Below are 72,089 nucleotides of genomic sequence, written 5' to 3' on the forward strand. Positions count from 1 at the left end.
GCTAAAAACACTCTGTCTAATCCTTAAACGAATTTCCACCCTTAATAAATATTCTGCACATGGCAGTTACATGCGGTAGTTACAAATGACACATCTCCGACACTTGTCATCACAGTGTTCAAACTAAGTTTGCAAAAGCTATATTTCTAACAAATAGAATCTAATTCAAATTTCATTCTTATCTACATGAAATCCTAATATTCTAACACTAGGAATATTTCAGTCTACATTCCAACACTAAGAATATTTTAGCCAGCTTCGAACACTTAGAATATTTTAGCTGTCCTCCAACACTTAGTTTTATTTCAGCGATTCGGGTGAACTGACTTTGTTCTTGGCATTGTCAAGTCTTTTTGTCAAGCCAACACGCTGCCTTGCCAATGACCTTAGCCCGCACGTAAGCCTCGCATGTTCAAGCTTCCTTGCAAACACCCAAGCACCTTAAACATGTATTGCACTGTTTTGCCATCATCCATGTCAAGACCAGGGCCCAAGTCCTTGACATGTCTGCATGTAGTTAGATCAAGTAGTTTGCAGGTCTAACAGATTCCTACTTTAGGGACTTCAATAGAATAAATACTCCTATGTTCTATGGGTAAAAATTGAATGAAGATTCCCAAGACTTCATTAATGAGGTCTACAAGGTTCTGTATGTTATGGTGTTGGCTTCAAATGAAAAAGATAAAATAGCTTCCGACCAACTCAAGGATGTATCTCAAACATGGTACATCATATGGAGAGACAATTGGACCTTGAGAGGGAATGTTGTCACTTGTGAGGTGTTTAGAAGGTCTTCCCTTGATTGTTTTTTTCTTAGGAACAAAAGGGAGGATATAGTGGAGGAATTCATCAACTTTCATCGAGTTGGTATGAGTGTGCAACAGTACTCCATTTCAACAATTGTCCAAGTATGCTCCTTACTTTGTATCTAACCCAAGGGATGAGATGAGTCGCTTTGTGATAAGAGCGTCCAATGATTTGGTGGAAGTGTGTCATTCGAAGATTCTACATGACAACATGTATATATCTAAATTTATGGTTCATGATCAACAAGTTAAAGAGATTATACTCAAGAGTAAAAATAGGGAGTTCAAAAGGGCCAAGTCTTATGAGAGAGGTACTTCCAAAAGTATTCTTAAGATTAAAGACAAGCCTAGGATCAATAAGAGGGTTTACAACAAAGTTCCTTTGAATTTCCCTAAGTCAAACAAGGATAGGGTGTCTAACCCTAAATCCTAAAAGGAAATAAATATAAATTCACCTCGCAAGAAACCTACTTGTGCAAAGTGTAGTAAAAAACGTTGGTGTGAGTGCCTAGTTTGGACAAAAAATTTCATTGGGTGTGGCAAGAGTATCCATAAGATTACGGATTGACCTAATGTGAGGAGTCAATAGAAAGGGAGTGGTCAAGCTTAAGAAAGTTATCCAAGATCTGATGCTCCAAAGAGAAACTTCTTTTATGTTCTTCGCTCTGGAGGTGAGCTAGAGGAATCTGCCAATATGGTCAACGGTATGTTATAAGTCTTCTCTATTGATGTGTATGATTTACTTAACCCCGGTGCAAAATTATAATTTGCAATAGCTCTGGTAGCTAGAATGCTTGATGTTCTACCCGATTTTTTTATTGAACCATTTTCGATTAACACCCCGGTAGGTGAATCCATGATGGCTATAAGAATCTTTATGAGTTTTCCTATATCTTTGCCCAATAGAGTTACATGGATGGATTTTGTGGAACTTGATATGGTTGATTTTGATGTTATTTTTTGAACAGATTGGTTGTGTGCTTTTTTTGCTTTTATTGATTGCAGAACAAGGGTAGTTAAGTTCAATTTTCCTAATGAACTCATCTTAGAGTGGAGTGGGGTTAACTTAATTCCTAGAGGTCGTATCTTTTTTAAAAGAATATCTTGTAAAATGACATCTAAGCAGTGTCTATACCATATTGTAAGAGTCAAACATCTCTTTTGGGGATTTGTTAGAATAAGGGATATCTATAGTCCTATGTTGGAGGGGGATTCTCTAAAGACTACAGATGAACTACCTAAGTTGATGAACCTTGTATGATTAAATATTGAACTACTTAACTGTCACGACTAGAGTGTAGACCCCAGACGAGATCAGCATTGTTGACCTCTCAAAGGTCGCAGACAAGCCTACTTACGCTATTCTTACTTCATCTAGGTTAATATTAGCGGAAAATTTTAATCTTTTTGTTTCTTCACATGCATACTTATCATTCTTTTATATTCATAATTTTTCACCATTACAATATAACATAAAGATCATCAAATGAATGAAATATGTTAATATAGCATTAAATGTATACTTGCCAAAATGGTATCAATACAATGTCTGAACAAAAGCGGAAAAAAACGTTAGTGGAACATAGTCCACTAGCTCAATCCTATAACTAAGCTACGATATAATCGGCAAGCATCCACGAAAGTATAAAGGCCTAAAAAAACCGGATGAATGCTCCACGTCCGAATAGTTTCAGCGTCAACCTGTACCTCTAGCATCCACATATGTCTGCATCTAAAATTGTAGAGTTGTATAGGGTTAGTACACACTTGTACTGAGTATGGGGGGTATATGCAAGCACATACCAAGGACATGCATATGTAAGAATAGGTTTTTCCTAAAAACATGATTGTAGAAGGTCAAGTCAGTGGACTTGCCAAATTGAGATTAGGAATGTTTATGAACTTTCCAAATTTGGATTAGAAAAATTATGCCATGAGAGTAATATGCATCATCATACTTAACATTCTGCACACAAAACACAACAGCGTAGACATAGCACGTACCAGAATTCTTATAACACATAACGTTGTTCATATCATTCATTCGTATGGCATGATATTGTAGAATCATGTACTTGACATTATGACTTCCCAAAAATGAGGGATCAACATATGGGACCTCAATTAGGGACTCTAATATAGCATACACAGAGTCTGTTTCACTCAATCATACTTACTTCATTTCATTTCATTCATGGGCCAGTGTAAACATTAGTTATACTTAGGATGTAGTTTAAGAATTTCATCGAGTTCGTTGTGCATTGACCAAGAATGAGCTAATGTCATTACTTGAATCTAACTAACCTCTTGATTATCCTATTCTAACACCTTTGGTATCATTCGTTTCATTATGTGCATCATTTGAGGCTTACCTCATTCATTCATTAGGAACTTTAACTTTAACCAACATAGATCATGTGAGCATCCCGAAATCCAGTGTCATGAAACCCCACACCGAAAAGAGGTGGAATAATCGGCCAAAGTGACCCAAAATATGTTAATGTACATGGGAATTGAACCCAGCTAGATCTCTATTTTGGAACTATAGGTTCGAATACTAAGAGATATAAAAAGACCCTTACCCGGCATGTCGGACAGTCTAATCTAACGAGATTTACGTAAACCTACGCCCTTGCTGAAAGAAGGCATCACCGTTCATAGCTAGTCTATCGGTGCTCAATAAAAAGTTCCATTTCATTCACCTCATACGTCATGGAAGCTGGCTTCTAGTATGAGGACATCATAGCTCAATAGATGATTTTTCATCTAATAATTAGTATTAAGTGTGTTAATCTCAATACTTTCATTAGAGTGTTCATAAAGACTAGTCTCTTGATTAACTTTACACTCTCATAGGTGAGTACATTTTGGTAACATTTACTTAGGCTCATTTGAGATTGCTCCCATCTAATACATTAGCCTCATATCATGTTGTCACCACATTCATTAACATTAGCACATTTGCTCGTCATAATTACTCACCCCCTTTATACATGAATGTTCATTTCATCATATGTCAATGCACTTGGATATTTAGTGTGTTTCGCACTCTTACTTAACCCTTCTAAGGTTTCATCATTTCATTGTTTATTTCATCATTTCATTGTTCATTTCTTCATATGCCAACACACTTGGCCATTTAGTCTATGTTACACTCGTACTTAACCCTTCTAGGGTTTCATCATTTCATTACATACATCTTAGGTTCACTTATTTTTAATCATATGCTAGACTTATGGTCTATACATAGAAGCCATGAGGTTTCATTCACAATTTTTTAAGTGACTCATAGCTTCCTAAGATTATGTAGTACAAGACTTATGTATCTTGTATGAATGCAAAGATTTCAATTTCGATCCAAGTAGGTGCATTATTCTTGAACATTTAATTCATGTATGCTTTATGTATCAATGCGGAAATTTGGGGCAAAGGAACTCAAGTTCGAATCTCTTGAACAACATTTATATTTTTCCTTGATTTTAGTTTTAGTGCTCATGACATTGGGACCCTAGATCGAACCCCAACATCAACATTTCTTTTTAGTTCTTTTTTCTCTAGAAATTCTCTCCTTTGGCCGAGGGGTTGTGGGTTAGAACCCCCACATCCCCCTTTTTATTTTCCAATCTATTTTCCTTGTCCATTTCGGCTTTACCAGAAGGTTGTGAGATCAAACCCCCACAACCTCGCTTTATTTTTTTCTTTATTCCGCATGGGACTTAGAGGTTGTGGGTTTGATCCCCAAAACCTCCTTGTTTTTATTTTCATTTAAAAGTTAACTACTTAAGTTGGCAGTGAGGTTGTGGGATCGAGCCCCCGAGCCTCACTTTATTTTCATTTTAATTTTTCTCTTTGTCTCCTCCTTCAGCCAAGAGGTGGTGTGTTCGAATCCCACTCCTCCCAATATTTTTATTAATTTAAAGTTTCCCTCTTACTCTCTTGTTTGGCCGAGAGGTTGTGGGTTCGAATCCCACACCTCTCATTTATTTTTTTTCAGCTTCCATATAGTGAGGTCTTCGGTTTAATCCCCACTTACCTCACATCTTTTAAATATATTTTTAAAACTGTCAACCTCAAGTATTCTGGCTGAAAATTCCATTACTAAGTGCTGGAAAATTTATTAAATTTTCTAGCCTTTATTTAACAACATTCATACGTTCGTTTTGAGGTGCTTTCCCAATTCGTTTAACACATTCTTAGGTGTATATTCATTGTTGTTTTAGCATAGATTTTTGCATTTAAGATCAGTCTCCTTATACTTCATTTACATAACAATTTACACACCTTATGCACAATAATTTCAATCATCAAACAAGCCATTTTAAGACTTCAAATGGAAAACAACAACAAACATTTTACACATTGCACCACATCATTTTCGGTTGACATCATTGAAGATGATTACTATTTACAAACATAAAATCATAAGGAACATCATATTTCACACTTCCCTACCAGCAACCATACCAACAACATGAATTCTTAACTAATTTAGATTGATATCGGAAGGAGACTAGGGACAAGGAGTTCAACAATAAAGGGGACAACTCTTGTTTTATACGTTGAATTTTGTAGAAAGAAATTTATTTTGGATAAAGGATTCCAAGAGAGAAAACCCATACCTTGTTGTATCTTAACCTTCAACATAAACCCGTTGAGAAGATGTTGCAAACTTTTTGTTTCTTAACTTAGCTTGCTTGCTTGTATATTTTTTTTTTAGGTGTAGAGAACATTTGATTGTTTTCTACTATTCTTATGTTTTTGCAGAAAAGAAAAAACAATTTGTACTAGAGAGAGAGAGAGAGATTTAGGCGTGAGAGAGAGAGATATTTAAGCGTGAGAGAGAGAGTTTGTGCTAGATAGTGACTTTTAAAACTAGGATAGTTGGCAAGACTTAGTCAATTTTTTTAAAAAAAAACTTAATAAGTAAATAAATAAATAATTATTAATAGTAAAATTTTCCTTTTTAAATCAGAAATTAATTATTAATTAATTAAATTAATTCACCAATAACAAAGATCACATTAAGTCATTGCTCCCACTTAGGTTTGAACCCCGGTGGAGCAAGACTTCATTTCAAGGGCTCAATTTCGGCCCTCACTCCCCAAATTGCCCCTCTATTTTATTAATTAACTAATTAATTACATATTTAGGATAACTATAATACTACCCTTAGCCAGGAAAAAGATTATTTTACCCCTACACCCTTTAAACTTAAGATTTCTTCTTTTTAAGTTTGGTATAGACTCCTTTGAGTTAAATCTTCGTATTCAAGAGCCCTACATGGTTGGACCCAACCTTTTCAAGATCAACTAACTTTCTAAGTTAGTTGGATTGGCTGTAGCAAGGGTTTCGAGGTCTGCTTCTACGCGCATCAATCCGTGTGAACCCTACTCTAATTGTAGAAATTCTTGACACATTAAGCATTTCTTATATTATCCATTTATTGAATTGTTACATTAACTTTTTTATAGGTTGACATTAGGATATGATTAAATTACGAAGTTACACTTGATATTCCTGTGGTAGTTGAGGCCTTATGTGGTTAGATAGTATCACCCAAATTTATTTTTATGAGTTTCCTTAAAGTGATGTACTTAGAGGAATTGTGGTGATTGAGTGGTAGGTAATTATGATTGTATTGGTAAGTTCCTTGTTATAAGTGTAGGTTTAAAAATCCTCAATGGTATAAAATCATATCATGTGTGGAATATGGAGTTTTAGTCTTGGCGTGCTTAAACAATGGTATATAAAGGAATAATGTGAAGAATATTAGATTAAGCTCACCCCATGAGGGGGATAATGTGCCTAGATGGTAAGGCTTTGACTTCCCTTAATGTTTCTACATAGAGCCTCCTTGAACTTCTCCATGTTGAGAATCACTCAAACTGTTATTTATGAAGTGGAGTGATTTATATACTCATTTTTGGATTTATTAAAATGTTCACCTAGTGGAGTTTAGTGATAAATGGTTCCTGCTTGAGAGAGGAATGAAGTCATGTTAAGAAGGGTTTGCATAAATTTGTCTTAAGAAGGGGATTTCTGGGTTGTTAGAACTAATAGTAAGTTAATGTTCTCTAAGATTAGATGAGTTGCTCTTTGATGGTTTTACCCTAAGTGGGGGATGATGATTTTAATTTATCACACTCGGATTCTAGAACCCGAATGCGACCGGCGTCGTTAACCTCTAAGAGGTCGCAGACAAAACTCTTCTTAGCTTTCATCACAATCATATAGTTAAATTTGGGGAAAATTTAAAAACAAATTTTAAAACTTAATGAAGTATATTAGACTTCATATAATTACTGCATAAGAGTGATATACTACGGCTAAAACTAAAGCAACCATCTATTTAATATTAAACAATCGAAATAGAGAATCATAAATATAATAATAGTTTGACAAATGGCTTTAATACAAAAGCCTAGAACCACTCTTTGAAAGGAAACACTAGGGACAACATCCACTAGCTCTGTCTAATGTACTTAATCAAGAATAATAAAATGTAGCATCATCGGACTCAAGAGGACCTAACAAATGTTTGGAGATCGCTAATCAAAACTACTTAGTTGAATCTTCAATCTTCTCCCGAACCTGTACCTACAAAAATAGTAATAATATATGGGGTCAGTACACAAATGTATTAAGTATCGGTGTATGCACATAATACATAAGGACTCTGCATGATCAAGGAAAGATCTTCCTAAAGCAACATGTAGTTTATGGAAAGTTAAGTCTCTTTACTTTCTTAAATCTTTACTTCTGATTTATGCTATGAATATGACATAGTTTAATGCATTTAAAGTGTACAACTAATTTTCTATATGTTCATAAGATCCTGGAATCATGATCATAATTTTAGAACAACTTAAACGGAAATTAATATTTTTTCTCCCTCTAAGCCGAGAGCTCCTTTTCTGAGACATAGATTATTTTTCAGTCTTTTCTTCTTTATGTTGTGTAGTTCAATGATCCCCTTTAATATTATGTCTTACTTACAAGTGAAATGTTTCTTTGTAGTCACATACCTACAATAAATCGAGTAAGTAATCCAAAAGACTCAAGAAATGATTTGGCTACCTTACTTGCAAGTTATATCTTCTTTTCTTGTTAAGTTGGCATAAGTCTTTATAAGCGAATCTTTATTAGCATGCCCATTATTTGGTTGTTTGCATAGTATAAGTATATTGGGGCATTTATTAGCCATTACGTTTTGCTCCCCTTTATTGGCATAATATAAGAAGTCATTATAAGTTAATCTTCATAGGTTATACCCACTACATGTTAAAACTTCATTCTTATCAAAACTGGTGATTTTGAGCTCTACTTTCTTAGTTCACTTTAAACTTATGTTTCTACTTCTTTGATCTGTTGTTCACTCTGAACCTTTCTTTAAAGAATTCTTTAGCATTAACCGAAGTAGATAATGCGAGTTAACATAAAATCCAGCGTCTCTCCAACACCGAAAAGAGGTGATTCACCGATTAAAGTGAACCAAGTTTTGTGTCTGCCCCACACCGAAAAGGGTGCTTCACCAGCTAAAGGTAAACCAAGTCAGTGTCTTCCCCACATCGAAAAAAGGGATTCACGGCTGAAGCAAACCGGATACTTTCCTGATGTTTAACCGACATATACGATATGTGCTAAACATGAAATCCAGTGTCTCCCCCACACTTAAAAGAGGAGGAATCACCGGGAAAAGTGAACCTACTGCTAGCCTTCTAAGGCTAGTACCCCTATGCTGGCAAACATAGTTCGAAGACTAGGAGATTTACAGAGACCCTAGTCCACATGTGTGGTGATCTCATCTCATGAGGCTTACGTGTGCTGGCACAAGCTCATTGATAGTCTATCGGTGCTAAGTTCAGATATATTTTACTTTATATCTTTTAAAGGTTACTCACACAACATGGAAACTTGCTTCTAGTTATGAGGTTTACTTAAATCTATGGATGACTGGTCATCCTTTATTTGCCTGATGAATATGAACATCAATCTTACATTATCATCATGGTGCGAGTGAGACTTGACTAAAGTACTCTAGCACCCTCTTATGTGAGTATTCTTGACATAATAGATTAAATGTAATTTAAACCTGTCTCACTTCTTTTAACACTCTATATTAGGTCAATTTCACTTAAGCTTTAAATTATTTCATTACTCACCTTACCTTTTTCAATGTTTATTGGTAGTTTTGTACAATTCTTTATGAAAGTTATATCTTCTTATACAATGTTATCACATTGACAAGTTCGTGCGGATAGAGTATGTTGGAACTTATCCAATTGATTGCCATACACTATGTTATGATTTCATTGATGTATAGATTGGTATGACTTTACATGATTCGGAAATAATATGATTGGACATAATTTTGCTAGCACATTTGTTGGCATAAATCATAATTTCAGTAGATACTTCTCATAACATTATCACTAGCCATGACAATTACTTCACAAATACATTATGATAATCGATCATGTTAAACAAGCCAAATTTTAACCTTAGATTAGCATATGAGAAAATTCAATGAACACTTATAAAAATTTCATCTTGTTGAACACAAGTAGGCATTACAACACTTAACGTTCATATAGATAACACCCTAAGTATGCAAATCTAACATTTAGGTTTCATTTAACAATAAAATCATGGAAGCATACACATAATAATCAGTTAACACCACATACAAAGCAATTCAAATCATACAACTTCTAAGAATTGAAGATCGGGAAAACTAGGGAGATGAACATGTGATTCATTGGGAACAACCCTAGTTTCGATATTCTTGATTGCAAAAACGTTTGAAAAGACTCTTGGAGAACAAATTCTAGGAGACATAACCAATACCTTACTCTAGAATTGAATCTATGAAGGCCACCTTGCACTTTTTCACGAAAATTTTGAAGAACTTCTTGAAATCGCCTAAGGAGAACTTTTATTTTTCTTGCGTTTCTTTACTGCTTTCAAGTCATGTATTTCTTAGGGAATGATCATGAGTACAGGTCTAGTAACTGAATATTTAGTAATTTAACTTAGACTAATTAACTTAATTAATAAATCAAGTAGCTAATTTACTAAAACGCCCCTCCTAAATTTACTTGAATTAGAAGAACACTTTACTTAACCAAAATCTGGAAAATGCATAGTGGTTTCGGTTTTGACCAATTAAATTAACTAAGTTTCTATTTTAATTTATTAGGTAACCTGGGGTAATTAATAATGTATCCCTAAGTTGTTAGGACCATAACCAACCCTTTGGACCATCCTAGGTTAGGTACTAGTATGTTTCTTTGTTACTTACTTGTCTAGTATAAGGATTTCGGTTTTACAATTTAAGTGAATTAATTAAGTTTCTAATTTAATTAATTATGTGACCTAGGGTAATTACTAAAGTAACCTTAAGTCGTTAGAACCAAAACTAACCCTTTGGACCATCCTAGGTTAGTACTAGGATGTTTCTTAGTTAGTTCCTTCTCTTAAAGTCACCCGATTAGGTCTTAGGTTGTCGGTTTCCTTGGTTAGTTATTTTTGGTTTGTCCTAGGTTAGTTAGTTAGGTATATCATTTAGTTAGATTCTAGGACCGGTTAGGGAGCTTGGCCCCATGTGGGCTTACCCGGACGCGTGACTTGTCACCAACGACCCTAACCGAATCGGTTAGCTTGTCAATTGGCAGGTTGCACATGTGCTTGAACCTTTGTTGTCTGTAATTTTCTAACAACCTATCATGGAAAGTTCATTTGGAATGTTTACTTATTTTCCCAAGGATCCCTATAGTGTCCTTTGGCACTACTTAATCTACATGATCATTTTAAGTGCTCGTGTGCTATGGTACTAGGATTGACACAACTGCATTCCTAGTACATATTGTATGAAGGTTGGCTTATTAATTTTAGCTTAGGGTCTTCATTGCAGTTACAATTCTCAAACAAGCTTGTATAATATTTAAATACTTGTGTATACGTAAAAATTGGCTAAAATCCGTAAGCCAGTATTCTCTAATATGCCCAATATTACTTGGGAATTGGGATACCTATCTACCCCACTCCCTATTCTTAAAACATAACAGACTCTTCACTAGTTGTGTACATTTTTCCGAAATGTTACAGAATTGTACGGTTGTTGATATCCATATGTTTTCCTTCTATTCTTATTCAATCTGGAAACCAAAGATTTTAGTATATTGTTCATGATTTGGAGTATTGCATGAGTATAACTTGCATGTACTAGATTACACTATGTTATGCATGTTTTATAAAATTCTTATCGCATAAAAACATAATTTTGATAAATTGCATGTTTCTCATGTTGTTGTGCATATTAATAATGTAAATGCACATTTGACTTCATGTTATTAATTGATGAACATGCTTTATGTCACTTTTGGTGAGTGTATTTTTCACTCACGTTGAAATGTTGAGTTATACTTAAATGAGAAAAGATAAGTTCCCTCTTTAAATATGTGATTTTGTGATTTGAGGAATTTTGCTATAGACTCACTCTTGAGAAGTGATGGTGTGTCTTGCCAATATCATTGATATGTGCCTATAAGTGGTACTAATTTTCAGAAATGATGCATGTTCATAAAAACTATTTTTATGCAAGAAATTGAAATATTGTTAAATGACTTCCTTATATTTTGATGTTTTGGGTGTTATCAACCATTTTCACTTCATAATGAAGGGAGTATAAGCATGCTTTTGAATAGAAATTAAGAATTTCTGCTTTTCATGAATTGACCTTTGTGAAATGATTGTATATGAACTTAATGATTATCTATTTGTATGTTAAGGAGAACGAAATTCCTCCTTGAACATAACTAAACATTGTGATGTTATCTATGTCCTTGACGTTGTTATGTCTAAATGTTAAAGATTTTATTGATCTACATTACTCATGATTTATGTGCATTTAGTATGAGTTGCTTATTTGCCTCATAATACTTTATTATGTGTGATTCAAAGGACATATAATGATTAGGATAAGAAAGTTCCTCCTATAGACATGTGAAACGTTTATGTGTATGATACATTAGGGGTGAATGAATGAAGTTACAACTTGCTTGTGTTGCATTGAGTGTAAAATAATATGAACTTAGTGTTCCTTGTAAGATTGGAGCATTGACTACTATGTTGTATTATATTTAATGGTGTAATTTTCCAAATGGGTCATTGAGTCCTTGAAAATGATTTGAAGTGTTTTAAGTGTCTTTCGAGGAAGAATATTCCCAAGTACGGGATAATGCTAGGACCCTCAAAACTAAACTAGGATGATCTAGAGACTCATGTTTGTTATAAGAGGTAATAACTTATTAATAAGGTGTTTCACATCTTGTAATGGTAGGTTGGAAGAGGTTTGAGGTCAAACATAAAGGCAAGACTAAGACGTACAGAAACTAGTCGTTTGCGTGCTAGTGTGCCTTTGTCTATTTTCCTTGGTCTTAAGTGTTTCTTGGAGTCTAAAATCATAGGGGAGTACAATAGTATCTAGATGGTCATGTTTAGGTTCGAAACTTTTGGGTACCATTCCAGAAGGACCACCCTGAGGGTCCTTGAGGAGGACCGTATAGTTGACCAAAAGCTGCCAAGACAACCTAGAACAACGACTGCATTTACGCCCCATTAACCAAATGATACCGCATTAAAAGAGAGCAAGGCTCCATACTTAGTCAAGGGATATTAGACCCTAAATGAGGAGCCTCTAACCAAGATGACGGAGCACTAGGATGTGTCGTCGTCCAGTTGACGTTTCATCTATGGTTTACATCGATGGCACGTGGAGTTTACTAAAACGTCTCAACCAAGTGAGGAGTGACTTTGGAAGTTCACCCCACATTCTAGTAATTGGGTGGAGGGTAATTTTACCCTTTTAGGGTATGTTAAGTTAGTTAAAACCTTCAAACCCAAAACTAGAGTTCATTCTTTAAATTAAATCTTTCCCTCTAAAATCTAGAACTACATTGTAGCCCAAGCTCAAGATGAAGATAGGAGATGGATTTCAAATTTTTTTCTTCTCCAAATTTCGTGTGCTTTTTTTGTATTAAGGAATGGAAAGACTTTATTGGATAACCTTTCATCTAAGGAGTCCTGTGAAAGATTACCTAGTGTGTTTCTAAGATCAAATTTCACAATTTCCAATCTAATCATGGGTTCATTGTCAAATGGTTTAAAAACACACTGAGATAAATTGATGTTTAATCAATGTTATTAAAGTTATTTTCAATGTAATTCCTTGAATAAAACATGATCTATCTAATCTCTCAATTTAGCATATATAATCTTGATTAGATGTCAATTAAATTATTTTTAGACTGTAATATATTGTTAAATTATACTGCTATCTATATCAATGGATAATGAATAGTTGTGGATTGATCTATGATGATCATGGCTTGGAGAATTTGTAAATTTACCTAACTTCTTGTCTATAGTATTAAAATTGATGTTGTATGGTTTGGTCCAATTATGGTAGTGGTGTTTACTTCTATATTATGTATACATGTTGTGATCATGTCCTTGTGGGCAATAGATTTAAAGTAAGTTGTGTGTTTGATTATCATGAGTATGAAAGTGTGACATGAAGTTTATATATGTAGTACTTTTCATGATTTAGGTGTATTGATAAGGTGAAGTACAATGTAAATGATTATATTTAGTTAAGGTGTGGTCTACAAGCTTGATTGTGATAAGTACTATTTTAGAATTACCCCAACCTATGTAATCCCTATATTAAAGTTTGATCCTTAATTGTTAGGAGTTGTTTACTCAATTTTCAATATGTTCTTGTCTCCTATAATAAAATGTGGGTATGTTGTCTATAGTCACTAAATGTTGTACATGAGAGTTTTTCATGACTAGAGGATATTGTATATGGGTTGTGATACTTTGAAGTGTGGTTCCTCAATATTAATGTTATTATTATTATGTGATCATGAGGACCAATACAACATACATCCCATGCATAACTATGAGTATGATATATTCATGTTGTCAATTGAAAGGATAATTCTCATATGCATCTTTATTTCTTATTATAAATGAAAAATATGACTAATTAAGTATTAACTTGTCTTGTCTAAAAGTGTTTATGTGAAAGGTTTTCTCACATATGTATAAATACACATGAGTGTATGAACGTAGGACATTAGTGATATTCTAGTGAAGAACAGTCACTTGAAAGGTTTTTCCAGAATTGTACTCTAAACTAGACTACGTTATGGATGTTATGATTATTTATAAGGAAATTCTCACATGATGTTGGTTTTGATGAAAGGAAATTATCATAATCTAACCTTTGATCTATGTACATGTTATATAAGGGGTTAATCTCCTAAGACCTATATTATGGACAAATGTTTAATAAAGATTTAAAGGCTGTTCAAAAAGGGAATTTAGCTTATCACCGAGTGAACTTGACAATTAGAGGGGTCTCTTCATGAGAAATCTTCTACTAATGTTCTCATGAGGTGGAACTACATTGCTAGGTAGAATAAAGAGGGTTTCTAGTAAAAGTGTCGTAATTCCTTAACTATGTGCCCCCATAACAACCTTCGAAAGCTTATCCACCTAGATACTAGTATGATGTTGATGTCGTACCTTGCAAGAAGGATGCCGACCTTTTGGTCTTAGGGGTTGACACCGATTTCTTAAATATGTCACATTTTCTAATGTTGTTTAAGGCTAGTTTTCTTAATTTAAAATGAACAAGGAAGTAAGAAGATTAAAACTATGTAGGACTACCTAAGAGATATGGCTTAGTGTGGGTAAGAGATATTGCAGAAGTAGCTCTTGAAGGGAACTCTAGATAACATTTATATATATATATATATATATATATATATATATATATATATATATATATACTTGTACAACTATATGCATGATGTTAGTTGCATCGCAGAAAAATCATGCATTGTGGAGAAGAAGTCCTACATTGTGAGACAAAACTCATGTATTGCAAGGGAAAATTCATGCATCATGGAAAAATCATGAATTGCAGAGAAGAAGTAATGCATATCAAGAGAAAATTCATGCATCGCAGAAATGTCATGCATCGCAAAAGAAAGGAGAAAGAGTTTGTGCATCCCATCAACATAAACCATCATATTTATTTGGAAAGAGTAAACACCAAAAGAACCATCAAATACGACATCAAGAGAAATATCAACACACTACATCAGCCTTTATTTATTTCAACATGAAAGAAGACTACATTGAAGATTATGTTGCAAACATAAGACATAAGCTTTATTTGCTTTACGTCCAACCCGATAGAGTTGACATGAAATATTGAAGGGGAGCAATCAAGTGTCAACACGGTAAAAGTCATTGTCTCCCATTCGAATTGTATTTTTATGCTGATGAGTTTTATCTCAGTCTTTGTCGAGAGAATCCGAAAGGATGGATTCTCCAGAAACAACATGTGCGGACGACATTAAAAAGGATGCCACACAACATGGAATTTTTTCTAACAGCGAATTCTGACATGTTCCAAAGAGGAGTGTCAAACTCTTAAGACATGAGTAGGAAAACGACTTCCACTATAATCAAAACCACACCCCTATCAGAAGACACGTGGGTTTTTCTTCGATTTTTGTCAGTTTTGGTCTCGCCTCCAAAAATTTTGGTATCTGCCGAAAGCTAGTTCCCAATCTAAGTGGCAATACAATAAGAGCTTTGGAGATTATGTCCGTGTAAGTTCTTAATTATGGGTGTGATGTGCACCACATTCATTACTAAGAGGCTACAAGACTCTTTTTCATACTCGATCTACTTGTCACTCTTCCAGAACTAAAGGCTATCTAGCATAATACATTTCCTTTTCAACCAATCAAGTCGAACTACAAACAACCTGATTCCTAAGCTATAAGGATATGTAGCCGCGCTCGGTGTTGAAAACTTGGCTACATTCCAATATTCGCTCTTAAATCTTATTCTGAATCATCACGGTACCTTCATAATTATGTGTCAGGGTAACTTTGAATTCATCAAAAATCATGTGTTAAATCAAGAGTATCGAACTACAACTGTCCTGAATTCTCATATTGCCTATATAAAGAAAGCCCTTTACGGGGTTCGGTCATAATTCATAAGGTCCGTACCAGATTCCTTTTCCAAAGGTGAGTGTGTGGTCGACCAAAATTAGATGAGACAACTTCATTTTCCTCAGATTTCTTGCATCAATACAAGTAAAATGAGGGACAGTTGTTGACACCCAATTTTGACCCTCGACGATATGAATTAATTAACAAGCTTCTTGATTTTAAGCAATTAGAAATAATAACATTTGTAATGTTTGAAATTTTTAACTTATTTTAACTTAATCATCGCTCATTATAAATTTTTATTTAATATATACGATTTACGTAATTATATATACGATTAGTATATTTGATGTTTATTCAACAATTGCCTCGAAAACATTTTAGTTCGTTTAAATATTTTATAAATTAATTTGGTTATATAATAGTCTATGTTTTAAACTATTTAGTTTGTAATTATATTAATTATTTTGTTTTATCAAAATTAAGAAGCTCGTAATTTATTTCTATTGATTCATTTTTTATTTTACTTTTAGTCGAATTCTTCATCTGGGTTTATTCTGATTACAATCTAAATTTAGTTTGACTTCGATAATTTATTTCAGCTATTTAAAGTACAAAATTTGGACCATGTAATCCATCCCAGTTAAATGACATAAAAATAACACCCTATACACTTTTAAGGTTATATATATCGAGTTATAAACATACTTTTAAAAATAAATTACTTATAGCAGATTATTATCGATTTATAGCATATCAATTAAAAATAAACTATAAATATTTATTTAAATAATAATTAATATGTTTAGATTTTTTTTTTACAATTAACTTTTTATTTTTATTTTTATTTTTTAAATAAAATAAAAAGAAAAAAAACGTTTATGTGTAAATTAGTAAGTAGCACTAATTGTAGGGTTTCAATTGATTTTAATTAATAATGGACAATTAAAAAATTAGCACATATTAAGGAATTCAAAAAGTATTTAAATTATTCTGTTTCCTTAAAATTCTTAAATTAGTGTAAATCAAATTAAAACATGATTTTTTTTTCTTTATCACCTTTTAAAGCTTTTAATATAAATAATAAATTATTATTAATTAAATTTATTAATTAAATTTCACATTATATAGTTACCTTTTAAAAAAGAAAATCTAAATAATAGGGATTTGATTTTAATTAATTTCCTATTATACGGTTGCACAATAACTATCGACCCCCATCTCAACCAATACATACACAGACATCTTCCTCCAATACACTACATCTCTCCTAACACGCGAAGATATTTTGATCTTCCCCAAATCCCGCCTCACTCATCATCTCTTCCCAACACGTAAAGATTTTTCGTTCTTATCCGAATCCCGCCTCACTCATCTTCGTCATTATCCATCTCAGATCAGTTCATCCCAAAACCCAAACATCCCTCTCAGATGAGTTCCCCATAAAGTTCATATAGAATGTCTAGGAAAGGTAGTGAAACTCCAACTAAAAGTAAAAGATTGGTCGATGAGTCTGATGACTTTCATGTTTCTTCATTCGATATATTGTCACAAACTTAAACGCAGAAATCAAAGGGAAAAGAGAAGTGTAGTTTAGTTAATTCAAAAATGAAAAAAAAAACAAAATCAAAGAGGCAAAGGGAAAGAATCAGACTTTGCTGAGGATTAAAAAATATAAAATCAAAAAAATAAAAGGCATTGAAATTGATCGATCAACAAGAAAGTTTTCAAAAAAAACATCAGAGATACAATCTACAAATAAATCCAAAAAAATTTGATAAAGTCAATAAAAAGATTATTTCAAATTTGAATTACAATGTGTTGTGTTAGTGTATTTAATTTTTGATTTTATTTGTTAATAGTATACTACATGAAATTTGTATGATTTATGTATGAGTTGAGTTTTTAGTATTATACATTATAATTATATATGAATATTGAATGATTTAATGTTGTATGTTTTGTATATGATATAATTTGTATATATCAGTATATGATTTGATACATAATAAATGTATTAATTTTGTATGATTTTGTGTATGAAATAATTGGTCATTATCGATAAAGGATGTATGCATTATGTATTACCTTTGTATCATATATGTATGAAATGATATTCTTATCCTGTATAATATATGTGTATGAATGATATATTAATGTTGTGTATCTTATAATTTTGACTTTTATAATAAGTATTGCAACTGTATATTTTATTTTTTGATTTTGATGTATGAATTGACGTATTCATACTAAATGAGATTAGTTTGTAGTTTAAAAGTTACAGATTATTTTTTGTAAAAAAATTGAATATGTATTGATATTGTATGAATTGTGTATGAACTGAGGCATATAGTTTTTATGATTTCTATATGAATTGAATTAATGTCCATCGAATATGTATTAATATTGTATGAATTTTATATATAATTTGTATAAATTGTGTATGAATTAATTGAATGTCAATTTAATATAGCATTGTATATATGATTTTTTCTATGGAATTTTACAGTATATAAAAAGTAATAATTTAGTTTTCAAATTTTATAGGAGAAGAAGGTTCAAACAAATTTATCTTCCTGTATCAACATAATTGTGTTCGCTGATTTGTTGACCTTACTCGGTCAAGATAAGTTTCAGGAACTTTTACAAGAAACCCCATTTGAATTTTTTAATGATTTACATAACATAAAAATTCAATGTCAATTGTTGCGTCATACTTTCCTTCTTAAATCTAAACATGGCAGGGATGACATGTTCATTATCAATGTAAATGGTACAGAGTTATATTTTGACTTAAAAGGGTTGGTTGTTGTAACCGGTCTAAAATCTGGACCAATTTCTGATTTTGTTTCTTATTCATCTGTTCCTAATAGATTAATTGCAAAAAATTTCAGAGACTTTGACAAAGTCCCCAAGTCAAATTTTTACCACAAGTTTAAATTGAAATTTTTTTGGAAAGCAGATGACCGTTTATAATCAGATCATATAATTCATACACACTTCATGCACATTTAATATACCATTCACTGTCCAACAAACTACTCCAATTAAATAAACACAATACAATTTCAATACAAAATTAATACAAAAACATATATTCTAATTTCAATAGAAACTAGAATATTCTTCTTTTTTTAAAAAAAAGGACTTTCATAAACAATTGATACACGTTTCGTATACTTTTCATACACTAATAATACAAACTTCAGACTTCAAATACGCTAGACATAACATAACTGTTTCATTCAAAAAAAATATACAAACTTTATTTCAGATAATAAAGTTATAAAAAAAATCAAACACTGTTCTACATGTAAAAAATATCAAATTAATTAAAATCAATAATTCATAATTAAAAGAAACAAATCATAATTAAAAATCAACCTGATGAATTTCACTTTTCACCATATTTAATTAATATTGACATAATGTTCTACATCAGATCAAATCAAATTGTTTCAAACGCCAAAATTTTTCAAGTTACTAAAAAATGAACTGAAATATGCTAATATGAAAATAATCGTGAAATTTTGGGGAAAATGACTTCTACGTTGATGCAAATCTGAAAATAATCGTGAAAATTTGGAAAAAAAAGATGAATTGCAACGATGATGCAAATAGATTTCAAAATGTCAATCTGAAAAAAATCCGCAAATCTGAAAATAATCGTTAAAATCAGGTAAAAAATTTTAAGGAATTAAATCAAAAAATAATATCATTTAAACTTACTAGAGATATTTAAGATAGTGATGCTAATCTGAAAATTTTTGATATCTCTAAAAACATGTTAATCTAATATTAAATTTTAATTAAAATCCCTTAAAACGTGCTAGTATAAAGTTTCAAAATGTGCTAACTACATTTAATATAATTAATAAAGTATTCCATTTTTCCATTATTTGTTTGTCTGTGTCTTAATTAGGTATATTAATTATTCATTATTAGTTTATCCCTTTTTTTTATTAATTGTTAATAACAACTCTTTTTAATAAATTATAATTAACATTATATTTATTAATAAAATACTATAGATTGAAATATTGAATGTTGTCACACCCCTTTTTCGCGTGATGGCGTAAGGGTTTTTCCAATTTAAGTGACGTAATTAATTAGGGGATTATTTTAGCTTTTTCAGAGTCGCCACTTGGAATTGAGTTATGGTGTTCCAAGTCACCTTTTTTGTTTAACCCCTAATCAAAAGGAAATGACTCTTTGTTTGGTGTGCGAACGAGTTCGGGTAAGGAATTCTATTGACAGAGGGGAAGGTATTAGGCATCCCTCGAGTCCCGTGGTTCTAACACTGTAACGACCTGTTTAGTCGTTTTGAGCAGCAGATTTTATTTCTGGAAAACTGGCTGAGGCGACGGACCCCACGATGGACCGTCATAGGCACGACGGACCGTCGCAGGGTCTCGTTTCAAAACACTTAGAAATTCTGAAAAATGGGTACTGAAATCGACTCTCTGAACTTCGTAACGGAATGGCAGGACGGACCGTCACAGGCGCGACGGACCGTCAAAGACTCTTCAGAGAATTGAGTCTCTGAACTCTGTGACGGAGCAGCAGGACAGACCGTCGCAAGCACGACGGCCCGTCACAGGCTGCGTAGTCCCAGGCTGAGTCGGATTTCTGTTAAGTAATTTAAGGGGCGTTTTGGACTATTCCTGCTGTAATTATAAAGTTAGTGGGTTAATGTTAATAAGTCTAACTACTTGGAGGTTAAAAGAGGTAACCTTGAGTTAATTAGTGGGTTATTATTGCCATCTTTTATACTTAATTATATCCTAATTAGGGTAAAAGAAAGAGGGTTTGAATAAGAAAAATAGAAAGAACAAGAGAGGGAAAAACGATTGATAGAGAGAGACGAACGAAGAGGAAAAACAAAAGCTTTGGGGAATTTGCTTGCTTGATCAAAATTCTTCGGTGGAGGTAGGTTATGGTTTTTATGCTATTCGTAGTAAACTCTTAATAGCGAATGATATGTATTGGTAGTATTGTAAACCCTTCTATATGCTTAATTGTATGCTTGCATGAATGTGATTATGTGATTTTGATAAAATAAGCATGATGAAGCTATTGAATCCTATATCTTGAAAGATAACCCTAATCTACTTTGTTAATGATGATGCCTTGGTATAAAAGAAGGCTTGATGAACGAAAGTAGTGAAATTAGGGGATCGGGTGCCACGTTCCGGTACCAGGATAGAAATAGAGGATCGGGTGCCACATTCCGGTACAAGGATAGAATGAGGATCGGAGTGTCACGTTCCGACACCAGGATAGTATATGGATCGGGTGCCACATTCCGGTACCAGGATAGTATATGAGGATCGGAGTGTCACGTTCTGACACAAGGATAGTATATGGATCGGGTGCCACGTTTCGGTACCAGGATAGAATATGGATCGGGTGTCACGTTCCGACACCTGGATAGAATGAGGATCGGAGTGTCGCGTTCTGACACCAGGATAGTATATGAGGAGCGGAGTGTCACGTACCGACACGAGAGGAATAAAGATAATGAATCTTGAAAGATGTTAATATGATCAATCTGATGAATCTAATTCCCAAATGAGTATGATGAGGAGGCGTGAGTCCTCATTGATGTGCTTGGTGTTGTGACCAAGGGTTATGGTAATTGTAAATGCTGCATGCTAAGGATATTAGTTGATTCTTTGATATTACTTAATATATACTGTTTTCTATTTTGAGTTGGCTGATGATACCTACTCAGTACTTGTGTTTGTACTGACCCCCTACTTTTATGTTTTCTTATTGTTTATTTGTGGAGTGCAGCAAACGTACCGTCATCTTCAACTCAACCGCAATTCTAGCCAGTCTTCCTCACATCGGATCTCCAGGGTGAGCTAATGCTTCTAGCTTGGACTGGATCTTCTTCCTCATGTCTTGATGCCTTGAAGTTCCGGCATGGACTAGCTTTTACTTGTTTTAACTTTTAGAATACTCTTAGTTTAGTAATTTGATCATAGATGTTCTTGTGATGATGACTTCCAGATTTTGTTTTAGCTTTTAGAATACTCTTAGTTTAGTAATTTGATCATAGATGTTCTTGTGATGATGACTTCCAGATTTGGGGATAATGATAAGTTTGAGTTATAGAAGTTGATTATTGATTTTATTAATGAGTTAAGTCTTCCGCATTACTTTCTGTTGATATTATATCGAAATGTTAAGGTTTAGGTTAGTTGGTTCGCTCACATAGGAGGGTAAGTGTGGGTGCCAGTCGCGATCCGATTTGGGTCGTGACAAACTTGGTATCAGAGCATTAGGTTCGTTGGTCTCATCACACAAGAACGAGTCTAGTAGAGTCTTTAGGAACGGTAGGGGAACGCCTTTACTTTTCTTTGAGAGTCTATAAGACTTTAGGAAAAATTCCATTCTTTCTTTCTTTCTTTCGTGCTATTACTTGGATCCAATTGGTATCTAGGTGATACAAATTGGTATCTGACCATCTTCACTCTATTTCGCAGATGGTTAGAACTAGAGCAACGACTGCACCAACACCAACACCGGCAAGACAAGAAACGTCTGAGGCAGCCACTGGGGCTGTAGCCCGAAGAGGAGTAGCGGCAAGAGGCCGTGAAAGAGGTCGTGGGAGGACGTCCTCTAGAGGAAGAGGACAAGTACCTAGGCCATCTGATGCTAGGGTGGTGACTCCTCCACCGACTGAGGAAGTAGTAAGAGAGGGTGAGGAAGGGGAGAATGAACAAGTGCAAAATGAGGAAATGCCACCCCAACCTACCCCAGAGATGATCAATCAGGTTTTGGCTTATCTTAGCGGGTTATCTGATCAAGGTCAAACACCTCCAGTGTTTTCTGCACCAGCACCTCAGGCTCCATAGGTACAACATGCGGCTACTGTGGCTCCTCGCATGGATGCCTCATTGGAAATAGGCACATTTCCTTGTCTGACTGCGGGGCCTGTAATGACAAATGATCAGCATGAACTTTTCAGTAAGTTCTTGAACTGAAACCTCCAGTCTTCAAGGGTGCTGAATCGGAGGATGCTTACGATTTTTTGGTTGACTGTCATGAGCTACTACACAAGATGGGTATAGTAGAACGGTTTGGTGTTGAGTTTGTGACTTATCAGTTTCAAGGGAACGCCAAAATATGGTGGCGTTCACATGTTGAGTGTCAACCAACAGAGGCGCCACCTATGACTTGGGCATCATTCTCTAGCTTTTTTATGGAGAAGTATATTCCCCGGAATTTGAGGGATAGGAAAAGAGATGAATTTTGGAGCCTAGAGCAAGGTAGGATGTCGGTTACTGCATATGAGGCTAAGTTTTGTGCATTATCCCGGTATTCCACCCAACTATGTTTCAGTCCACAAGAGCGGATTCGCCGTTTTGTGAAGGGGTTGAGATTAGAGTTGCGGATTTCAGCCTTACAGGTAGCGGCTACAGCGAAATCTTTTCAAGAAGTGGTAGACTTCGTGTTAGAGGTAGAGGGAGTGAAGCCACATGACTTCACCATGGCAACTACATCAAAAGGTTTCGAAAGGGATGTGAGTTTAATGGTTCTTACTCTAGAGGACAGGGTTCAGGAGGTTACTCAGTCCGACCAATCCAGTCTTCACTACAGACTGTAGTTGGGGGTCCATCTCAGACCGGTCAACACTTCTTTGAGAGACCTATGCTTGAATCCAGAGAGTGTTATGGATGTGGGGAGAATGGACACATCAAGAGGTATTGTCCAAAACAGAGTTACAGACCTCCAAATGTTAGAGGTAGAGGTGGTCATGGTAAAGGCCGTTATTCTGGAGGATGCAGTGGTCGAGGTAATGGTGGTCACCAAAACGGCCGGGGTGATGGGAAAACTGGAGCCACTACATCACAACAGGGTAGGGGCAACGGACAGACAGGTGAGAGGGCCCATTGTTACGCTTTCCCTGGGAGATCTGAAGCGGAGACATCTGATGCTGTCATCACAGGTAATCTTTCGGTTTTTGATTGCATGGCTTCTGTATTGTTTAATCCTGGATCCACATTTTCTTATGTATCTTCTTCATTCGCTAATGGTCTAAATTTACCTTGTGAATTACTTGACATGCCTATCCGTGTTTCTACTCCGGTGGGTGAGTCTGTGATAGTTGAAAAAGTATATAGGTCTTGTTTGGTGAATTTTGTGGGGAGCAACACTTATTTAGATTTTGTTATCTTAGAAATGGTTGACTTTGATGTAATTCTGGGTATGACTTGGCTTTCTCCGAATTTTGCGATTTTGGATTGTAATGCTAAAACTGTGACGTTAGCCAAACCTGGGACAGATCCGTTAGTGTGGGAGGGTGACTACACTTCCAATCCGGTGCGTATCATCTCCTTTCTTCGTGCTAAGAAAATGGTTAGTAAAGGGTGTTTAGATTTCTTGGCACATCTCAAGGATGACACTACCCAAGTACCTTCGATTGAGTCGGTTTTGGTAGTCCGAGAATTTTTAGATGTGTTCCCTGCAGATCTTCCTGGTATGCCACCAGATAGGGATATTGACTTCTGCATCGATCTTGAACCGGGTACTCGCCCCATTTCTATATACCCTTATAGAATGGCTCCCGCGGAGTTAAGAGAGTTAAAGGCCCAACTTCAAGAGTTGTTGAGCAAAGGCTTCATTAGACAAAGTGCATCTCCTTGGGGTGCTCCGGTTTTGTTTGTGAAGAAGAAGTATGGAAGTTTTCGGATGTGCATAGACTACCGGTAGTTGAACAAAGTAACTATTAAGAACAAGTACCCTCTTCCTCGCATTGATGACTTGTTCGATCAGTTACAAGGTGCTTGTGTCTTCTCTAAGATTGACTTGAGATCCGGTTATCATCAATTGAAAATACGGGCAATGGATGTGCCAAAGACTGCTTTTCGAACCAGGTATGGGCATTATGAATTTGTAGTGATGTCTTTTGATCTTACGAATGCCCCTGCTGCGTTCATGAGCTTGATGAACGGGATTTTTAAGCCATATTTGGATCTCTTTGTGATCTTGTTTATTGATGATATACTGATATACTCAAAAATTAAGAAGGAACATGAGGAGCATTTGAAAATTGTATTGGAAATGTTGAGGGAGAAAAAGCTTTATGCCAAGTTCTATAAGTGTGAGTTTTGGCTAGATGCAGTGTCCTTCTTGGGGCACGTGATTTCTAAGGAAGGAGTGATGGTGGATCCTTCTGAGATTGAGACAGTGAAGAATTGGGTAAGGCCCACTAATGTGTCAGAAATAAGGAGCTTTGTTGGTTTAGCTAGCTACTACCATCGATTTGTCAAGGGATTCTCTTCTATTGCTTCCCAATTGACGAACTTGACTAAGCAGAATGTTCCGTTTGTATGGTCGGACGAATGTGAGGAAAGCTTTCAGAAGCTCAAGACTTTGTTGACTACCGCACCTATCCTTACCTTGCCAGTAGAGGGTAAGAACTTCATTGTTTATTGTGATGCATCCTATTCTGGTTTGGGTGCAGTGCTAATGCAAGAGAAGAGTGTGATTGCGTATGCTTCAAGGCAATTAAAGGTGCATGAACGTAACTATCCGACCTACGATTTGGAATTGGCTGCGGTAGTGTTTGCATTAAAGCAATGAAGGCACTATCTATATGGGGTTAAGTGTGAAGTATACACGGATCATCGTAGCCTACAGTATGTCTTTACTCAGAAAGATTTGAACTTGAGATAGGGGAGATGGATGGAACTACTAAAGGACTACGATATCACTATTTTGTATCATCTGGGAAAAGCGAATGTTGTAGCGGATGCTTTAAGTAGAAAGGCGGGAAGCATGGGAAGTCTAGCTCACTTGCAAGCTTCTAGACGCCCATTGGCTAGAGAAGTTCAGATTCTGGCTAATGACCTTATGAGATTAGAAGTAAATGAGAAGGGAGGATTTTTAGCTTGTGTGGAGGCAAGATCTTCCTTCCTTGACAAGATTAGGGGAAAGCAGTTTAATGACGAGAAATTGATCTGGATCCGAGATAAAGTGTTGCAAGGAGAGGCTAACGAAGCAACCATTGATGAGGAAGGTGTTTTGAGGATTAAGGGAAGGGTATGTGTACCCCGCGTCGATGATTTGATCAACACTATTCTGACAGAGGCTCATAGTTCAAGGTAATTGATACATCCGGGTGCAACCAAGATGTACCGTGACCTAAAGCAACACTTTTGGTGGAGTATAATGAAGCGTGATATTGTTGATTTTATCGCCAAATGTCCAAACTGTCAACAAGTAAAGTATGAACACTAGAGGCCCGGAGGAACACTTCAGAGAATGCCCATTCCTGAATGGAAGTGGGAGAGAATTGCAATGGATTTTTTTGTTGGTCTTCCAAATACAATGGGTAAGTATGACTCTATTTGGGTGATTGTAGATAGGTTAACTAAATCTGCTCATTTCATTCCGGTCAAGGTGACATACAATGCAGAGAAGTTAGCCAAAATTTACATCTCGGAAATCGTTCGATTGCTTGGGGTTCCACTCTCCATCATATCAACTAGAGGTACGCAGTTTACTTCTAAGTTTTGGAAAACATTGCATGCGGAATTGGGTACTAGGTTGGACCTTAGTACTGCATTTCACCCTCAGACCGATGGTCAGTCTGAGCGAACGATTCAAGTGTTGGAGGATATGCTTCGTGCATGTGTGATAGAATTTGGTGGTCATAGGGATAACATCTTACCCTTAGCAGAATTTTCATACAATAATAGTTATCACTTAAGTATTGACATGGCCCCATTTGAAGCATTGTATGGTAGGAGATGTAGGTCTCCCATTGGGTGGTTTGATGCATTTGAGGTTAGACCTTGGGGTACTGACCTTTTGAGGGATTCTTTAGATAAAGTGAAATCTATCAAAGAAAAGCTTTTAGCAGCGCAAAGTAGGCAAAAAGAATATGCAGACCGAAAGGTTAGAGACTTAGATTTCATGGAGGGTGAACAAGTTTTGCTGAAGGTTTCGCCCATGAAAGGGGTGATGCGGTTTGGTAAAAGAGGTAAACTAAGCCCAAGGTATATTGGTCCCTTTGAAGTACTTAAGCGAGTAGGGGAGGTGGCTTATGAGTTAGCCTTGCCTCCAGGGTTGTCCGGAGTGTATCCGGTATTTCATGTGTCTATGTTGAAAAGATACCATGGGGATGGAAACTACATTATCCGTTGGGATTCAGTTCTTCTTGATGAAAATTTGTCTTATGAGGAGGAGCCTGTGGCTATTTTAGATAGAGAAGTTCGCAAGTTGAGGTCAAGGGAGATTGCATCCATCAAGGTGCAATGGAAGAATCGGCCGGTTGAAGAAGCCACTTGGGAGAAGGAGGCTGATATGCAAGAAAGATACCCACATCTGTTTAAAGATTCAGGTACTCCTTCTCGCCCTTGTTTTTCTTCTTATGATCGTTCGAGGACGAACGATGGGTAAATTGGTATCTATTGTAACGACCTGTTTAGTCGTTTTGAGCAGCAGATTTTATTTCTGAAAAACTAGCTGAGGCGACGGACCCCACGACGCACCGTCATGGGCACGACGGACCGTCATGGGCATGACGGACCGTCGCAGGGTCTCGTTTCAAAACACTTAGAACTTCTGAAAAATGGGTACTGAAATCGACTCTCTGAACTTCGTAAAGGAATGGCAGGACGGACCGTCACAGGCGGGACGGACCGTCACAGGCGGGACAGACCGTCACAGGCGGGACGGACCGTCACAGGCGGGACGAACCGTCACAGGCGTGACGGACCGTCACAGACTCTTCAGAGAATTGAGTCTCTGAACTCTGTGACGGAGCAGCAGGACGTACCATCGCAGGCACGATGGCCCGTCACAGGCTGCGTAATCCCAGGCTGGGTCGGATTTCTGTTAAGTAATTTAAGGGGCGTTTTGGACTATTCCTGCTGTAATTATAAAGTTAGTGGGTTAATGTTAATAAGTCTAACTACTTGGAGGTTAAAAGAGGTAACCTTGAGTTAATTAGTGGGTTATTATTGCCATCTTTTATACTTAATTATATGCTAATTAGGGTAAAAGAAAGAGGGTTTGAATAAGAAAAATAGAAAGAACAAGAGAGGGAAAAATGATTGATAGAGAGAGATGAACGAAGAGGAAAAACAAAAGCTTTGGGGAATTTGCTTGCTTGATCAAAATTCTTCGGTGGAGGTAGGTTATGGTTTTTATTCTATTCGTAGTAAACTCTTAATAGCGAATGATATGTATTGGTAGTATTGTAAACCCTTCTATATGCTTAATTGTATGCTTGCATGAATGTGATTATGTGATTGTGATAAAATAAGCATGATGAAGCTATTGAATCCTAATTCTTGAAAGATAACCCTAATCTACTTTGTTAATGATGATGCCTTGGTATAAAAGAAGGCTTGATGAACGAAAGTAGTGAGATTAGGGGATCGGGTGCCACGTTCCGGTACCAGGATAGAAATAGAGGTTCGGGTGCTACGTTCTGGTACCAGGATAGAAAGAGGATCGGAGTGTCACGTTCCGACACCAGGATAGTATATGGATCGGGTGCCACGTTCCGGTACAAGGATAGTACATGAGGATCGGAGTGTCACGTTCCGACACCAGGATAGTATATGGATCGGGTGCCACTTTCCGGTACCAGGATAGAATATGGATCGGGTGTCACGTTACGACACCAGGATAGAATGAGGATCGGAGTGTCGCGTTCCGACACCAGGATAGTATATGAGGAGCGGAGTGTCATGTACCGACACGAGAGGAATAAAGATAATGAATCTTGAAAGATGTTAATATACTCAATCTAATGAATCTAATTCCCAAATGAGTATGATGAGGAGGCGTGAGTCCTCATTGATGTGCTTGGTGTTGTGACCAAGGGTTATGGTAATTGTAAATGCTGCATGCTAAGGATATTAGTTGATTTTATGATATTGCTTAATATATACTGTTTTCTATTTTGAGTTGGCCGATGATACCTACTCACTACTTGTGTTTGTACTGACCCCCCTACTTTTATGTTTTCTTCTTTTTTATTTGTGGAGTGCAGCAAACGTACCGTCATCTTCAACTCAACCGCAATTCTAGCCAGTCTTCGTCACATCGGATCTTCAGGGTGAGCTAATGCTTCTAGCTTGGACTGGATCTTCTTCCTCATGTCTTGATGCCTTGAAGTTCCGGCATGGACTAGCTTTTACTTGTTTTACTTTTAGAATACTCTTAGTTTAGTAATTTGATCATACATGTTCTTGTGATGATGACTTCCAGATTTTGGGGATAATGATAAGTTTGAGTTATAGAAGTTGATTATTGATTTTATTAATGAGTTATGTCTTCCGCATTACTTTTTGTTGATATTATATTGAAATGTTAAGGTTTAGATTGGTTGGTTCGCTCACATAGGAGGGTAAGTGTGGGTGCCAGTCGCGATCCGATTTGGGTCGTGACAAACACGGTCACTTTATGGACTTTTATGACTTAAACTAATTTTTTAATATTATATTATTAAGACGAATGTATTTACCCTTATTTTATTAATCTATTCCCTTTAATTAGAAATATATATATATACGCATATAAATTTAATCAAACAAAGCAAGATAAAATAAGATATTCCTTTTTTTTTTTACTTTTTCTTTTGTTATTATTATTATTATTTTTTATTCTATTTTTTACATTTTTTCATTTTTTTCTTTTGTTATTATTATTATTTTTATTTTTTATTCTATTTTTTTAAATTTCTTTTTTACCTTCTCATCTTTTGCTATTATTATTATTTTATTGTTATTATTATTTTTTATACTTTCGAGGTTTTATTTTTTTTTATTTCAACCTAATTTTTTTTTTTGTTTGGACAAAGAAACTTTCAAAAAAAAATATCTTTCCTCTTCAATTCAATTTTTCTATATTATTTTTACACTTCTTTTCTATTATTTTTTTTTTGTTTTCTCTTTTCCCTCTTTATTATTATTATTATTATATTTTTTTTATTTTTTTATTCGATTTTTTTTACGTCACTAACATTAAATAAAAATTCTACTAACTAAAATTAATATATTTACATAATAGCTACACATGTTATCATTATAAACTAAATATTAAAAATTACATGACTTGGACAATAATTTTACTTAAATATAAAATAAACTATGGGTTATTTAAATATAAAATAAATCATGGTTTGATATAATAATTCCACACTAAATATAATTATACGAAGGACCTAAACATAAAACTGATATGAACGTTTGAACACACTTCATACAATAACATGAATAAATATTAATGGTTTAAACATACGCGAAATTTAACAACTTTAATATATATTGCAATTCATTCTCGCATTATCATGACATAAAACTAATACAAAATTAAATTAGTATTACCCCTTGTGGAAATTATTTCACCAAAAGAAAACAATTCGAATAAGGAACCGCGAAAGTAAACCTCATCTTCAACCTTTGTTTTTGAGTCAAAGCAAAATATGTAAACATATTTTCTGATTTTTGTTTGTAGAAGAGTCTCTTTCTTTTTTGTGCGTATTTTTCTTTTCACGTTTTTTCCTTCTTTTCTCTTCTGATCTCGTTCTTTTTTCTTTTCTCCTTTTTTCTTTTGTTTGTTTCTTCCGTGTTATTGTTATATGATTGTGCATGTGTGTGCATGTCGTGGGGTGTGAGTGGGAGTGGGGAGGGATCGTGGGGTTTGTGTGTGTGTGTGGTTTTTTTTTTTAATTTTCAATATATATATAAAAATGATAATTATATAATTATTAATTTCTTTGAGTAAATAAATAAATAAAAGCTAAATGGATAATTAAAACATAAGGGACATATTAAGAAATATTAGTTTATTTAAATTATATATATATATATATATATATATATATATATATCTTTTTTTTAACAATCAAAATAGACTTATAATAAAAATTATATTTATGTTATTTATTTTTATATCTTTTAAATAAACTTAATGAAAATAATAAAATGTCAAAATATATTTAATTTAGATTGATAAAATTATTTATGCTCTAAATATTGGTGTTAAACTTAAATTTGGTCAAAAATTACGTGTCTACAGTTTGCCCCTCTTTGACTGGAAACACGAGGAGTTTTTCAGACAAAGAAGTAGACAAAGTGACAAGTTTTGACCGAACTCTTATTTGAAAGACCATAATTTGTGTGACCGAGTCCTTGTTTGGACATCCTACATATCCCGGGTGATAAGGGAATCAGGCCACTTGTAGTTCGAGGAGATAAAGTGATGAGTTCGAAGTTAAGTGAGGTTCCATCGAGGCTCTAGATCGCGACTCTTATCCTTACATAAAAATTGAAAACTATTAGTCAAAAGAAAAACAAATGTACAAACATCCATCCACGCAGATTTTCTTGAATCTTCACTTGAATTTTGACTTTAAGATATCACCTTGATTTTTGAATGAATCTCTTAACTTAGAATTGGAATGGAGGCTGAACTTGACACTTAGACGGAACTTTTGACATTCTTCAAAATGACAACTTGAAAAATGCTCTTGAATAAATACGTGTTTTCTTGATCAAAAGTTGACTAGTAAAAGATGTGTGGATGTCAGGCTTCTACATGCATTGAAGAAACTAATTCTAACCATCATGGAATTGATTATTCTAAAAAATTTGAAACTTTGTTCTTGAATTTCAAATCCAGGTCTCGCTTGAGAAAACCTGAGAACCACTACAATCAAATAAAATAAATAAATAAAAATTTTTGCCCCAGTTTTCACTAGAAAATTTTTTGTGAGTTATTAGCAAATATAAATATAAAACATAAACATCGGCTAGGAAGTGTTTATTTCAAGAGAAAATAATACTAAAAATCTAGACTAGGAAGTGTTAATCCTACGAGGAAGTAATCTAATCCCATTATTCAGAAGGGTCCTGCTAGTCCCATTATCCAGGAGGGTCCTGCTAGTCCCATTATCCAGGAGGGTCCTGCTAATCCAATTATCCAGGAGTGTCCTGCTACTCCCATTATCCAGGATGGTCCTGCTAGTCCCATTATCCAGGTGGGTCCTGCTAATCCCATTATCCAGGAGGGTCCTGCTAATCCCATTATCCAGGAGGGTCCTGCTACTCCCATTATCCAGGAGGGTCCTGCTAATCCCATTATCCAGGAGGGTCCTGTTAGTACCATTATCCAGGGGGTCCTGTTAGTCCCATTATCCAGGAGGGTCCTGCTAGTCCCCCTATCTAGGAGGGTCCTACTATTCCCATTATCCAAGAGGGTCCTGTTAGTCCCATTATCCAGGAGGGTCCTGTTAATCCCATTATCCAGGAGAATCTTGCTAATCCCATTATCCAGGAGAGTCCTGCTACTCCCATTATCCAGGCGGGTCCTGCTAATCCCATTATCCAGGAGGGTCCTGCTACTCCCATTATCCAGGAGGGTTCTGCTACTCCCATTATCTAGGAGGGTCCTGCTAATCCCATTATCTAGGAGGGTCATGTTAGTACCATTATCCAGGGGGGTTCTACTAGTCCCTATATCCAGGAGGGTCCTGCTATTCCCATTATCCAGGAGGGTCCTGTTAGTCCCATTATCGAGGAGGGTCCTGCTAATCCCATTATCCAGGAGGGTCCTGCTAATCCCATTATCCAGGAGCGTCCTGCTACTCCCATTATCCAGGCGGGTCCTGCTAATCCCATTATCCAGGAGGGTCCTGCGAGTCCCATTATCCAGGAGGGTCCTGCTAATCCCATTATCCAGGAGGGTCCTGCTAATCCCATTATCCAGGGGGTCCTGCTAATCCCATTATCCAGGAGGGTCCTGCTAGTCCCATTATCCAGGACCTGCTAGTCCCATTATCCAGGAGGGTCCTGCTAATCCCATTATCCAGGAGGGTCCTGCTAATCCCATAATCCAGGAGGGTCCTGCTAATCCCATTATCTAGGAGGGTCCTGCTAGTCCCATTATCCAGGAAGGTCCTGCTAATCCCATTATCCAGGAGGGTCCTGCTAGTCCCATTATCCAGGAGGGTCCTGCTAATAAAATTTTCAACAAACTAATAATACCAACAAAATATTGTGAATGCTATCTTCATTATTTAGAAGTTCCTCCAAGGAGAAAAATAATAATAATAGTAATAAATAAAATAAATACTCCAACATTTAAGTAATTGCTATTTTGATATATATTAGCCAACTTTCATATAATATTCCACAAGTCTTTATTGTAAGGGTTCCCTTTCGCTCGCTGCAAACTAGGTTGAACATCTATGTTCCTCGAATCCTCAATCTTGAAACAACTTGTGTCCCTGCTTCAACAAAGAAAATTTATGAGTTTGAAAAGGTGGTGGTTGGTTTGTGGTTCCATCTTTCGACAAGGGCGGCTCAAACACTTATGACGCTTTGGTTGTTTCCTACTGTCAATACTTCTTATTGATTGATAGTACTTTCATCCGAATTTGCTTACTTTGGGACCTAAATCCACTGTATTTATCTCCCAACACTCATTATTTAGCCTTCATAGGATCAGAGAATTTTTGAATTCAACACTTGAAGATAGATTAACTCAATAGCCTGATGCTTTGCCTAGTACCGATTAGAGACTTGGTAGCAAGTCTTGAATTTTCTTCATAGTTTTTTTTGTTTTTCTTTTGACAAAGACTCGACTCAAATACATACCAAAAAGTGACGAAAAAAAGTATAAGAAAATTGCGAACTATATGAGAATAAAAGAAAAGATTCGATGAAGACTCTTTTTTTTTAGAAGAAGAAAGAAAAACTTATCTGAGTGTAGGAGCCGAGTGTATTGATCATTCCATGCAATTTGAATTGATTCCCAGACTTGGCTATCCAATCTATTCATCAAACATTATTGATTATTCAATCTTGATGTGGAATCCCAACACTTAATGAAGCCATAAATAATATGAACCCTTATAGACTTTGTGGTATTCACGAAGGTCTTTGCCGCTAAAACTCAATCATGTTAATTTCTCCAGCTCACGTCTGCCTTATGGTGCATGTCAAGATTTTCTCCAATAAGACTCTCTTATATTCAACTCTTTTTCGCCTTACGGTGCCCACTTAGGGTTTTCACCAATAAGACTCTCTCATTTTTATTTCTTTTTACTCACATTTGTCTTATGGTGCCCATTCAGTATTTTTACCTACCTTTAACCAACTTATTCTCGACATATCAAGGGCTGATGCAAAGACCTTTTTTTTTTACTTTAGATGATGAGGTTGATTTTGAGCTGTGAGATGAGAGAACGAATAAATAAACAAACGAGTTTTGCCCCAGTATACTACAATATGAATTTTTGGATTTGTATTTGGTTGAACCGAACCCAATATTAGGGCCTACGCATCTGGCCGAAACAAGAATCAGGTCAAACGTAGTTCAGGCAATTTGTTTTTGTTTTTGTTTTTGTTTTTGTTTTTGTTTTTTTTGTTTTTTTTATTGTTTTTTCTTAAAAAAAACTCAAGGACACAGCGTAACCAAGAGATCCCGTTGAATCAACCCTTGAAATATCAAGACCAAACATAAGGGTTTCTAATGTCGAAACTCAATCATATGTAGTATCTTTTCACAGCATCAGCATTGACGACCGTTTCTGTCACTTTGCCTTCTATATCTGCTAAGTAAAGAGCACCATTGATTAATACCCTTTTAACAACGAATGGTCCTCTCCAATTTGGAGAAAATTTGCCTTTGGTTTCAGCATGATGCGGCAAAATGTGTCTCTACACTAATTGACCCTCTTCAAAATGTCTGGGACGCACCTTTTTGTTGTATGCCCGTGCCATTCTATTCTGATATAATTGTCCATGACATACTGATGTCAGACGCTTCTCATCAATCAAACTTAATTGCTCTAATCGAGTTTTGATCCATTAAACATCATCAATTTCAGCCTCCACAACGATTCGTAAAGATGGGATCTCAATCTCTGCAGGTATAACTGCTTCAGTCCCGTATACCAGTGAATATGGGGTAGCGCCCACTGACGTATGGACTGTAGTGCGATAACCCAACAAAGAAAAAGGCAACTTTTCATGCCATTGTCGAGAACTTTGCACCATCTTACGAAGTATCTTTTTTATATTTTTGTTAGCAGCTTCGACAGCCCTGTTTGCCTTTGGGCGATACGGAGTCGAATTTCGATGCTCAATCTTAAATCGGTAGCATACCTCTTGCATTAAGTGGCTGTTGAGATTTGCGGCATTGTCAGTTATAATCACCTTTGGAATACCAAAACGACAGATGATGTTGAAATGGATGAAATCCACCACGACCTTCTTGGTCACTGATTTGAAAGTTACTGCTTTCACCCACTTTGTTAAATAATCAATGACCACCAAGATGAACCTGTGACCATTCGATGCTTTTGGTTCTATCGGACCAATCACATCCATTCCCTATGCCACGAAAGGCCATTGAGCCGACATTGCATGCAACTCATAAGGGGGAAAATGTATTAAATCACCACGTATTTGACATTCATGACATTTACGAACAAATTGTATGGAATCTCACTCCATGGTGAGCCAATAATATCCTGCTCGAAGTATTTTCTTGGCTAGAACATATCCATTCATATGAGGTCCACAAACTCCTGAGTGTACTTCAATCATGATTGTGGAAGCCTCTTGAGCATTTACACACCTTAGAAGACCTAAATCGGGTGTCTTCTTGTACAGTATGCCTCCGCTTACGAAAAAACCCCTTGCTAGTCGTCGAATAGTCCTTTTTTGATTACTAGTTACATCTGACGGACATTCTCCAGACTGAAGATAAGTTTTGATATCATGAAACCAAGGCTTACCATCAAATTCCTCCTCAATCATGTTGCAATAGGCATGTTGATCACGAATTTGTATGTATAGAGGGTCGATATGGGCGTCATCAGGGTGTTGGAGCATCGAAGACAAAGTGGTCAATGCATCTGCAATCTCATTGTGCATTCGGGGAATGTGTCTAAACTTTATCGACACGAATCGTTGAAAAAGACCTTGTAAACAGTGTTGATATGGTATCAGCTTTGGGTCTCGAGTGTCCCGTTCTCCTTGAATTTGATGAACTAGAAAGTCTGAGTCTCCTAACACTAACAATTCTTGGATGCCCATGTCAACAGCTAACCTCAGACCCAAAATGCACGCTTCGTACTCGAACATATTATTAGTACAATAGAATCTAAGTTGGGCTGATATAGGGTAATATTCCCCTGATTCAGACATAAGAACAGCTCCTATTCCAACTCCTTTCTTGTTAGAGGCACCATCAAAGAATAACTTCCAACCTTGATCGTTATCGTGAATAACTTCATCGATACACGATATCTCTTCATCCGGAAAATAGGTTTTAAGTGGTTCATATTCTTCATCAATAGGGCTCTCTGCCAAATGATCTGCCAATGCTTGAGCTTTCATTGCGGTCCGCGTTATATAGATAATGTCAAACTCTGTGAGCAATATTTGCCATTTCGCGAGCCTGCCTGTGGGCATGGGCTTTTGAAAGATATATTTCAACGGATCCATACGAGAGATGAGATAAGTAGTGTAAGATGAAAGATAATGTTTCAACTTCTGTGCTACCCAAGTTAGGGCACAACACGTTCTTTCAAGAAGGGTATACTTTGCTTCGTAAACGGTAAATTTCTTGCTGAGGTAATAAATGGTCTGCTCTTTCTTCCCAGTGTCATCATGCTGACCCAGTACACAACCAAAAGAATTATCCAGTACTGACATATACAATATCAAAGGTCTTCCTGGCTCGGGAGGAACCAACACAGGGGGATTTGATAGGTAACTCTTAATTTTTTCAAAAGCTTGTCGACATTCTTCGTCCACTCGACTGTGGCATTCTTTTTCAACAACTTAAAGATAGGCTCACAATTTGTTGTGAGTTGAGCAATGAATCTGCTGATGTAGTTTAACCTTCCTAGAAGGCTCATAACCTCAGTTTTGTTTTTTGGAGGTGGCAATTCTTGGATTGCTTTAATTTTTGAAGGATCCAACTCGATACCTCTTCGACTGACTATAAACCCTAAAAGTTTCCCCGATGGTACTCCAAATACACATTTTGCAGGATTAAACTTGAGATTGTACCTGCGGAGCCTTTCGAATAATCTCCTTAAGTCTTTCACATGATCTGACAGTTTTTTAGATTTAATGATAACATTATCCACATAAACTTCGATTTCTCTATGCATCATATCATCAAACATGGTTGTCATTTCTCTCATATAAGTTGCCCCTGCATTTTTTAATCCAAAAGGCATAACACGATAACAATATGTACCACATGGAGTGATAAAAGATGTTTTTTCTGCATCTTCATCATCCATAATAATCTGATGGTAGCCCGCATAACAATCCACAAAAGATGCAACCTCATGTTTAGCACAATTATCCAATAAAATATGGATGTTAGGCAAAGGAAAATCATCTTTTGGACTTGCCTTATTCAAATCACGATAATCAACACACATTCGAACTTTGCCGTCATTCTTAGGGACAGGTACAATATTGGCTAACCAAGAAGGATATTGAGCGACTTGAATGACTTTGGCCTCAAGTTGTTTTGTGATCTCCTCTTTAATTATTACACTCATGTCGGTTTTCAGTTTTCTCAACTTCTGCTTTATCGGAGGAAAATTGGGATCAATTGGCAACTTGTGAACAACCATGTCCGTGCTTAATCCAGGCATGTCATCATAAGATAACGCAAAAACATCTTTGTAATCAAACAGGGCCTGGATTATATCATCTTTTTGATGTAGAACATGTACACTTATCTTAGTCTCCTTAATAATTTCCTGATCCCCCAAATTTATCGTCTCAGTTTCACTCATGTTTGGATTTGACTTATTTTCAAAATGATTGAAATCCCTCCTTACTTCTTCAAATACTCTGTCTTCATCATGTTTGATTTCTTGACTTATTATTTCAATATTAGGTCGAAGATTAGATTGGATATTAAGATCTGGCGAAAAATTCTACATGCATGTCATATCACTAGAATCGGCATAGAAAGAACTGTATAAAAAAAACGAACAAATATATTAGAGTGAAATAAAGATGCGATTACATCCTATTGAAAACGGAAATAGAATGTTTGAAATAAAACGACAAGATAAAATCCGAATTACAATCCTTGAATGAATCGGATGACAATAGAAAACACAAGACATACTACCAAGACTCGTCTTTAACGGGGAGAGTGGTGGCCTCCCAATTGTTTAGATTGACATCAGGACCAATGAATTGCACATCTCTGTCGCTAGTGCCTTCTCCGAGTTCCACCATATCAACCTCGACAAATAAATCTTGAAAATAGTTGATCATTTCTTCGCTAACTTTCATCACTGGCTTTGGAAAAGATAATTGATAAGATTCTATTGCGCGGGCTTTGATGAAAAATTTGTAGATTGATTGTATAGGCTTGGTAAGTGACCATACATCTCTCTTCTGCTTCTTTGCCTTCATTTTGTCCTCGAATCTACGTTGGTAGCCTAAGCCAAGAGTACCGATGCTTTTTCGTAGACTCACAGGATAAGCTCTTCCTTGCAAGCAGATTCCTAAGCCTTTACCCGGCTCAAACCCATGTTTCAGCAATTCATTCACCACCATTACAGACGCGATGGGCATATTTGGTTTTGAAATGACACTCCCCTCGGGGACATGATCAATAACCACTACCTCAGAAGCTTGATAAACTAGTGCCTCATTCTCATTATCCACCTTGATAAAAGGGAAGGAAGAGTGTTTGTAGATTGACAAATCCCCCTCACCATGGACAATTACCTCTTGTCGATCGTATTCAAACTTAATCATTTGATGAAATGTTGAGGGGACTGGTCCAGCCCTATGCACCCATGGCCTCCCCAACAATAGATTGTAGGACGCGTTGATATCCAACACTTGAAAATTTACAGCGAAATCCACAGGCCCTATGGTTAGTACGAGCTCTATCTCACCAATAACATCTGTTTTTGACCCATCAAAAGCTCTAACACATACATTGTTGGGTCGGACCCTTTCAGCACTAACATTCAATTTCTGTAGAGTTGATAAAGGACAAATATTTGCTCCAGATCCTCCATCAATTAGAACTCGAGTGACATATGAAAGCTCACACTTTACAGTGATATGTAGGCTTTGGTTATATCCTGTACCTTTTTTGGGTAGTTCATCATCTGAAAAGGTGATGTGGTTTACCTCAAATATTCTCCCAGCAATCTTCTCTAACTGACTCACTGTAACTTTACTAGGAACATGTGCTTCATTCAAAATTTTCATTACAGCCTTACGATGTTCATCAGAATGTATTAGAAAAAACAACAAAGAGATTTGGGCTGGAGTTTTTCTTAATTGTTCCACCACGGAGTAGTCTGATAGTTTCATCTTCCTTAGGAATTCCTCTGCCTCTCCTTCACTGACCGAACTCTTTATTTGTATTTGGTCATTTTTTGTTTTCCTTAATTCCATCGGGACATAACATCTTCCTGAACAGGTTATTCCTCCCACTTCATCTATTTCTTCATCTATTTCTCTTCCCTTGTATGTCACGATAGTAGGCTCATAATTCCAAGGAACAGCTTTGGGGTTAGTCATTGGGAGCAGGGGTACTGGCTTGATAATCACAGGAGGAATATGGGCCCCTCGCACGATCAAGATAGGCTTGTTTGGCTCTTTTGGAACAAACGATTTTGCCTTACTCGGGCTTGACCAAACATCTTCAAGGGCTCCTTTCACAGTTAAGATGGGTGTGTTTGATGGACTCAACTTTTCTAACACACTTTCCGCCCCTAAAGACATCATTTTTGTTAAATCAACAACATTTGCTGACTTCTCAATGCCAGTTCTAACCCTAAGGATTGGCTTATACGGAGATGCAAAATCTTCATGACCCTTCATCATTTCTAGCATGTTTGTTTCAGTATGTCTCGGCAATGGATTTTGATTGATGTTGGGTCCACTCGGACTTTCAACTATAATTTGATTAAAATCGATCAAATCCTGAATGTCCCTTTTCAAATACCAACTTCTCTCTATGTTGTGCCCTGGGGAATTAGAACAATATGCGCAATGTTGAGAATAATCCAAATTTCTCGGGGGAGGATTCGACATCTTTCTCTCAATAGGACTCAAAACATTCAATGTCCTTAATTTTTGGAACAAGCTAGCATACGACTCCCCAATAGGAGTGAACTCATCTTTAACGTCATTTCCCTTTTTGTATTGTGGTCTAGGACGGAAAGGAATTCTAGCAGTACTTTGATGAACTTGTGGGGGTGGTGGATGATTTTGTGGAGTTGGTGCACGCCATTGTGGATAAGAAGGGGGTGCAATTGGTTGTGCATTAAAAACATTATATGGGGTGTATGGCATAGAATATTGTGGAGCTTGGGAAGGAAAATAGTGTTGTGAAGAATTACCTAGAACATGAGTCCTAGGCGCTGATACAATAGTGGCCACATCCTCCCTTCTCTTCTTCCCTCCAATATTTCCAGAACCATTTTGAAGCACTTGTGTTGTGGCTTTTAAGGCAGCCTGACTTACAATCTTTCCTGACTTGATGCCGTTTTCCACCATTTCCCCCACCTTAATAACTTCAGCAAATGTATTCCCTACGGTAGAAAGCAGATAGTGAAAGTAATCAGGTTCTTGCGCCTGGAGAAAAACGTCAATCATCTCTGACTCCTTCATCGGTGGTTTAACCCTAGCAGCTTGTTCCCTCCATCTGATAGCATATTCATGAAAATTTTCCATTGTCTTTTTTCTCATGTTAGCTAACGGGGAGCGATCTGTAACAATGTCAATATTATATTGGAATTGTTGTACAAAACATCGAGCCAAATCATCCCATATGTGCCAGTTGGTGATATCCTGATCTATGAACCATTCAGATGCAATCCCTATTAAGCTTTCCCCAAAATAGGCCATAAGTAACTCTTCTTTGCCCTCTGCACCCCTCAATTGGTTGCAATATCTCTTTAGATGAGCTATGGGGTCTCCGTGACCATCATATTTTTCAAACTTTGGAGTTTTAAAACCAGCAGGCAAATGGACGTAAGGAAACATACACAAGTCACTAGACGAGATGCCTTTGTGGCCTCCTAGTCCTTGCATATCTCTTATACTTTGTTCCAAACTCTTCATTTTCTTAGTCATTTCTTCATGTTCTTCATTCTTGACCATCCTCTCAATTTCAACAGGGGAACTATATTGATGAATGTGGGGATGAGAACTTGGAATTTTAATGGTCTCTTCAAGAGTGTAACTCTGCTCACGCCGAACTTTGAGCGGAGGATCGCTGTTGGATTTGGGCACCATCGTTTGCTGCGGGATGCTGTTAGTCGGGGCAGTTGACACAAAGAGTGGATTACTTATTACAGGCGTATTCGAAGGGCGCGCCATAGAAGTTCCAGCGACATTGGATGTGTTAGCATAGTGGTCGAATCCAGGGGGATATATCGGATCGCTTGTCGACACCTGGATAGGGTGAGACATATTTGTATTAAAATAGTCTCGGATTGAAGATGGTGGAGGTTGTCCACTCATCCAAGCCTCGTACATCTCTGCCATTTGTTGTCTTAACACCCTTATCTCTTCTGTTGTCCCCGTTTCTTGTGAAGTCATCTGGTTTTGGATCTCCTCATCATTGTCCGATTCATTTCCGTCTCTGGGGGCCATTTTCTATTTCCCTTTCGATCTTGTGTTGTAAGGATGTGATGCCAGTTTAACCACAAACCAACCACCTTTAAGCTAGTATGTCTCTCTCTCTTTCTCTCTCTCTCTCTCTCTGAATAGAGTAATAAACCGATTAGTGTTAAGAAATTATGCACATTGTATCCACATACATATTTCTAATATGGAGGACCTCATGTTTCATCCCGGCTTACCTAGGCATTCTTCTCTTCATTAGTTTTTTAATATTTTATTATTATTATTTATTTATTTACTTATTTGTTTATTTATTTATTATCATTATGATTATCATTTTTTAAGAGAAAGAAGAAAGAAAAAAGAAAAGAAAATAATAATAATAATAATAATAATAATAGTAATAATAATTTGGATCGAACCCCCTGGGTTGCCTAGTATCGTGTTTGGCCCATGAATCAAATCTTGCGTAGTTCGAGAAAGATATTACTAATAATTTTTTTTATATTAATTTACTTTTTTTTTGCATGACATATGCACATAAGGTGACCGAAAGTAAATCTTTTTCATTCATTTTCAAATATTTGAAACAATGATTTGAATAAAACAAACAAACAAGAAAAAACAGAAGTACCTAGGACTTAGATAGACTCTAAATGAAATAAAATAACTAAACAAAAAGAAAGAGAAAAACCTAAAATAATAATAATAATGAAATAATCACTTCTAAGAGAATAGACTCTAAAAGAAACTGAATCCTCGAATCTCAATCATCTCCAAGGCCCTTATAAATCTTCGCCAACGCTTTCGGTAGATATGGAGCCAAAGCACGGGCCTGTTGGCCCAACCTCTCATCGTTCAATGTAAATATCTAGCATAAACAATGTTGAGTTCATCCCTGAGTTGTAGTATTCGGTCTCTGGCTTCATCCATATTGTCATAACAATTCTGTAACCAGTGGTGAGCAGTATTGACTTCATGCGTCAAATTTTCCCTTTGTTCTTGGAGTTCTTCAATTTGAAGGTGGAGTGCGTCTCGCTCGGCTATTCTTTGACCTCTCTCAATCTCACAGTCTGCCTGATAAGCATTAAAACGCCTTGCTATTTCTCTTTCCCGTTCCATAGAGGCTTTAACTTGAGTTTGGAGTCTAGACTGTGAGCAGATAAGTTGGGCCTTTTCTTTCTTATACTCCTCTTCCTGTTGCTCCATAGCGCCTGTGGCAATTCCCAAGTCTTCTTGTAAGGTTAGAATGGTAGATCGGTGTTTTCTAACTCTAACTTCAAATATCGCATCACGTTGGGCCAACTCCTCTTTAGCGTTTTTTAGGTCATTACTTAGGATATCCAGAGTAGATTTGTAGCTTCTTTCGACTTTGAGGCGAGCTTGCTTAATCTTAACCTGAATTTCTGCTTCTCGATCTAATGTCCTTTTATTGACCCTTCTAGCATAACCTTAGGAAGGGGCTGATCATGAACCCAGTCTAAGTATGCTTGGTCCACCTCGCCTCTTGTGCGATCCTTCACCATATCGTGGGAACTTGAGAGTATGTATCCCCCCCAAATCTTAAATATCTCTGATTGCCTTAAAGGTATCTTGGGATGAAACTCATACATGAATTCACGCATATCTTCATTGGGTGGTATAAACTAGCGTCGCCTAAGTTGTCGCATGACTCTAAGTGGCATGTAAGGTTGGGCACCTCGAAGACCCATTAGGACAATGAACGATCGAAAAGTAGACATGTATATCACCTCGGCCGATGGAAACCAATGATAATTCCACACAATCTTGTCAGCAGTCAGATTATTGAGGTGTTGCTTCCAAGCTTCAATACCCTTCGGAAAACTATGATCTTTGATTCTTTCTTTGTGACCTCCAATATAATCATTCCATTCTACTTTAAAGTCCACTGCATAAGGGTGATGATGAATGTGTTCAATCATCCATAGTTGTAATAATATATTGCATCCCTCAAAGTAGTATTTTCCATCCTTGCAAATAGTTAAAGCACGATAGATGTCTGCCAGAATCATTGTTACGAGGGTGATATTAGGTTTTTTCTCAAAAGCTGTAATGACTGCAGCTAAGTCCATGCTAATCTTTCCTCCCTTTTTTGGAAATACCATGATCCCTAAAAAAGCCACCACGAAGGCATCATAACTGTGTGCTACCCAGGTCAGACGACACCCATTATTACGGAATTTCTTTCCATACACTTCGAATCCATCACTTTTGCCATATCTTTTGTACAAAAATTCTAACGGAACCCATCCATTATCGAGACAACCACCTATATTATTCTCATTTATATGCAGTAATTCTAGAAACCTCCTCCCATTAATATGTTTTGGTATCATAGGCTCTTCTTTGTGAAGATGTTTACCCTTTCCAAAGAATGCCCCTATCTCCTCGAGGGTGGGGGTGAGTTCACAACCAGAAAAACGGAATACATTCCTTAATGGGTCCCAAAAATGCACTAGTGCTTCTATCAAATCCCGTCATGACTCAACATACAAAAGGCTTCGTAGAAATCCTAAGCGTTTGAACTCCATTCATCGTCCATGGTTTGTCATATTTCATACCATGTCTTCAAGAGTGTTGGGGCCTTATCCACTATTATGAATCGAGGTGATTGGTCCTCTCTTTTGTCTCTTATCTCTCTTTCCATATGGATTCATATTTCCCTATATTATGATAGTGACAAACTAGGCTTAATAAAATATATATTTTTTAACAAGAATAACGAAAATATCAAACACACAATAAAAGTAATTTTTTTTATAATAAAATATATTTTTTAAATAAGAATAAGTAAAAATCATACACACATAAAAAAAGAATTTTTTTTATTTTTTATTTTTAATAAAATAATCATACACATACACACTCACACACATAAAAAAAAAAAGTAATTTTTTTCTTATTTTTTTTTAAAAATAGTTATTAAATGAAGAATGATAAAGAAAAAAAATAATATATATATATATATATATATATATATATATATATATATATATATATATATATATATATATATATATATATATATATATATATATATATATATATATATATATAAATAGCCCTTAAAATTTTTTCAAAACTAAAAATATTAATACATTCGATTGTATTTTATTTTTGTTGATTAAATTTTCAATCCTTTTTTTTATATATAAAGAAAAGCTTTGATGGTAATAATAGATTTTTCTATTTGTAAAAGAAATATGAATTTTGATAGAAAAAACTGTGTTTAATAAAAGGATTACGTCAAAACTTTAATTTGGTATTTTTCGTTATAATTAATTTTTCATTAAAATTCATTCATCTAAAGCCGATCAACATTTGAATAGCCTTCCCCATAATGCAACAAATAACACAAAATAATGTACATGATAGTCTCAAGTAGGGATACTTCTCCTAGACAGGCTCGACCCTTGTGTCGAGCTCCCCATTAATTCAACATTATGCATGATGCAGATAAATCGAATCCTAATAGGGATAGTCATTGTTGAGGCTTGTTTTACTAGGTAAACAATCTAATAGGGAAGGTGTCTAGATTGGCCATAAAACGAGCGGACTACTCGAGTCGAGAAGGGACAGCTTACCAGTAGCAGGGCTTTCTGGCCTCACTGTTAGTCCTTCCCATCCTAAGACATGTGTTACTATAGAATCCTTCCCAGGAGCGTTGCCGCATCTCTGGTATCTCATGGCTCGGGAGCGTAATCGCATCTCCGAATAAAATATCTCAGAAGACTCAGATGGATGCGCGAGAAAAGACAACTATACGATAATTAACATATTATCAAAAGGGTAAATAAGCAAACAAATAACATATTATGCAATTAAACACAATATTCACAAATCAATAAGTACGTAAATACATAATAAAGTCATGTAGAAGTCCATGTTTACAAGCTCGAATTCTAGTCCCCAGCTGAGTCGCCAGAGATGTCACACCCCTTTTTCGCGCGACGGCGTAAGGGTTTTTCCAATTTAAGTGACGTAATTAATTAGGGGATTATTTTAGCTTTTTCAGAGTCGCCACTTGGAATTGAGTTATGGTGTTCCAAGTCACCTTTTTTGTTTAACTCTTAATCAAAAGGAAATCTTTGTTTGGTCTGCGAACGAGTTTGGGTAAGGAATTCTATTGACCGAGGGGAAGGTATTAGGCATCCCTCGAGTCCCGTGGTTCTAACACGGTCACATTATGGACTTTTATGACTTAAACTAATTTTTGAATATTATATTATTAAGACGAATGCATTTACCCTTATTTTATTAATCTATGCCCTTTAATTAGAAATATATATATACGCATATAAATTTAATCAAACAAAGCAGAATAAAATAAGATATTCCTTTTTTTTTTTTTACTTTTTCTTTTGTTATTATTATTATTATTATTTATTTTATTTTTTACATTTTTCTTTTTTTTCTTTTGTTATTATTATTATTTTTATTTTTAATTCTATTTTTTTACATTTCTTTTTTACCTTCTCATCTTTTGCTATTATTATTATTTTATTGTTATTATTATTTTTTATACTTTCGAGGTTTTATTCGTTTTTTTTATTTCCACCTAATTTTTTTTTGTTTGGACAAAGAAACGTTCAAAAAAAAAATCTTTCCTCTTCAATTGAATTTTTCTATATTATTTTTGTACTTCTTTTCTATTATTTTTTTTGTTTTCTCTTTTCCCTCTTTATTATTATTATTATTATATTTTTTCATTTTTTATTTTTTTATTCGATTTTTTTTACGTCACTAACATTAAATAAAAATTCTACTAACTAAAATTAATATATTTACATAATAGCTACACATGTTATCATTATAAACTAAATATTAAAAATTAGGGAAAATACACAAGTACCCCCTCAACCTATGCCCGAAATCCCAGAGACACACTTATACTATAGTAAGGTCCTATTACCCCCCTAAACTTATTTTATATGTAATTTTCTACCCCTTTTTAGTCTACGTGGCACTAGTTCGAAAAAAAAAGTAAACCATCGTTGGGCCCACAAGATAGTGCCACATAAGCTAAAAAGGGGTAAAAAACTATTAATAAAATAAGTTCAGGGGGTAATAGGACCTTAGTATGGTGTAAGTGTGTCTCTGAGATTTCGGACATAGGTTGAGGGGGTACTTGGGCATTATCCCAATTACATGACTTGGACTATAATTTTACTTAAATATAAAATAAACTATGGGTTATTTAAATATAAAATAAATCATGGTTTGATATAATAATTCCACACTAAATATAATTATACCAAGGATCTAAACATAAAACTGATATGAACGTTTGAACATACTTCATACAATAACATGAATAAATATTAATGGTTTAAACATAGCGAAATTTAACAACTTTAATATATATTGCAATTCATTCTCGCATTATCATGACATAAAACTAATACAAAATTAAATTAGTATTACCTCTTGTGGAAATTATTTCACCAAAAGAAAACAATTCGAATAAGGAACCGCGAAAGTAAACCTCAACTTCAACCTTTGTTTTTGAGTCAAAGCAAAATATGTAAATATATTTTTTGATTTTTGTTTGTAGAAGAGTCTCTTTCTTTTTTGTCTGTATTTTTCTTTTCACGTTTTTTCCTTCTTTTCTCTTCTGATCTCGTTCTTTTTTCTTTTCTCCTTTTTTCTTTTTTTTCTTTCTTCCGTATTATTGTAATATGATAGTGCATGTGTGTGCATGTCGTGGGGTGTGAGTGGGAGTAGGGGGGGGGGGATCGTGGGGTTTGTGTGTGTGTGTGGTGGTTTTTTTTTTAATTTTCAATATATATATAAAAATGATAATTATATAATTATTAATTTCTTTGAGTAAATAAATAAATAAAAGCTAAATGGGTAATTAAAACATAAGGGACATATTTGAGAAATATTAGTTTATTTAAATAATATATATATATATATATATATATATATATATATATATATATCTTTTTTTTTAACAATCAAAATAAACTTATCTAATAAAAATTATATTTATGTTATTTATTTTTATATCTTTTAAATAAACTTAATGAAAATAATAAAAATTCAAAATATATTTAATTTAGATTGATAAAATTATTTATGCTCTAAATATTGGTGTTAAACTTAAATTCGGTCAAAAATTACATGTCTACAAATGCTATACATTGAAATTCAAATTCTAATACAATAACTTGAAAATATTACTATATAAAATGCTATATACCTAATTTATACTTAAATTACGGCAGCCCATTCACAAAATAACCAAGCAGTCCACTCTTACTCTTCTTATTTTCTAACCCAATTATTTTTTTCAAATTCCTGCCAGCCCAACTCCAAGTTCGCTCGACCCCGCCAAGTTCGTTTTCTTCTTCACAAGAAGAAATCTAGAAGCGTACAACATATGCATATCAGCAGCAAACCAACCTGACTCCTATAGCGTCGTCTTCCTCACGCGCAAGCGGATAGAACCAAGAAGTTCGGCGCGTCCGAGTCCAGGCACACGAATCGTGTCGCCTTCCCCCTTTCTCACCCTTTATCCGTCCCTACATCTCCAGGAAGAACAGCCTTTTTGTACACGAGCAGGCCAGATGGAGTAATCCTTTTGATCCATCTTCCTTTTTTCGAATCAAACGACTTTTCTCTCCCCCCCCCCCCCCCCTCTTTGAAATTTGTTGCAGTCTCGTACTGATTCCAGCTATCCCCTGGGTTCAAGGGAGGGAATTAGGGAATTCAAATGGGGAATTTTCTACTGATTATCCGATTTTGCTCCTCTGTTTTCCCCCAAAATCAACCTAGTTCTTCTCCTATAAATACAATCTTATTATTCTTGAAGAAGGGGATTTTTTTTGGGGGGATATTTTTTGAGAGGCAAAAGGATAAAAAGTTCGGAAAATTTTCGAACAGAAAGTAGGGAGATTACTATTTTTTTTTGGGGGATTTTTGGGAGAGACGAAAAAATTGGTAGAGTTTTCTATTCTTTTTGGTTCGTATAATTTCTAGATGGATTTACCTAGCAAAGATACTAGAAACTCGAATAAAAGTACTCTAAATAACTACCAAAAACACTTCAAAAGGCAGGGGTGCCAGATTTTTCAGCGTTTGATTCAAATTTTTTGTCAGGATCTCTGTTTGATCGTCTGAACTTGAGGTCACCTTTGGTGGTGAAAGATTGTCGCTCCTTACTCGTGCTCTCCCGGTCGCTGCCAGCAATAAGGTAAATGACTCGTAGTAGCTTTTGTTGATTTTGAGTTCTTTGTGTTGGCTGGGTATGTAGCTCATTGTGGATTCTAGACGAGTTTGCCTGATGTGTTTGATCTGTGTTGTCCTTTTCATCCTTTTTTTTTAAAAAATGCTTAGTATGTGTTCGTATTTTCTTGGAGATTCAGTGTTTATTTAAGTTTGCATCATAGTGTTGTTCTCTTCGAGCTTGCTGTCATTAAGCTCGTTGTAAGCTTGATTTGATCGTTTGTTAATTACCTTAATTGTCTTCTATATGTGTTTGCTGAAGCATTCTTCCTATGTTTGGCTACATGTCTTTAAGCGTCAAAGAAGTCACTTTTCTACTCCTCTTGTGTATTATTGAAATAGTAGTGTTGTTGCCTAATGAAGCATTCGGCTAGAACAATTTTTCGGCAATATCATCTTGCTATTTATTCCACCTTGCATTTCCTAATGTGAAAATCTTTTCTTGAGTTCTCCATGGCATTACTTTCTAGTTAGTCCGTCTTGTTTGTTTACTAATTTCCTTGTGTTATGGTTACCTTCTTCTAAAAAGGGGACTGAAATTATAACTGATTTAATTTCCGTAATGGAATTAAAATCATTTCTTGTTCCCAACTTGAAGTTATGGCTGTCCTTTATTTATTACATTTGTTTGAAAGGCTCATCTTGAAAAAAAATGCTTCTCTTGAAAGTCTTATTAGTTGTCTTTGTTCGTGTGTTCCTACTGATAGTGGTTTAGATTTGTTTAGTTTCAACTATCTCCTTTAATTTTTATTTTGTTTTATTTATTATCATATATTATTTTTTTTAACAAAAGAGTAATGAATGTTAAAGTTACGATGACATATGTAAATAAAAATGTTGAAAGAAGTAGCAGCTTGAACCAAGGTAGTTGTCATGATTGATACGGTATATGAATTTATTGCAGATAAAATTTTAGTGTGAATTGTATAATGTTAACGAGGAGCAGCATATGATAAAAAAATGGCTAATCAGAATAAGAAATGAATCTAAAATGAATGAATGATGAGTGTTACGTGATGGGAACATTTAAATCATTATGTAATTGTAGAAAGTATACGATTGAAATAAAACATGAAACATAAGAAATAGATTAAAAACAATATAAATAACGGAAAAGGGCCTAAAATACCCTCGAAGTATTGAAAATGGTACAGAATTGCCCTCCATCCACCTATTGGCCCCCAAATACCCTTCACATCCACCTTTGGGTCCAAATTTACCCCTTCATTAACAGACCAAAATTAAAAATAATTAAAAATAATAATTTTTAATGACGTGGCACTCAACCATTGGTTGTAATTTAATTATTTAAAATAATTTTAAACCCATCCATTTTAACTAAATCCACCCATTACTTTCCCATTCATTTTTCCTTTATTACCCTTCTCTCTCCCTCCCCCCGCCCCCCACCCCCAAATATTAAAATATGAAGGGAATAGAAAAGAAAAATGTAAAAGGAAAAGCACTATTACTGGTTTATCAAATGGCCTGCCTAAAGCCATTAGAACAAGCATTGCACACCATCTGTTTTTTCCTATAGTTCAAAATGTTCATTTGTTCCAAGGTGTTTCACCGAACCTCCTTTTTCAACTGGTAATTTTCTCCCCTTCCCTTGCCGTCTCTTTTGTTCTCTCGATCACTCTTGCATTGGTTTTAACAGTGTGATACTTTGATTTCTAAGGTTCCTGAAATGGAAGCTGAATACTTCCCTCCGAAGCAAGACGTAATTTTGCAGAATGAGGCACCAACTGATCTGTATATAATAGTTTCAGGAGCAGTGGTAAGTTAGTTTATAGATTTTGTGTATACTATTAAAGCTGTGTTTGTCATGTTGTTAATCAGTATGTTATATGTTATTGTTGCAGGAATTTATAGCACAGATTGAAGGGCTAGAGCAAGTATGTATATTACTACATAGTAACTATTATTATTAAGTGTCAACTTTAAGATATATAACTAAATCTCTCTTCTCAATCATGTTCCCAAACAGACAATTGGAAAAGCTGTTGCAGGAGAAATATTTGGAGAAATAGGTGTTTTATGTGGGAGACCACAGCCATTTGCTGTTCGAACAACCGAGATTTCTCAGATTCTAAGGCTAAACAGGACATCATTGATGAACATTCTTCGAGCAAATCCAGAAGATGAACGGATTATTATGAACAATCTATTGATGGTAAGTAAACCAGATTATGTACTGGTAAATTATCCACTGTTTTTTTAAATAATTAAAATGGGTGGGTTTAGTTAAAATGGGTGGGTTTAGTTAAAATGAGTGGGTAATTGGTGGGTTTAAAATTATTTTAAATAATTAAATTACAATCAATGGTTGAGTGCCACGTCATTAAAAATTATTATTTAATTATTTTTAATTTTGGTATGTTAATGAAGGGGTAAATTTGGACCCAAAGGTGGATGTGAAAGGTATTTGGGGGCCAATAGGTGGATGGAGGGCAATTGTGTATCATTTTCAATACTTTGAGGGTATTTTAGGCCCTTTTCCGTATAAATAATAAAGAATCGTGCACGGGGAAATTGATTAATTTGTAATAAAATGAATATTAAATGAGTGTTTATAAAAAGTATGGTTAATGGAGAGGAGGTTTGATTGCTTTGATTAATTAATTCTTGGTATGTTAATATATCTCTTGATGTTGTTTGAGCTTATGAATAAGATTTAGACAGACATGTTTTTTTTAAGGAAAAGTTTTAAAGAATATTCAATAAGAATCTGTTTGTTAACTATCTGTTACAAATTTCACAATTTAAATTTGTTTAACTTCTTTACTATCCTAAATACAAATGATTATTTTTATCTCATATAAGTTTTCTTTAACTTATTCTAATTTATTTTCTTCTTTCTTTGTTGTACGTGAACTCCTCTTGAGTCCATTTGGACTCCATTTCCCCTCTTTCTCGCACCCGAGATGAGCCATAAAGGTTCCAGTTACTTCATCGAGTCAGACAACCAAAAAAAGGCGTACAGGTCCTAAGTCGAAAAGATTCAAATCGGAGAAGTTGAAAATTTGGGGGGCTAAGAAGCCCAAGTTTATTTCCTTAATGTTGTATTTTGTTCTTTTGGGTCTAAGGTCTTGTCGCTTTTTATTTATCCTTTATTATTATCTTTAGAACTTTAGGACATGTACCAAGAAAGTGAGCAAAAGACCTAAACAAATGGGATCCAAATACTGGTCCATGCAGACAGAAATCTAATTTGGACCCAAATACTCTCTCTCTCTCTCTCTCTTTTACTTTACCGTCTATTGTTTGTACAATATTTTTGCTAGTCTTAGGGTTAAAATCTCGAATCGCGGTCAAACGTCATCTCGTTTTAATCACTTAACTAAATCAATTAGGTATAAAACTTTACAAAATAATTTTTTTGCAAATCTCAATTATATATAAAAAAAATTGATAGTTTACCTTTCAAACAATTTTAAATATTTTTCATCTCAAAATTAAGTTAGAAGTTTTAGCCAAACAAGTTAGTTATCGGATGATCGCGATATAGCGAATATTTTGGGTGCCGTAAAAACCTTTCTAAAAATATAAATATGAATCCCTGAACCCCTTTAAAATTTTCATTAGGTTTCGTGTTTAAATCTTTTGAGAACCAAGTTTTCTTGATTTTTCTTTAAAATTATGTTCCGACTCTAAAAAGTCAAAAACGTATAAAATATTATTTTTCGAAATGTAAAACAGGTCCAAGTTCCCATTTCCAAAGTTTCTTACCCCCATCAATGGTCCACCATGATGCGCCATGAGTGAGACCATGGTCTGTCAACTAGGATTTGTAGGTGGAAGGTTGGTGGTTAAGTCAGCGGCACATGGTTATTTTCCCAATTAATTAGTTCCTATACCACATCACTTTATGGTCACATTCGGGGAGAACCCCTAGACATAACCGACATCCTCGTCCTTGAAGAGGACTAAGACTAGTCTCTTAACAATTGTCATTACATATCATGGGTTAAAAGTTCGGAAAATTTAGAACTTTTTATTTATTCTACATTGAGGTTTACTTAGACCTCCCACTTACACATAATATATATATTTATCGAGTGTATATAATATAAGATAGGCTTCTACTTTTATTGCACATACATAATATAAGATAGTCTCATAAGAAGTCTATAACTTTGTCTCATATTAAACCATCTACACAAGACTATAACAATTTGGGCATAGCCCCTACATCAATAATTATAGCCACATATAGGCTTTACAATTATAGTACCAAAATGAAAAAGAATGAACAAAGTGTCTTTCAGAGTAAAAAATATCCAATAGGTAGATAATGGCATAATCCTCGAAAAGTGAGGACCTACTGAACATGGAAGATAAGAATCCAAGTAATCTTTAAATGTCCTTCTACTAAGCTCAACGGCTCGATCCTACATTTGTAGTAAACATAAGAGATGGGTTAATATTACACTTGTACTAAGTATGGGTATATGCACATACAAAAATTGAAATCATGCTAAAGACAACATTTGTTCAAAACCATGCTAAAGTACTTTGAAAAGACTTATGCACAACCAAGAATCCGTATAATCCAATAATCACATAATGCGTAAGTCAAACCAATGTATGACACAAGACCAACATCAACAAGTAATAGTCAAGTCAACATATACAAGAGTTCACAACATCATAAAACAAGCAAGACCCTTGCTCAGAACCCACCATTTAGCCTACAAGTGCAATGACCAAGCAAAGCCCCATAACCTTACTCAATCAAGAAAACCAAACAAAGGATCACACGTAATGCACAATTCATAATAACATGGCATCAATAGTAATCATCATCATATTTAACAATATAGACCAATAGCATGTTCATCAATGAAACTAACATCATAATGGATCATCAACATGTAAAGTCATCATAAGCATTGTATTTACTTTATAAGATCATTATAACATAAGAACATCCTTATAGGACTTCCCTCAAAGCCAATCAGTGCAATGCCTAGGTAGAGTCTCATACCCCCACCTAGACTAAGTCAACCTCGCAATTCGCCCTAGTTGGGGTTCACATCATTACTTTATTTTACTTTTGGGAAAACTTTCCTTAACCGACATAGACCACAAGAGCTAAGTGTGGAATCCAGTGTTGTAAAACCTTACACTGATAGAAGGCAAACTACCGGCCAAAGTTGTACCAAACATAAACATAGCCTCTATATGGATCCACTAGCTAGATCTCTATGGTGGAAACATAATTCAAGAACTAGGAGATATAAATTTAATCCTCTACATGCTTATTTGAATTGGAGCCCTCATCTCATGAGAATCCATTGAAATGTCAACACCTCTCATTATCAAGTTCACTCGGTGCTAAGCTAAGTCCCTTTTGAAATGACTTTCTTTATTAGTCATCACTTATCTTAGGTCATATGGTCTAATCCCTTGTATAGTCATTATAATTTTGTTCAATAGGTATTGCATGAATATGTCCTTTCAATACAACCCTCATATGTGAGATTAGCACATTAACATCATCATATCATAATAAAGTACATGGGTACTTCAAAACCAACCTTATATCATTTCATCTTAGAATAATCTCACAATAACATAGTCAAGACATTTCAATGCAACATCATACCAACACCTACATAGGCTATTCACAAGGCATGCTTCAATTGTAGTCCATCATAAATCATAAGCCATCATAGTTGAAGTAAAGGTTAGGATCAGAAATACTTACCAAATCTCCTTAAAAAGACATCATCATGGTCTTACCATCAACCAACCAATGACATCCAATAATAGGTGTAGTAACATCAATCAGTGATTGATACAACAGTTAGGTCAATTGCATCATCACTATCCCAAGTAATTGATACAACAGTTAGGTCAATTGCATCATCACTATCCCAATTAACATCAATTCATAACCTAGGGTTAGGGGAATTAGGGTTCATCATGAATTCATCAAGAATTAGATTCAATCCCAACAATACATTACCCTAGTCAATCCATACATGAATTATAATACATAAAAAAGTCTAATAATCAAATCATTCTTCAATTCCCATCAATTCATTACCAAAATCCAAGATATGGGGAAATTTTGGAAGAGACCATGATCAACATGAAATTGCATCAATTAACATCAACTAATAAACAATCTATACTCAATTAGTCATAAAAAATCATAATTTATCATCAATTTGAAGTTTAGAAGAAAACCCATTAGAATTGGAAAGCCCCATGGAACTGGGTAATTAGAAATCAACTTTGAAAGGACCTCTTGGGTGAAGAAATTCCAAATATGAAGAACCCATACTTAATAAAGATAAATCCGCGAAATTTAAGTGAAATTCTAGAGTAATTGACCTTCTTCTTCAAGCTTTCTTCCTTGTTCAATTGAGGAATTTGGGAGAAAGAAAGTAGAGAGAGATGATAGCTTTTCATTTTTTTTGGGAATTTGGTTTGGGTGAGTGAAAATCACTTAAAATGACCCTTAGGACATACATAATCACCCCCTAAATTACCTAAAACACTCCTCACTTAATTTGGTCTTTTTCTGAAGTCAAAATGTCAAAAATACGATTTTACCAAATCTTGGAAGTGTCTCCTCATCGCGAGGACAACACACATTTTTATTTATAAAAAAATGACTTTAGTCAGTGGGGTCTGTGTGGGCTGCGTGTCGCGCAGCAGCCCTTGGAATCTTGACCCACACAAGCTGCTTTGGCAGCTTGCCACCCATGTTGGGGTCTTCCTCAAGGACCCTTCGCGGGGTTTTTGGGAAGTCATTATCGAGTGTTTAGACCCTATATGTTAGTGAAATACAACACTATATACTACATTCTACCAAAACAGAGTATTTTAACAAGTTTTAGGCTCCATTTGACCCTCTCAAACCATCCCCAAACATAGCAACGTCAACTAGTTCAATTAAGCTAGTTTCCGGACGTCGTGGACGTTCCTTGACGTCATGGATCTAAAACTTCTAAGGATAACTATAAACATTATTTTAGGTCTTGAAACAGTGTATAAACCCTGATACACTCATGTTAGGCTCTAGATTAGGTCTCGATTTTTCGGAGTGTTACATTTACCCTTCACTATGACCCCTATATAAGTATTTTCAACCTCCAAATTAGCCTATTCACTTCATTCTTCCAAAATCACGAAACAAGACTAACTCTCCTCTCTAAAATATTTCTCTCTATATAAGAAGGAGGATGAGAAGGAGGACTCAACCTAGAGTTTCAAGTCAAGGTTTATATTCCTCCATTGAAGACTAGAACTTGGATTCAAGGTATGATAGTTTTCATCCATGCATTCTTTTTATTCATGGAGTTCCCAAATTCCTCTTCAAAGTTAGAATTCCAAATTGAGTTAGCTTTTTTGCATTTATCATGGGTTCATATGATTATCTATTTAAATTATTAAATTATGATATCTTATTAATGAATTGATGAAATACTATTTTTATGATAATTTCCTAATGAGTTAATGTATTCCCCTTTTACAGGTTATGAATCTTATGATGTGGGATTTTGAATGAAAATGTATATTTTTATCAAAGTAAGCCTGTAGTGCAAGATTTACATGAATTTATGTTGAAATCCATATCTAACCCATGTTTTCTATGTACTGATGACTGAAAATTTGTTTTGAACTTCAAGAAGTAAATTATGAACTTGTGCATTTTCTTATGAAATCTATGCAAATATTTTAAGGGCGCTTCGATAGTATAGTAACAATGATGATCATGAAGTGTTATTGAAAGGATGTTCTTATGTACACATAAGAGCAAGATGTGAAAGGTTTTCTCACATAGATAGGATCTCAGGTTGAAAGTCTTTCTCACCTAATTAAATCAAAGAGTAAGAGCTATCCTAATGAACTGTCTTGGATTTGTTATCCTAGGATGCTTTTTCATGAACAATAAGGTCAAGTAAGAAATGACTATTCTATGGAATTTATACTTAAAACTGGGAGGATATTGAGATAGAGGATATCCCAGTTGTAGAGGTTGGTTTTATAGAAACAATCTCCTTATCACTTACCTACGTTACCGTATAGGATCATTGTTTCAAGAGTCATTAGATAGTGGATCAACTTAAGATAGAAGTTCATGGCTCTACCTTAGCTAATACGACAACCTTTTTTTTAGGTGTGAGAGATACCAAAGGATCATCTGTGTTGGTTAAGTCTGATTCCCCCCATTAATAATGAACTAAGGCTACTTTTAAAAGTATTATATATGATTTCAAAGGTTTTAAAGATGATGCATTGACCATGGTTTGATGACTTATGTTTTCTAACCAACTTATATCATGTTTTAGCTGGGTCAATTGCATGTAAAGAAATCAAATGTCCCTTTTAGCATGATTTAATTGTTTTATGCATAGATATCATTCTTGGTACATTGATTTGTATTGACGCATACACTTGCCTACATTTCCCTAAATATAGTGTCTGATGGTCAGGTTTCAAAGTTTTGTGGCTACTGGTTAAGGTTGAGATTTCCGAGCTTTGGTGAGTCCTCATGCTTTGAGGGTGGAGTTTTATTGTTTCACTTTCATTCATGTATTTAGTTTTTGACATGATGTATGGGATAGACCCAATTTTAAACAATTCGAATAGATTTCTATGTAGAGACAAGTGTTTTAAATGCCTATTTTATTTTTTTTATAACTATTTGACTTGAAAATGTTATTTTACTCTTATTGTTGTATTTCTTATGGTATGAGAGCTAGTGACTTGTTTTCAAGTTTTGGATGAAGCCATGACTGCCCAAGCCAATAAGGAGGTTGCGGTTCTCGCAAACCCAAATATGGGCACGGCGGCTTCTAGAGTGAGGGACTTCACTAAGATGAATTCTCTGTAGTTTCATGGTTCTAAGGTTGAGGAATATACTCAAGAGTTTATTAATAAATTCTACAAGGTTTTGATGATTATAGGAATGATGCGGGTGTTACACCCTCTAAATGAACTAATTCATCTATATCCTCACATGTACTCAAAAAGGTTAATAAAATTTTAAGAAAGTGTTTTAAAACTTGTATAATTTCTTTGAAGATATTTGAAATTCAAATGTCAAGGGACGACGAAGATGTTCGCCGATTAGTCACCAAGGGAGCCTTAGGTTCTTTTATGTACTTATGTGTGTGTAATTGGCTTAGTAAGTCCTTGTATGATTAAAAAAGATGTTTCTAGGCAGTGAGTTAAGTTTTATGTAGTTTGTAGTTCAAACGCCCAAGAACGTCCAAGACGTTTAAAAGTTAGCCTTGGGCGTACTTGTGTGTTCCTGGTGTGTCTTGATGTGTTGCATGTGTTGTTTGAAGCTCAAACTAGAATGGAAGGTCCTTGACAAGTGTATGATTTTTTTTTGGTGGAAACGTCTGGTAAAAACTCTTCAAAGACCCACCAAAGGGCCTATGAGGAGGACCCAACTTTGGGGCAAAAGATTTCCCAAGTTGGCAGTTTACCGCCTTGGTGTTCACGGATGACTTCACGGCCAGTATAGTGGACCACAGTCCGTCAAGTTGGCCGTGTAACTTCTTTATCCATTTGGAGGAAAGTAAAGGCTACGGAGATGCTTCCCCAAGGACCAAGGACCGTCATAAGGGTCGTGAAACACCTTCACGGTCCGTGAAGGTGGCCGTGGTCCCTGGGCGGGTCGTCAAGTTTTTGTTTCCAAATTGATTCCATTTGACTTTTTATCAAATGGGGTTGATTTTATAAGGTTTATATGATTAATATAAATAGTTTTAAGTCCTAAAACCTTCCTTTAACTCATTATTTTCAAAACCCCAAAACTCTCTCCTCTTCCAAAACCGCAAAACCTCCATTGCAGATAAACTCAAGAACAAGCTATGGCGTTGGATTCTTGGAGATTTCTTCTCCTAATTTCATGGTCTTTATTAATGTATAAGGTATGGTTATCCTTCATCCTTATATAACCATTCATATATGGAGTCCTTTCAAAGGTTTTCTAAATAAGATTCAAAGACAAAAATTCCCAATTTTCAATCTAGCAATGGATTCATTCTCAAATTGATTTCAAAAGCATTCTAATGATGAATTTTTGTTTATCTACTGATTTTATGATTAATTTATATTCAATTTTATTACTAACCCATGATCCTCCTAATTTCTTAAATTGGCTTATAATGTGGGTCTTCTGATCTTGATTGCGTGTTTATAGGATTATGATAAGATTGTATTGAATTGCTTATTTATATTACTATATATATCAATTGAATATTAATTATGGATGATTTATCAAATATGATCATTATCTTGGAGATTTGGTAAGTTGACCTATTTCTTCTAATTAGCTTAGAATGTACATTTAATTGTGTTGATTGGTATGGTCCACTTATGGTGGCGGTGTTTGCATTCTTGTACTTTTTTATGTTTTATGATCATAGCCTTGAAGGCATTTGATGAAAGATGAATTGATATGATGATTGACATGTTTAGGAAGTTGAAGGACTTACCCTTGATTCTAATATAATGTTCTAGGTGAATTGATGTTATTTGAAGTATATGAATAGCCCTTAAAACGAGTTGCATGACCTAGGTTTGAGGATGATGTAATATGTATATGTGTGATGATCATGTTAGGGTTAGGTTTGGTCTATATGGCTAATGATAATGAACATCCTTGTAGCATTACCTCTACTTGTATGAACCCTATGTGAATGTGTGATCAAAGTATACTAGAAGTCTTCTATTGTATTTTTGAATATGTACTTCCTCCTATGATGTAATGTAAGTTTGTGTAGTATATAGTCCTTAATACTCTATATGTATGTATGACTTGAGACTTGAATAGTGGTGTACATGTGTTTTGGTCTTTAAAGGGTGTCTTCCTCAATACTATATGATAGACATTATGTGATCATGTTGATCAATGTGCTTACACGCTTCATGCATATCTATGAGTAGGATAGATTCATGATGACTTAGGCAAACATAGTTCTCCTATGCATCATTACCTTTTTATATGCACGTAAAGTATATGATTTATGAAGTTATTAACATGTGTGCCTACACGGGTTTAAGTGAAGGTAGATTTCACATATATGTACACACATATGCATGTATGAATGAAGTATGTTAATGGTAGTCTATTGAATAAAGGAGAGGTATTGTTCAATTGTACTCTAAACTACACTCAATATAAATATGATATTATTATCTTAAAGGACATTCTCCCATAATGTAGGTTCTATGATGAATATGGAATTCTCACCCTAGATACCCTTGAGCTACATCATATATAAGGGAGTAAGTCCCTAAGGCCTATTCTTTATGAACTAATGTTATCTAAAGGCTTAATGATGTTTAAATAGGAATTTTAATCTTAGCATCGAGTGAACATGAAAAATGAGAGTGGGAGTTTCACGTTAGTATGTACGACTTCCCACAAGAGAACCTTCACATTAGTAAGTCTGAGTTCCCAACAAAGATGTTGTCTCATGAGATGGAAACATCCACGTTAGTAAGTCAAGGTTTCTAAAAGTAATCTCCTTGTTCCATAACTACGTTCCCTCGTAGGTTTTAGCTTAGTGGATCTATTAGAATAGCTATTTTGTACGAAGGTCCTACCTTGGCAAGTAGTACCCTCTCTTTTCGGTATGGGAATGGAACACCGGATTTCATGTAGCTCACATTGTCTATGTCGATTATTTCTATGTCTCCCGAAGGTTAATAATGAACTAAGATAAGAATATGAACTCTAATCTAAATTCCTTTGAGAAGGGAGGACATGGACCCTATGCATTTCACTATATGACTTCAAGAAAGGATAGGATTGGAACCTCTTATGAAGTAAAGACTTTTTTTATATATATCACTTGTATGAATGTATGTTAAGTGACTTTGTTATGTTACGAAATGAATTATGACTATGCATGTGAGTTAACTTGTGGCTTCTAACTGAGTTTACTTAGTATACGTGGGGGTATGGGACTTCATATGTACATTTCACAAGTAAGCTTGTGAAGGGGTTATGAGGGTGGTTTACCTATGATATGAACTAAATAATTTATGACTAAGGTTATAGTAAATGAAAGAGTCCTTATATGATGATATGAAGTATGTGACCTTATGGGTAGTTATAAATAAATGTGTTGTGACTTATGAAGTATGTTATGCCTAGTCTAAGGTGACTTATTAGGAACACTTGGTGGAAGTAGCATTACGGGATGCTACCTACACATTGCACCAGTATGACTTAGGACTTGTATTAGGTGATGGCCCTTCTGTGAAGTTTATGTGTATGAGGTGTTTAGTTCTTATGAATATATGTGGTATGTATTGAATATGATTCAAAGTATAATAAATGGCTTTATGTGATATTATGAGTATTATCCATGCCTATATGATGTATGTGAACTATATTAAGCTTATATATGCCTAAGTTCATGAAGTTTACTAAAAAGACATGTTGCATGATTTCAAATAAATTGTCCTCTCTAAATGCATACGTTGCATGGTTGCATACTTAGTGCATTCTTATACTAACAGCGGGTAGAGAAGGTAGAGATCGGAAGATGTGATTCCTCTTGATTAGGAGAAGTTTAAGGCTGCTTTTCTTTATAGGTTCTTTTCCCTTGAGATGAGAGAAGACAAGGTGCTTAAGTTAATGAACCTTCGACAAGGGAGCATGAGTGTGAGAGAATATGCTCTAATGTTCAAATAATTGTCTATGTATGCTCCAACTATGGTTGCCGATTTAATGGCTAGAATGAGTAAGTTTATTTTTGGTGTGCCCGAAATGGTGGTAAAGAGTATCGAACCATCATGCTCATTAATGACATGGAAATCTCTCATCTCATGATGCATGATTAAAAAATAAAGGAGGAGAAACTTAAGAAAAAGTCTAGAGAGGTAAAGAGGATTAACAACGGAGATGGAAATTTCGCTCATGCAAAGTCTGATGGACATGGTCGTCCTAGGTTTAGACAAAGGTTACCGGTCAAGATCTCTCCAATTCTCTTCCTATGTTAAAAAAATAGGGTGTGTAACTCTAAGCCACAAGGAGGTAATTGTAGTGGATCTTCATTATCTAGGTCTACATGTACTAAGTGTGGAAGAAAGCACGAGGGCAAGTGCATAAATGGAACGCATGGTTGCTTTGGTTTTGAGAAGACTTGTCACAAAATGAGGGATTTCCCAGCGCTTACGAATAAATAAAGAGAGTTTTAAAAATTTAACCGTGGTGGTATAGGTCCTTATGCTTCAAAGTAAAACCAGTTTTGTGCACTCTAAACTTATGGCGAACAACAGTGTTCTCCCCTGTGGTTAGCGGTATGTCAAAAGTTTTCCAACTTGATGGTTATGCTTACTTGATCCTGGTGCTAGCTTCTCTTTTGTGACGACATATATGGTTATGAGGTTTGATTTTCTTCTAGATGCATTGTTAGAAACTTTTTATGTCTCTACTCTTATTGGTGTTTCTGTTATGGCTAAGAGGGTCTATTGAAAGTGTCTTGCTTCCTTGTCCCATAAAGTTACTCTTGTTGAATTGGTAGAGCTCGATACGCTAGATTTTGATGTTATATTGGGTATGGATAGGCTTCACTCATTTTATGCTTATATTGATTGTAGAACTCCTTTAGCCAAGTTTCGGTTTTTGATAAACCTATCCTAGACTGGAAATGGGGGAATTCTATCCCTAAGGGTTAGTGTGTCTCCTATCTTAAATCTAGGAAGAGGATTTCTAAGGGTTGAATTTACCATCTAGTTAGGGTTTGGGGTGTAGATTTGTAAACCCCTACTCTCTAGTCGGTTCTGTACCCGTTGTTAATGAGTTTCCAAACGTGTTCCCAAATGATTTACCTGGTATTCCTTCCAAGATCGAAATTGACTTTTGTATTTACCTTCTTCCAGATATGCAACCTATTTCTAATCCTCCTCATCGTGTGTCTCCAGTAGAACTAAAGAAGTTGAAAAAACAATTGAAAGATTTATTGGATAAGGATTTCATCCGACCGAGTGTCTCTCCATAGGGTGCTTGAATTTTTTTAGTTAGAAAGAAAGATGGTTTTGTTTATATATGTATTGACTATCGTCAGTTGAAGAAGGTGACCATTAAGAATAAGAAACATTTTCCAAGTATAGATGATTTGTTTGACAAAATTAAAGGAGCAAATTATTTCTCTAATATTGAACTTTGGTTCAGTTATCACCAATTGAGGATGAAGGAAGATGAAATTCTGAAGAATGCATTACGAATACGGTATAGTCATTACAAGTTCTTCGTGATGTCATTTGGTTTGAATAATACTCCAGATGCGTTTATGGATTAGATGAATGGGGTGTTCAGAAAATACTTTGACATGATTGTGATTGTGTTCATTTATGATGTTTTGATTTATTCGATAAGTGAAAATAAGCATGTTGTTCATTTGAGAATCGTGTTGCAAATTCTTAAGGTCCAACAAATCTTCGCAAAGTTTAACAAGTATGAATTTTTGTTAAGGTACGTCGCTTTTTGTCACGACTCAGGGGTCCCCTTAGATGTAACAAAGCGCATATAACCTCAAAAGACTCCATACAAGCCACTTAACTTTCATAACACTAGAAATAGAACAATAAGAGTAAAACATATTTAAGTCTAAAAAGGTTTTTCATAAAGGAAAGCAGATGTCTGGACTTGTCTCAATATATCCATCTGTTACAATAGTGGATCAAATATGGTTTAGCCCATATAACATGTCCAAAAATAGACATAGATGGAAAAAAAATCTAATTACAATAAATCTTTCCCTAATGATGAGGACTTACCAAGTTGGGGGACAATCAAATCCAAGATCTAGCCAGAAGTATGATCACCTCTAGTGCAGGACCCTACACTTTGGGGAAAATGTAGGCAAGGTATGTCTTAGCACAAAAATACAAAAAGTATGATAATTATGCAAAAACCCATTTAAAACATGCTAAACGGTATGTTTCATTTCAAAGCATGCAATTTGTCAAGTTTAAACATCATATGAGATATACAAATCATAAGTCGGGATAAAATAAGTCAACATCATCTTTAAAACCTTTGAACTCATGTACAAAGCTTTTTGAGTGACCATAGTTCATTAATCATGTTCTTATTGTGGGAAGAATAGTCTTAACCGATATAGAGACCATGTGAGCTAAAACATGATCACTCGATGTCTCCTAGGCCAAAAGGGTTGTTCTACTTGCCTAAGGTAGAAACATGAACTCTTAGCTTAGATTGATCCACTAGCATGATAACCTATGGGGGTAAATTGTTTATGGGATACGGAGATTGGTAAAGAAACCTTGCATCTACTAATGTGAGACTTTTTATCTCATGATACCTCTTCTAGAAACACGACCTAAACTAATGGAAGAGATTTTATCTCATTGTCAATATCCACGAAATACTTACTAAGTCTTACTTAAATCATGTCTCAAGGAAGGATGTCCTTGACTACCAATCCATGTTAGTTTATTAGGATGGCTCTTATTAATCAATTAGGTGAGAAAATCCTTTAAACCTAAGAATCCACTCTATGCGAGAAAACCTTTCACATCATGGTTATAAGTGTTTCATGATAATAATCTTTCTACAAAATGACAACATAATTAACTTTGGCACTTTACTCTCAAATCACCCTTAAATCATTTACATATGTTTCATAAGATTATGCATAAACTCACACTTTGTCCTTCCAAGGTTCAAAGTTACTTTCAATCACCAAATCTAGAATTCAAGCACTAGATAGGGATTTCATCATAAACCTCTTGTTATTTTACTAATCCATGTTTTAGATCATAAGAACTACTATTTCATACTCAATAACCCACATTATAAGATCACAATTTGAAAAACATAGGGGTTTTCATGGTCTCATTGGTATAACATCATAAAAGCATTGTAACTCATCAATTCATGCATATTTGGGAATAATTAAACCATAAAAATTAATATTCAAAAGAACCCATGGATGAAAATTTGGAATTTCTACCCTTTGAAATAGAGAAATTTAGGGATTCCATAGGTGAAAAGAACCCATGGATGAAAATTATCAAACATCAAGTCCAATTGTCTATCTTCAATGGAGAATTTAGATCCTTATATTCAAAAGCTAGTTTAATATACTTCTTTTTCTTCTTCTTCAAAGTTTATAAAGAGAGAACCTTTGAGAGGATAAACCATGGTTAATTAACTTGTTCTTTAGAAAATATAGCTTATTTGGGTTAGTTCTGACGTAAAAAAGACTTATATAGTGGTCTTAGAATTACCCAAAATGACTTCACTTTAATTGGATTAAAATCAAAATTACCCAAAACACCCTCCACTGAATGTTAGCTTACCAAGACTCACTTGGGGTCCCACGAGTTGTTTCCCCTTCGTGAAATTGGGAAAGTGTCTAGGCAACAAGTGCCTTTATCACAAAATCCCAAAGTTACCTTTACGGAGGGCTCCACGAGTCGTACTGCTTTCCATGATTCATGGTCCCTCTCTGAGTTGTAAGGCAGTGAATTTCCACTTCCTTTCAACCCTCATACCCCAAATATCCTCCACGAGTCGTGGTCTTTACCACTGTGAAGAGGAGAATGTTTTTGGACATTTAGGGAGGCTCTGCCCAGCCCACCACGAGCCCTTCCACGATCCATTGTGGTGTGCGTGATAGAAGGGGAATTGCCTACACCCATGTAGACTACCTTAGGATTCTCCTTGGTCCCTTTCCCTCTTTCTTTGACTCTAACCCTCACATTTAGCTCTAGTTGAGCCTACTAATTTCCGGGGTGTTACACTTTACTTTGTCATATTGTTTCAAGTAAGGGTGTTGAGTTAGATCATAAGAAGACAGATGTAATCAAGAGGTTGCCTAGACCTCTAACTCCTTCAGATGTTAGAAGTTTCTTGGGTTCAGTCGGTTACTATTCAAGGTTTGTTGATTCGTTCTCTTTAATTGTCTCTCCTTTGAAACCCTCCAACTTTGGGTGTGCACAAATAGATACTTCAATTTATTTGTACAAAATCGACCAAGTAGACACACGTGTGTCACGTGGCATAATGCACATAGGGCTCGACATAGGAAACAAAAGTTTCATATAGGGTGTCATGTAGAAAAATATATCTATGTTTTTCAATTACTACAAGTTTAAGTGTCTACTTGTGCAGATACAAAATTATAGGCCATGGTAGTCAATAGATGTCATGTTCAGGATCATGTGTATTTTTGTAATTATTTTATTCAAAAGTATTTTTAATATCTCTACTATTGATGTTTTCACTTTTTTTAAAAAAAATAAGTGGAAATAATGGAGTTATCACCAAAAGACATAGTAAGACCTTGTACTGAAGGAAGTTCAGATATTATGTATCCCCCATTTAGGGTTTTCTATAATTTTCAAATGTTGATTGATTATGAAAAAATGAAAATCTAATTGTGGATAATCAGCTTAAGCCTCAAATCATTGGAAGAAATAAATTTGGTTTAGGAGAGTTTAGAAGATCACAATGAATGTCTGGAATGTTTTTTCTTTCTTTAATTTGAAAATTGTTAAAAAACATTTTTTTAAAAAAAATTTTTATTGAGGAAAATTTCTTTCTAAAGTTTTTCTTTACCAATTTGAAAAATTTTGTGTCGAAACATCTTGAACTCCACCTATATAAGAGTAAGTGGAGGATTGAGGTTGATCATCATTGATTTCTTTCGGAGGAGGTTTTTCTATAAAGAATTCGGCTTGGGGTATTCAAGGGCCAAAGTGAAATGCCTCAACTCTAGTACGGAATAAAAAGACCCAATGCCTTACAGTTTCAATTTCTGGAGAAACAGAGGATACTGTAGACTATTTGTCTAAGAGACCTTTGGAAATAGATACTAACAGCTTTGATAGAAAAATATTGGATCTGGGAAATCGTAGTATTCTGCTGGAGTGGCGTCTTGCAGCAATCAATTTTTGGGTAACGAAACTTGACACCAAGAAATTGTATTGGGTATACATAAGTGAGATCTTTGCAGATTTATTTTTAAAATGACAATCTCATCTTTATAGCTACTTGTTATAGCTTCGGTGTTAAAGGTTGAATTGATTGTCGTATATTAGATCCTATATATAATTTGTACATGGAGGGATCCTTTGGTATTGTAATTTAATGTCTTTACATTGAGGGCTAAAAAATCTAAAACATATATATCTTTGAAGGAAATAGTAAAATTTGAAAAAAGCAGTCAATGTAGATCGGACAAATACAGAGATTGGCTTCAACTATTCCTAAGTGGGAATCATTGAAGTCTAAGAATATGTAGTCTCTTAGGGGAAGAAGGAGAGATTTATGTAGACCTTACCTATAGGGAGTCTTAGCAGCGATTTGGGAAAGCCCAAATGGAGATGGTTATATTTTTGGATATATTTTTCTAGAGCTTGCGGGTTTAAAAGCTTGATATCCACGTGGTAATACTGCATGAGGATAGTTTGTTTGATAGCTCAAATATGATAGTCACAAGTTAAAGGCCATCTGGAAGATTTTATTGTAGACTGGGTAGCATTTTAATCTTCATGTCATCAATTTTTTTCTACAAATCGGAGAAGCTAATCTCTTATTTGAGATTAGAACTTGGGGAATGGTAGAAGTAGTACAAAAAGAAGACGGTTTAGAGGAAAATAGGATGGGAGTGAAGAACAACATAATGTGATATGCAGGAAAATAACAATAAATAACAATAATGACTTTAATGCTCCTTGTCCTTGGATCAAGAGTCCATTGGGTTCAACAGAGAAAAATAATTAAGTCCTTAACTAAATAACGTAAAGGAGAGTCAGATCTGATAGTTAAGTTAATAGGGTCTTGTACTAGTTTTATATATTAAGGATAAATTTATTTATGTCAAGAAGTTCTTTAATTTAGATAATCCAAAGGGTATCAACAACAATCTACAAGTCTACTAAGTCTTCTTTGGATAATCCGTTCATTGATGCTTAGGTACCTACAGTTTAGATCTTAAGAGATCACATTATCATCCACATTAAGATCTTCTTATTATAAAATAGATCTTACTTGTTTGTTCAAGCTTTGCATGTCTATATTATAGATCTGACAGTACCATATACATTAAGATCTTATTACAAAATAGATCTTACTAGTTTGTATAAGTTAGTTCAATTTATTCATGTTTAAAATACATATTTGAAAATACCGTATACAAAAAAGTTATAAACATTAATATTAATCTTTATTTTCCCTCATCACTCTGATACCAAATACTCGATCTACTTTGACTATTTTCAAATTTTACTCTTTCTTTCAAAGATATAAATATGTTAGATTATTTAACCCTCAATGTCATGTAGCAATTATATGTAGGATCAAATATAAGATAATGAGTTCAACCTTCAACATTGGCGCTATGAAAAGTAGCTGTAAAGGTGAGACTGTTTCAAAACATATATGCAACCATCTCATTTGTTTGTACCCAGACCAATTTTCTGGAGTCAAGTTTTGTTTCCACCAAAATTGGTTGATGCAAGATTCCACTCCATCAGGAAAAACTGAGAATATTGTATGATCTAACATTTTTCTAGAATAGCTATTTCTATCTCTTTCCAAAGACAAAAAGTCTCTACATCATCATCTGTTGCTCTAGAAATTCAAATTGCAAGACATTCAGTCTCTTCAATTTCTCTTAGAGTTGAGGCAGTTAATTATGTATCTAAAATCCCTCAAGCCAAATAATCTGTGCAAATACCTCCATTGACATAAATCAATGATGATCAATTAGTGTTTAGTGTCCATTTAACTCATATAATTCAAATTTTATGAAACTTATGGAAAAAATTTCTAGAGCAAAGGAATGTAATGTTGATTGGAGAATTTCTGGCAAAATTATTGTATTCTTCTAGTACTTGTTATGGAATGATATCAAATTGGTGGCCATAGATAGTCCCCCATTTATGAAATAACTATAGCAGAAATTCACAAACTAGTTGGTTTCCCCAAAGGAAAATTCATGAATGTTTGTCTATGTTATTTTGGAAAGTAAAGGCATTCATCCATGCATTTTGGTAGTCAAAATAATTATAGTTATACGGTTCAAATGTTTTAGAATAATTTTGTACTTGGTATACCTCATTCTTACGGTGAGATTATTATATTAATCTATATTGTAGAATGGGTAACATGTATTGTGTTTGATTTCCTTATGGGGGTCTGCACAAGCCAGACCGGATATCTGAGAGTAACAACTCATAATTATTCTGTGTAAACATTGGGGTTTTTTTGCATGAAATTTATTGTATAACAAGGTATTTTTTAGCTACCTACAAGAGGTTTGAATGTAATCAAATTTGTTCGATTCATATTTGTGGGTAGACACAATTATTTTTGCAGCAATGTGCCTCTGCTTGTGTGTTGTGATAAGTTAAATGAATAATTGATGGGAATTTTTACCTCCTCTGGTTTCTTAGTTGTACTAATAGCAGCCTCGCAGTGGGAAGAAGAGGTTGAACCATGGTTTGAATTGTTGCTTGAGAGTACAGTGTTTTGTAAATGACATATTGATTAATCAAACCATTGTCCATGAGATACTCATTATTTGAGCTATTTTTTTTTGTTCCTCAACTAGATCTCTATAGGAGATGATACTCTATCAAATTCAATTCCATTTGTACTAATGAAAAAAATTTCAATTCTGTAATATTGGCAGCCCTTTTATAGAGGAATTCATACCTTTTATGATGTCTAACCAAGGCATCGAAATTGAAAGCATCAACATTTCCCTTCCTTCTGATAAATCTCCTATCAAAAAGGGCCAAATTAAATTTCTCTAAGAAGAAGTTGTTTTCCAAAGGTTATAACAACTGTAGGAACCTTTTCTCCAAGCCAAAATCAAAACTTTGGAAACCAAATACAGATTATTCTCCAAATTTATCCACAACTTTCTGTGATCCTAAAATCACCTAGTTATGCTTTCTTACGAACCTAACTTGGATGAAAAAACTATCCCTACGAATGCTCGCCCTATCAAAATAAAACATGAGCTCACAATACACTTTCAAGAAGAAATCAATGACTTTCTGGAAAAACATTTCAGCTCTCCAAGCAAATCTCATTAGAGTTGTGATGTTTTTATGTCAACAAAAGCTGTGAAATTGAACAGGGAATCCCTCGATTAATTAGGCATTTATAAACCTTTAAAATATGTTCATCGTTGGATTAGGTACACCATTCCAAACAAAAGATCTTCTCCATCGGCTTTAGGTTGCTACAAATTTCCCAAAATTTTACTTAGTCTAGTTTTTTACAAATTCAAATTAGTCTGATAGATTCTTATAAAATAATTTTTATGATACTTTTTAGAAAATATGAGTGAAACATTATGACTTTTGAATGAAATCACTTCCTCAAAGTTTTAAAAGTAATGAATTATATTTAAATCCTCTTTCTAAATTTATTATAGTATACATTGATGATATTCTAATATTTTCTACTAGCATTAACCAACATTCCAACAAGATTTCTTCAATATCATCAAAGATATGGCTTCTTTTATCCAAGAATAAGTATAGTCTTTTCCATATGAATATACAATTTCTTGGGTATAATATTCAACAAATCATTATTATTCCTATTTAATGATCCATCCAGTTTACTTTTAAATTTTCTGATCAAATTCTTGAAAAAAATTTGGAATCAAAGATTATTTGGGTGTTCAAATACATAGTAAACTTTATTTCATGTCTTAATAATTTACTGAAGCCTCTTCGTGATAGGATAAAGAAACCTCCCCCTCTCCCGCCCCCTCTCCTTGGACCAATATCCTCACCAATGTCGTTAAAGAGATAAAACTAAGAGCTAAAGATCTTCCTTTCCCTTCTTTATACTTTTGCATTCAAAGTAATTGGTACATATGCATTAGACATTGGTTATGATAGTGTTTTAAAATAAAAAGAAAAATACCATATCATTGCATTTGCATCAAAGCAATGGAATAACGCCCAATAAAATTATCCTACAATGAAAATGAAATCGTTGGCAATTGTCTTTTGCATTCCAAAATTTTAATTAGATTTACTGAATCAAAAACTATAGTCACACATTGATCGTAAAGCTTTAAAAATTGTTTTGCAAAAATATGTTCAAAACCTTTCTTCCAAACATATTTAGCTAGATGACAATCTATTATATTTTTTTTCTTTGACATAGAATATATCAAAGTGAACTTAAACTTTATCAAAAACTTTCTTACTCGTGAATTCTTGCAAGGTAGGTGATTAAGGGTAGGAAAGAGAAGATATAACTATAGAAACTAAATACACTAGATGAAATTTAAACTTTATTTGGATAGTAGTAAAAAAAAATCCATTGCTATTGGTTTTCCAGCAATAGACAAATTCAACTTCTACCAAAAAGCCCTCAAGCATTGTAGTTGGATCAAGTTAGATCAATATCGAAGTTGGATCAAGTTAGATCAATATCGAACCCTATCGGATTACTCCATGAAATTAATTCCACAATCATTCCTCTTAGAGAATTCGAATTGAATTTCAATTCCAATTTCTGGTCAAAAAATTGGACATCCTGATTGAGGAAGAAGAACACAACCAACTAGTTCAAACAATGACTACCTGATGAACAAATAAGATTTGAGATTTCAAAAATTGGCGACAAGTCATTGATTTAAAGAAATCACAGTTCTATCTAGTACCAGTAAGAGAGTTATGGTTATATCATTATCCTTTTTTTTAAAAAAAAAAAGAATGTGTTCTTTAGCGGCGGCTCAAACCCATTCTTCAACATTTTCTTCCTGCTCCATGTCTAATATTAGCACCTCTAAGAAACCGATGGAGGTAAAAAGCCCCATTAATTTTCCATTTGACTTATCATAAAATATGAGCTCAAGCAGGATATGTGAAATACCATACAAATAAATTTCGACACCGAGATCTCAAGTAATTTATTCAAATGGGGGATCCTCCTCTGATGATCCAACACACACACATATACACACTAGATGGGAAAGCATAGGCTCAACATTTTATGGTCATTCGGCAATGAAAAATATCAATAAAGAGTACAAAAAGAATACAGTAGTACATGAAAATGTAAAGCTAATTTTTTATATTATTGAAGCAAGCAAAAATCATGTACGACAAATGGTTAATATGCTCTCCTTCAGTCCTTTTTACATAAATTTTCTATTGTCCTTCAAAACTTCTCGGCTCAATTCCTGCTTCTTTTTAAAAAAAATTTTTATGAAGTTTCAAAAGTGTACATGCAATATAAAAATTACACATCAAAGAACAAACAAATTAACAATAATTTACACAACTCCTTTTAGTTGTCACAATTTTCTATACCACCAGAAGTAATTTTACGACGGAACATCCAAGAATATATATTAGACGTGATTTGTACTTTGTCTCTT

At 34.9% G+C, this 72,089-nt stretch overlaps 3 protein-coding genes across 3 annotated transcripts; 2 read left to right on the forward strand and 1 right to left on the reverse strand.

Moving 5' to 3' along the window:
* The first annotated feature begins 22,338 nt into the window (after positions 1 to 22,338).
* Positions 22,339 to 34,441, forward strand: LOC138341963 (protein app1-like). Its single transcript, XM_069294145.1, has 5 exons — positions 22,339 to 22,578; positions 31,722 to 31,973; positions 32,045 to 32,179; positions 32,288 to 32,534; positions 34,389 to 34,441. The coding sequence occupies exons 1-5, from the start codon at positions 22,339 to 22,341 to the stop codon at positions 34,439 to 34,441; spliced, it is 927 nt and encodes a 308-aa protein (XP_069150246.1).
* A 3,548-nt stretch (positions 34,442 to 37,989) lies between these two features.
* On the reverse strand, positions 37,990 to 41,493 carry LOC138341965 (uncharacterized). Its single transcript, XM_069294146.1, has one exon. It carries the CDS (start codon positions 41,491 to 41,493, stop codon positions 37,990 to 37,992), a length of 3,504 nt encoding a protein of 1,167 aa, XP_069150247.1.
* An 8,709-nt stretch (positions 41,494 to 50,202) lies between these two features.
* On the forward strand, positions 50,203 to 51,534 carry LOC101254677 (potassium channel KAT1-like). Its single transcript, XM_010316563.4, has 4 exons — positions 50,203 to 50,307; positions 50,396 to 50,494; positions 50,580 to 50,612; positions 50,705 to 51,534. The coding sequence occupies exons 2-4, from the start codon at positions 50,405 to 50,407 to the stop codon at positions 50,936 to 50,938; spliced, it is 357 nt and encodes a 118-aa protein (XP_010314865.2). The 5' UTR covers positions 50,203 to 50,307; positions 50,396 to 50,404; the 3' UTR covers positions 50,939 to 51,534.
* The last annotated feature ends 20,555 nt before the right edge of the window (positions 51,535 to 72,089 follow it).

This window comes from Solanum lycopersicum, chromosome 2, assembly GCF_036512215.1.
Source record: "Solanum lycopersicum chromosome 2, SLM_r2.1".
NCBI lineage: Eukaryota > Viridiplantae > Streptophyta > Magnoliopsida > Solanales > Solanaceae > Solanum > Solanum lycopersicum.

Bases quoted from the DNA above. Each gene is read 5' to 3' on its own strand.
- LOC138341963 (XM_069294145.1), top strand. From the start codon at position 22,339: ATGGTTAGAACTAGAGCAACGACTGCACCAACACCAACACCGGCAAGA. The intron at 31,974-32,044 runs GTTAGTACCATT...CCCCCTATCTAG, and splicing joins CCATTATCCAGGAGGGTCCT to GAGGGTCCTACTATTCCCAT. The intron at 32,535-34,388 runs GTCCTGCTAATC...ATCTTTTCACAG, and splicing joins GAGTCCCATTATCCAGGAGG to CATCAGCATTGACGACCGTT.
- LOC138341965 (XM_069294146.1), bottom strand. From the start codon at position 41,493: ATGGCCCCCAGAGACGGAAATGAATCGGACAATGATGAGGAGATCCAA.
- LOC101254677 (XM_010316563.4), top strand. From the start codon at position 50,405: ATGGAAGCTGAATACTTCCCTCCGAAGCAAGACGTAATTTTGCAGAAT. The intron at 50,495-50,579 runs GTAAGTTAGTTT...TTATTGTTGCAG, and splicing joins TAATAGTTTCAGGAGCAGTG to GAATTTATAGCACAGATTGA. The intron at 50,613-50,704 runs GTATGTATATTA...GTTCCCAAACAG, and splicing joins AGATTGAAGGGCTAGAGCAA to ACAATTGGAAAAGCTGTTGC.